The sequence below is a fragment of the Ovis canadensis genome, chromosome 11 (genome assembly GCF_042477335.2).
Source record: "Ovis canadensis isolate MfBH-ARS-UI-01 breed Bighorn chromosome 11, ARS-UI_OviCan_v2, whole genome shotgun sequence".
In the NCBI taxonomy this organism is placed as follows: Eukaryota; Metazoa; Chordata; class Mammalia; order Artiodactyla; family Bovidae; genus Ovis; species Ovis canadensis.
This window is the reverse complement of record NC_091255.1, coordinates 50,090,098-50,159,027: the sequence shown is the minus strand read 5'-3', so window position 1 is coordinate 50,159,027 and position 68,930 is coordinate 50,090,098. Positions and strand designations below refer to the sequence as shown.

The 68,930-nt window shown below is 52.5% G+C and overlaps 3 protein-coding genes across 3 annotated transcripts; all 3 read left to right on the top strand.

Annotated features, from left to right (window-relative positions):
• Positions 1-33,416: 33,416 nt before the first annotated feature.
• KRT19 (keratin 19) lies at positions 33,417-37,348 on the top strand. Its single transcript, XM_069543470.1, has 6 exons — positions 33,417-34,027; positions 35,668-35,750; positions 35,974-36,130; positions 36,434-36,595; positions 36,707-36,832; positions 36,964-37,348. The coding sequence occupies exons 1-6, from the start codon at positions 33,611-33,613 to the stop codon at positions 37,216-37,218; spliced, it is 1,200 nt and encodes a 399-aa protein (XP_069399571.1). The 5' UTR covers positions 33,417-33,610; the 3' UTR covers positions 37,219-37,348.
• A 5,587-nt stretch (positions 37,349-42,935) lies between these two features.
• KRT15 (keratin 15) lies at positions 42,936-47,508 on the top strand. The gene is made up of 8 exons (XM_069543469.1): positions 42,936-43,517; positions 44,309-44,391; positions 44,475-44,631; positions 45,117-45,278; positions 45,364-45,489; positions 45,688-45,908; positions 46,341-46,366; positions 47,127-47,508. Exons 1-8 carry the CDS (start codon positions 43,026-43,028, stop codon positions 47,219-47,221), a joined length of 1,362 nt encoding a protein of 453 aa, XP_069399570.1. The 5' UTR covers positions 42,936-43,025; the 3' UTR covers positions 47,222-47,508.
• An 8,385-nt stretch (positions 47,509-55,893) lies between these two features.
• On the top strand, positions 55,894-60,426 carry KRT13 (keratin 13). The gene is made up of 8 exons (XM_069543468.1): positions 55,894-56,447; positions 57,679-57,761; positions 58,081-58,237; positions 58,426-58,587; positions 58,677-58,802; positions 58,897-59,117; positions 59,733-59,755; positions 60,098-60,426. Exons 1-8 carry the CDS (start codon positions 55,953-55,955, stop codon positions 60,148-60,150), a joined length of 1,320 nt encoding a protein of 439 aa, XP_069399569.1. The 5' UTR covers positions 55,894-55,952; the 3' UTR covers positions 60,151-60,426.
• Positions 60,427-68,930: the final 8,504 nt, after the last annotated feature.

Here is a 68,930-nt window from a genome sequence, read left to right as displayed (position 1 = left end):
TCCAGTGTTCTTGCCTGGAGAATCCCAGGGACGGGGGAGCCTGGCGGGTTGCCATCTATGGGGTCGCACAGAGTCAGACATGACTGAAGCGACTTAGCGGCAGCAGCAATGAATATAGGGGCTTCCTTGGTGGCTCAGTGATAAAGAATCCACCTATCAATGCAAGAGACACGGGCTTGACCCCTGGGTTGGGAAGATCCCCTGGTGGAAGAAATGCAACTCACTCTGGTATTCTTGTCTGGAAACTCCCATGAACAGAGGAGCCTGTCCATGGGGTTACAAAGAGTCGGACACGACTGAGGGACTTAGCTTGCACTGAATACAGGGACAACTACCTAGGCAGAGGCTTGTCAGAAGTGCCCTGTATATCAACTTCCCTGGTGGTGCAGTGGATAAGAATCTGTATGCCAATGCAGGGGACACGAGTTTGATCCCTGGTCTGGGAAGATCCCACATGCCACATCACGAGCTGCAGCTACTGAAGCCCGTGAGTGTCGAGCCTGTGCCTCGAAATGAAGAATAGCTCCCGCTCACCTTGACTAGAGAAAGCCCATGCGCAGCAATAAAGATCCAGTTCAACCAATGAAAAAGAGCCGTCCTGTGTAGGAATCAGTGACTCTACAAAGAGCTGGGAACAAGACGGGTCACTTCACACATGTGGATTCTTTCCTGGGACCTCAGTTTTCCCCCCAACCCCTAGAAGGCCCTGGCTCTGTGCTGGCTAATGGGAGGTGTGGGTAACTGAGCTGATAGTGGAGGAATGAGAGTGACACCTGGATGGTCTCTGAGAATCCTTTTGGCTCCAACATCTATTACCCAACACTCATAAACACTGAGTGCTTTGATCTTCTTCCTGAGTTTCCCTCCCTTTCGGGTCTCTCCGACGTGTCAGGGCTGCTGCTGGCCCTCTTGGCCTCCGGGCCCTGAGGCTCTCTCTCTATCTCAGGCCCCAACAGGAGCAAAATCAGTTCCCTTCTCTGTAACTCTTACTAGTCCGAGAACCACTGGGACTATCTGAGGGGATTCTCTTGAAACCAAAAACAGAGTTCAGGAAATTCCCTGGTGGTCCAGTGGCCAGGACTCTGCACTGTCAAGGCTGAGGGTCCGGATTTGATCCCTGGTGGGGGAACTAAGATCTCACAAGCTGCATGGCATGGCCAAAAACAATTTCAAGGGAATGAGCCATGAGCAATAAATAAAACCCAGCAAAAACAGTACAGTGTGAGGTTAAAAGACAATGAGGAAAGGTATGTGAATGCGGAGGTTCCACCTCTGAAAATCTCTAGCTGGAGCCTCCATCTGTTTTAATCCCTTCTTCAGATCATTCATTCACCTGTTCATTCAACAGGTATTTATTGGTGCCTCTTCTGTGTCAGGGATTGGAAGTCAATAAAATTGTGAACAAAACAGATGAGGTCTGTTTCCCCCCCTGGGGCTCGCAGTCTGGTGCTGGGGCAGATAAACAGATTGGTCATTGCTGAACAATGTGGTGAGTGTAGTCTGTGATGGGGTGGGGACAGGGGTTGGGAAAGCAGGCAGGCCCCCTGATCCGACAATGGCAGACAGGGAGGCTTCCTTTGGCAGGCGTGGGACAGAGAAGGTCCGTCTCACCTCATCATTCCTCAGGACAGCTGTGAGAGGTAGATATTGTTGCTTCCAAGTGCAGATGAGGAAACTGAGGTTCATAGTATCTATTTTATTTGTTTATTTTGGATGCATTGTGTGGCACACAGGAGTTTAGTTCCCAGACCAGGGATTGAACCAGTGCATGCTACGTTGGGAGCATGGCAGCTTAACCACTGGACCAGCAGGGAAGTCTCAAAACGGAGGATCAGAGAGGGAAGTAAGTAGCCCGAGTCACACACACCAGTGTTGGCCTGGCTCCAAATGCTGCCCTCCTAGCCTATGTGGCCTCTAACACTTTCTAGTACTTAAAATTTTTATTTTATTGAAGTATAGTTGATTTACAAGGTTAATTTCTTCTGTACAGCAAAGTGATTCAGTTATACACACAAATTTTCTTTATGATATTCTTTTCCATTATGGTTTATTCTAGCACTTTCTAAGGTCAGAGATGAGCTTTTGAAGAGTGGAAAAGAGCTATGTTGAGATGATTGTGCAAATACTTAGTTAAGCAAGTTAAGTGATGTCTGGCCTCAATTTCACGCAGAAGGCACTTTGTCTGAGCTTGTTGAAGGAATGACTGCGTGAACAGCACTGAAGGAAGGTGAAGGCTTTGGACCAGATAGCTCCTAAGGACCCCTCTGTCCCAGTGCTGTCTGGTTCTGATACTCATACATCTTCAGGTGGCTTTGATCTTCCCGAGCTTTGGGGAATCTCTCATCCAGGAGTCTCTCGATCCATTCATCTTTGCTGTCACGCACACCCAGTCCCAGGGACCTGCCCTTCTCACCTTGACTCAGGCCAGACCTAGTCAACCATGACCCCTCTCATCTGTTCCTTTAGCATGAAAGACACACATGGGCTATTGCCAGAGGAACTTTCATCAAGAGAGGGAACCGCAGGAAGGTGAATCAAGAAAACACAAGCCCCGTAAGAAAGAGCCAATCACCTCTGAGATTCAAAGGTGGGGTAGAGGTGTAGAGGAAGCTGGCTCCTCCAAGCCTCCTGCTCATGCGGAGCCCCTGTCTACCTTTACCAAGTCATTGACCCCTTCATTCACAACATGCATGCGGCCAGGGCTGTGCCAGGCATGTGTCAGTTGCTGGGGCTGCAACAGGGACCGAGGCAGACACAGGCTCTGCCCCAGAGTCTTGGAGGGGAGATCCACACGTAACAGCAGCACAACCCGGGGTGCTGAACCCCACTCTGGAAAGCCTGGGGGCTTTGGGGCACACAGTGGGAGTCCTAACCCAGTCTCAGGAGTCAGAGAACATTCCATGGAGCAACTGCCGGGCCAAGACCTGCAGGACTGGTTGGACTTATCCAGGTGAAAGCTGATGGGGGCGGTGTGTGGGTGCGTGTGTGCGTGCATGTGTGTGTGTGTGTGTGTGTGTGTGTGTGTGTGTACTGAGGGGAGGCTGGTCTTCTGGGTAGGAGCAACTCTATCCGTCAAGGCCTGGAGGTGGCACTGAATGTGGTTTGATGGAGGAAATGGAATCTACTTTCTGGGGCTAGAGAGAGGGAAGGGTGGGTTGAGGCCCTACTGGCTAAGAACTGCTGCCATCTTTGACGCTGCCCACCATATTTGTTCTAAATGAAGTCCTCCTAGTAGAGAATCCCGTGGACAGAGGAGCCTGTTGGGCTGCTGTCCATAGGGTCTCACGGAGTCAGACACGACTGAAGCAACTTAGTAGCAGCAGCAGCAGTAGAGAATGAATCTAGCAAGAAGATAAGTGCTCTCCAATCTGCTCAAAAGCTGAGCTGGAGTTGGGGAGCATCACCCTTCAAACTCTTGACATCCGCTTTCTCTGAGTGAACACCGCAGCTGTGTTGTGTCACGGCTTCAACTGCTCCACATGTGCACCATTGCACCCATTGTTGGTGAGGACCCACCCCCAGCTTGCAGCTGTGCCTGAGTTGGGTCCCTTCCTCTCCCTCCAAGGTTGTGCGCCATTGGTAACAACTATAATTCTCCTGGTCACTGTCTTCTTCCTCCACCCCATCCTCATCTCATCATGATTGCAGCTGGCCCTCTTCTGTGGCAGGCCTTTCTGTAAGTCATCTACCTAATTTCCCACAACCGCTCAACTGCATGGATGGGAAACTGCGGTGCAGAGAGATGACGTAGGATCTGGGTTGGTCATGGGGTGGGAGTGCTTACAGCAATCAGCAAACGTTGTGTGCTAACCGTTGCCCACAGCTGTGCTCTATTACAGTCTCTTGCTGCCTGAAATGATCTCAAGGCACCTACTAAGTGCAGAGAGGGACACCTCTCATGAGCAGGAAATCTTTGGAAATTCTCCTCTTAGGAAGCAAGCAGCCACAAATGAACAATGAGTCCTTGTCTCAGCTATTTCTTGTCTCTGGGCCTCTGTTTCCCCACTATAGGCCTCAGTGTGTGGCACAAATGGAGTTGTGATAGAGCGCAGCTGGGTGCAGCCTTTAGCACACGGCCATTGCTGTGTTCCATTACCGCCTCCCCCTACCAGGCAATGGTTACCACCCCCAACTCCCCCAATGCCCCTTCCAGGCAACAGTTCCCATTGGACCATTAGCGGTCCTGCTCAGCTATTGGCTGGGCCTGCAGTAGGTCCTGCCCCCAAGTGAGAAACTATTAATGAAGGACCACCTTAGCTGGGGATTCAGCCAAAGGTCATCAGGGGGAGAGTGAGGTAAGAGGCAGATTCCGGCCTTCTCCCTGGGGCCATCCAGCTCATTCAGTCCTGGGCCAGCAGGTGAGCTGGAGGGAATAGGCTGAGGGCTCTGTCCTGCAGGCTCCAGAATCCTCACCAAGGCCACCCACTGGCCTTAGCTCAGGCTTTGGGCAGCAGTGAGCCTCTTCCCCTTCCGTGTCTCTGACCTAAGAGCAGTGGCTGTTGCTCCGGGTCCCAGTCGGTGGGACCTGCTCCACCCCTGTTTGGGTGGCCTGAGAAGCATGAGGGTTGGGTGGGTTGGGTGCCTGGCTCCCTCAGTGAGGACAGCTGGGCAGGGTCTGGGGGCCTGGCCCCGAGGGAGTTGCCTACTGAGATCTACTTCCTCTTAGCCAGAATCTTGACCTCAGAGGGAAAAAGTTGTGCCTTGGGACCTTGCCCTTTCTTGTGAGAACAGAGAAAAACATTTGCTTGGCAGAGATTTACAGGGACACTGTTACCTGTGACCTGACTCCAACAACAAAGGGTCTGACACCAAGAAGTCTGCAACAGCTAACCACACCCCTCCCTCGTCTTTCCTATAAAAGGGCTTTTCTGAAAACTTTCGGGGATTTTGGGGGTTTTAAGGCATTAGCCACCCATCTCCTTGCAAGGACCTATACTAAACCTTTCTCTGTTCCACACTCTGATGCATTTGGCGTTGTTTGGCCTCAGTGTGTGTTGGTCACGTGGACTTGCATTTCGGTAAGAGAGTGACGATGAAGGAATGAGGGCACTGGGGTGAGTGGTCTCCACGAACTTTCTGAACCAGGGAAACCCATGATTCATAATCTCTCTGCAGTTTCTATGCTCCTGGGGCCTTCTAGCCATCTGCGTTGCTGCTGCTCTATCAGCCTCAGGGCCATACCATCTTCTTTCTTTCAGGTCTAAACATGAACCAAACCAAATCCCTTCCTTTGGTTCCCTTGGACATGACATGCTGGGGTTTTCCAAGAGAACTTCTGTCAGCCCTGGCAGATCTTAGATAAATACAAAGGAAACAAAGACAATTCAAAATCCATTGCAGATAGCATTGTCTGAAGTGCCAAAAGTATGTATGTGTGTTGGGGTGAGCTTGCTCAAAGCATCTGCTTCATAGATTCCTAACAGGAGTCCCTTCCTAAATTCTTTGGGCCTCTCTATTGTCTAATGTATTTTTCCCCTGGGGTGTTAACAAATATAAAGTATGACCCCCCCCACCCACCCAAAACTCTTGAGATCAAATCCAGTGGGAAACATGGAAGTAAACACTCAAATGGTTTTCTGTATTTGCAGGACTTTTTAAAGTCTTTGCTTTCTTAGAGTGCTTTTTGAGTTTCCAAGAGGAGGTGACAGTACCTAGAACCCCCTGATCAATTTGCTGAGTCCAGGGTGGGAAGAGCAGGTGATCTCTAAAGAATGCTTATGAGGTGGTTGGGGTCCTCCAAGCCACCTTCCTCAGCTGGGCAGGGAGCTTCTAGGAGGGGCCCCCACTGAAGAGGGACACAAGTCATCTCAGAGTTTCTGAGAAACTCCAGCTCTATGGCAGATGGGATGAGGGAAAACAGTTGTATCTCCACTTTAGTCTGCAGATGAGGAGCATGGGGGACGGTTGGAAGATTCCCTGTCTCCACCACCACCTCCTGGAATCTCTCTCCTTCCAGCAACTATCAGGGCAGAGCCTTGTCATTGTTCCAACAGATGTCTGTGTCAGTCCATCACAAGATGTTTTCCTTGTTTTCACTGATGTATTCACCATCACACAGAGTAAGCCCCGGAGCTGGGGACCTTCCCTCTTGCAACATGTGCCACAAGAACCATATTACTACTAAAAACAGACAAAACTAAGTGACACTCATTGGTCGAGCTTCTGCTAGGGCCCAGCACTCTCCCAGGCAGGTTAAGTATGTTATTTCATGAATTTCCACCACGATTTGAGGAAGGATTTACTGTCTCAAGATCCTGAGTCTTTGAGGTTCACCAACTTGCCCACGGTCACTTAGCATATAAGTAACAAGGTCTGGCCTGGCTCCAAAGTGGCAGGGAAGACTTCCTACCAATTCTCCCATGAGAGTGGCTCATATAGGTGAGTCAGCTGTGCTGGCTTCTAAACCAGCCCCCTCTCTGTGGAGAGGCTGAGGTCTGTGCTTGCTGAACACACGTGGAAGTGTGACTGATGGAAAAATGGGGGCCAGGGCAGGGGACCCTCTGGCTCCACTGATTTATGATTCTGAAACTCATCAGTCTCAAAGAAAATCTGCATTCTTCAAGCTTTTGCCTCCCTGTGGGGGCCTCTCATCTCTCTCTCTCTCTCCAGTGTCAAGGCTCCTGGTCAGCTGCAGGGGAAACTTGTTTTAAGTTTTCTCCTAGGTCCAAACATGAACAAAAAACCACATCTTTTCTCTTCTCTTGGCTTTCTTCCTTTTCCTGTCTCCTCTTGGTTATGTCTGAGATGCTATGGAATTTTCAGAGGAAAGGTTGGGAGGCCCAGGGAAGACTTTATGGGAATGAACAAGGAGTATTCAGAGCCTCCAAAACCCAGTGAGGTGGAGTGAAGATTTTGGGACTAAGGGTAAAGGAAAACATGAGAGGCTGTGTCCAAAGCTGCTCCCACTGGTAAATCCACACTGGGCCCTCAATCCCCTCCCCAGGACGCCCATGCAGTTAGCAAATTTCCATGAGCACTGAGCCCCCAATCCCATGGACCTCACCATCCACCGGGGACACACAGGTAAACAGACACCTGTGACGGGGGAAGAATACAGGCTGGGGAACTCAGAGCAGGGCCTCCCAGTGCAGATGTAGGGAATGATCAGGGAGAGGCTGAGGGAGACACAGGTGAAGAGGGCAGAGCGCAAGTGCTGGTGGTGGTGGAATGCGTGGAGGCGAGGGCATATAAAGAGGCCTGGATGGAGGGGCCAGCCTGGCACATTCAAGGAGCCAGAGTAGGACTGAAATGGTGGGCGGGAGAGAGTGATAAGGGTTGAAGGTGGAGAAGTAGGCTGGGCTGGATCACGGAGGATTTTGAAAGCCATGCTAGGGAGGGGTGATCCATGGAGACTCCTGGGTTTAGGCTGTGGAAACGTTTCTTAAAAAATTCTTTTCTATTATGGTTTATTATGGGATATGGAATACAGTTTCCTGAGCTACACAATACATCCATATATACATTGTTGAGTATCCTTTCTGTATATAACCATTGGCATTGGCTAATCCAGACCTCCCATTTCGGCCCTCCCCTGCCCCTTCCTCCTTGGTAAGCACAAGCCTGCTCTCTATGTCTGTGAGTTTGTTTCTGTTTCATAGTTCGTTTGTGCCATATTTTAGATTCCATATATGTGATACCATATGACATTTGTCTTTGTCCGACTTCACTTAGTATAATAATGTCTAGGTCCACTCATGTTGCTGCAAATGGCACCAGTTCATTCATTTTTATGGCCGAGTAGTCTTCCAGTGTATACACGCGCCACGTCGTCTTTATCCATCCCTCTACTGATGGGCATTCAGCTGGTTCCCATGTCTTGGCTATTGTAAATAGTGCTGAAGAGAAAACCGGGCTTACAATTTTGTCCAGATATATGCCCAGGAGTAGGATTACTGGCTCATGTGGCAACTCTACTTTAAGATTTTTGAGTGGTTTCCATACTATGATCTCCATAGTGGCTGCATCAATTTGCATTCCCACCCACAGCGTAGGAGGTTAAGGCTGAGGAATGTTCTGATGTTAGATTTCTAGAATGATCTCAGTGGCGGCTCTGAGGCTGCTCTGAACCCCTTGCCTATGTCCATATTTTCTATTTGTGCAGGGCACCTGCTGGGGGTGAGGGGAGCTTGGTGGTGCCCCCCTTCAAATACTGACCCCCACACCTACAGTGTTTCCTCCTATCAGGTGGTTCTGGGAGGGGATCAAAGTTTAGAGAGGTTTAGTGGCTTGTCTAAGGACCAACAGCTACTTGGGGACTCTCTACCCTCCTGGATTTGTGCCCACATACATGGGATTCTATCGCTGATAGGATTTCCTTTTGGGAATTTGTCTCAGCCCTTTGCAAGGAATCCAATCCCACTGAATATACGCTTCAAGTCTGCCCAGCTTTCTGTAGTTTCATCTCCTAAGAGTCCTACTAAGTTCCACACCCAATAGAACTAGGAATCGAGGGGACGATCGTATTCTGGTAAGGCTGTAAATATTTGGGTTACACTGTGATTTCAGCTGGGTTTTCTAGGTGGCTCGGCTGTAAAAGAATCCGCCTGCAATGCAGGAGACGTAGCAGACGCAAGAGACCGCGGGTTCAATCCCTGGGTTGAGTAGGTTCCCTGCAGTAAGAAATCTTCTCCAGTATTCTTGCCTGGAAAATCTTATGGGATAGAGGAGCGTGGCCGGCTACAGCCCACGGAGCTGCAAAGAGTCAGACACGACTGAGTATACACACGTGATTCCATCAGGGATGGTACTGGGAGGAGGATGGCTGGGCTGACCGCCCATCGGGGCGTGGTGGGGGCGTGTAGTTCACTTGTGAAAGCGCAGGCAGCGTCCATCAGCGCCAACTTCCTTTACAGCCGAGGCTGTAGCGGCCCCTTGTGGCCATTTTGCTCTTGAGGCAACCGAAAGGAAAGGAAATCGAAGTCGTTCTGCTGCGGCTGCTGCTAAGTCGCTTCAGTCGTGTCCGACTCTGTGCGACCCCATAGACGGCAGCCCACCAGGCTCCCCCGTCCCTGGGATTCTCCAGGCAAGAACACTGGAGTGGGTTGCCATTTCCTTCTCCCAGCATGAAAGTGAAAAGTGAAAGTGAAGTCGCTTGGTCGTGTCTGACTCTTAGCGACCCCATGGACTGACTGCAGCCTACCAGGCTCCTCCGTCCATGGGATTTTCCAGACAAGAGTACTGGAGTGGGGTGCCATTAAGTTGTTCAGTCGTGTCCAACTCTTAGCGACTCCATGGACTGTAGCCTGCTAGGCTTCTCCATCCATGGGATTTTCCAGGCAAGAATACTGGAGTGGGTTGCCATTTCCTTCTCCAAGGGTTCTTCCCGACCCAGGGATCGAACCCGAGTCTACGGCATCGCAAGAAGACGCTTTACCATCTGAGCCACCAGGGAAGCCGAGGAAACGGAGTGTCAGACAAATTACAGTTTCAGAACTGGGAGGAGAAGTACCTTTTCTTAGATGGCCTCCCCGACTCTTTTGTTGTCCAGAGAGGGATAGACACACGCCCAGGGTCACACAGCTAAAACCGTGGTCTTTGTATTTCCAGCCCTTCTGCCGCTCTTCTTCCTGTACTATTCTCAGCTCAGTGCCCGTTTGCTCTCCATAGGGAGGCCAGGGAGTAGCCTGGAGAGTCTGGCCTGCCCTTGCTCAGACAGACCTTTCCTTCTCTCTCCGAACTAAGTGCAGGGATGCAGAAAGGGGAGGGCCCTCTCTGGTGACAGAGCTGCGAGTCCCCATGCGGCCTCCAGGAGGTGCTGTGACACCGAGTTGGCCTGGTCCTGGGCGTCGGCGCAGGCCGAGCCAGCTCAGCCTCCTGAGGACAAAGAGAGCTGCCCGCCCTAGGAGTTTGTTAAGTCAGCCCGGTGGCAGGCAGCCTATTTTGTAGGAAGCCAGTGGCTGGCTCCAGGCTGGCCACCTCCTCCTTTTGCTTCTCAGATGCCAGCTTCTGCTCTGCCTTGCAGTCCCCTCTTCTCTTTGACCCTCTGCATAGCCTGGGGTAGGTGGGGAGGGGTGGGGGCGTGGTAGGTAGGATCAATGGCTCTGGTAGACAGACTGGGAAACAGAGGGGCTGAGGGATTGCCCAGGACCAGCCGGCTGCGGAAAGACAGTGCTGGGACTCCATCCAGTGCTTTGGATGTTCCATCCAGCGCCCTTTCCTACATACTTGTGACTTCCCCTGAGTTTGGCTCATGGTAGATATGAAGGATCTTGTGGCACCAGGCATGGGGTTTTGGAGACAGCTCCACTGCCACCTGCCTCTGTGGCCCTCAGCAAGTCTCTTCCCTCTCTGTGCCTCAGTATCATCTGTGAAGTGCCTGTAATGACCTCCCTGGGATGCTGGAGATGTGGGTGCTGCCGGGTCCAAGCTGGCACATCAGAGCCCTACTGTGTTTCGAAGCAGGAGCAACCTTCCCTGGACTCTGGGGTGCAGAGTGTGGTCCAGCGTCACTCTGGCTGCTGGAGCCAGTGCAGAGATGGAGCTGAGAAAGGCCAGGGCTGGAGGGGTCAGGGGTAGGGCAGGCTGTGAGGGATGCAGGGTGAGTCACTTAGCCCAGATGCTGGGGAGTGAAGGGGCAGGAGTGCTGGGCCAGCTAGGCCTGGCAGCACCAGGCACAAGGCCACCCTGCGGAAGGAGGCTGGGCCATGGCACTGTGCCAGCCCCACCCCACCAGCTCCCCAGGAGCGGGGGTGGAGCCCAAGGAGAAATGTGGCCTGGGACCTCTTGAAGTGTGGGAGAATGGGGGGAGTGGGGTCTGGAAACCCGACGGGGGTGAAGGTCAGTCTGCTTTCCTTCCCCTGCTGCCCACCCCCTTGTGCTAGCCCCCCTTGCTAAAGCTTTACTTCCTGCCTGTATGGCTAGGAGTGGAGGAGAATGCTCTGTGGGCCTCTCCTCCCAGGTGGGGTCACCATCTAAGACAGACAGACAGAGTCAGCATCCACAAGAGCACCAGGCCCCTTGCAACTGACTTTCCTCTTGGGCTTCAGCCACTCCTGCACAGGTCAGGGTGCCCACAGGATACTATGGCTCTTGAGGTCAGCTGAATGGATTTTCCAGAAAGAACTATTTTCAGAGGTCTGGACAGGAACAGGGATGGAGTAGCAACCAGAGGGCAGCATGGGAGCTGGAGGGACAAGTGGAGGAGGGGCAGTGTGATGGGAGCTGGTGGGGGCTGCTCTTCAGAGACAGTGACCGCAGCTGCCCGGTGGGGGAGTACATGCCTGGCCACTCTCTTCCCTCCTGTCCACCTCCTGCAGATGTCTCCCATTGGCTGATTCAACCTGGCAGCCAGACATCAGCCTTTGGAGCACAAGCAGGGCCAAACAGAGTGGAGAATAGATCTGGAAGGATGCAGAATCATCACGCTGATGGGGACACAAATATTAATAGCCAGGCCCTGCCCTCAAGGAGCTCACCATCTAGTAGAGGGTATAAGAGCCCAACTACCTCTCAACAGAAGAACTGTACAAAAAGATCTTAATGACCCAGATAACCAAGATGGTGTGATGACTCACCTAGAGGCAGATGTCCTGGAATGTGAAGTCAAATGGGCCTTAGGAAACATCACTACAAACTAAGCTAGTGGAAGTGATGGAATTCCAGCTGAGCTCTTTCAAATCCTAAAAGATGATGCTATGAAAGTGCTGCACTCAATATGCCAGCAAATTTGGAAAACTCAGCAGTGGCCACAGGTCTGGAAAAGGTCAGTTTTCATTCCAATCCCAAAGAAAGGCAATGCCAAGGAATGTTCAAACTACCACACAATTGCACTCATTTCACATGCTAGCCAAGTAATGCTCAAAATCCTTCAAGCTAGGCTTCAACAGTATGTACAAGCTGGATTTTGAAAAGGCACAGGAACCAGAGATCAAATTGCCAACATCCATTGAATCATAGAAAAAGCTAGTGAATTTCAGAAAAACATCTACTTCTGCTTCATTGACTCTGCTAAAGCCCTTGACTGTGTAGATTACAACAAACTGTGGAAAATTCTCAAAGAGATGGGAATACCAGACCACCTGACCTGCCTCCTGGGAAACCTGTATGCAGGTCAAGAAGCAACAGTTTTTTATTGCTTCTTGGAATAATGGACTGGTTCCAAATTGGGAAAGGAGTACGTCAAGACTGTGTATTGTCACTCTGCTTATTTAACTTATATGCAGAATACATTATATGAAATGCCAGGCTGGATGACGCACAAGCTGGAATCAAAATTGCCAGGAGAAATATCAATAACCTCAGATATGCAGATGACACCACCATTATGGGAGAAAGTGAAGAAGAATTGAAGAGCCTCTTGATGAAGGTGAAAGAGGAGAACTGAAAAAGCTGGCTTAAAACTCAGCATTCGAAAAACGAAGATCATGGCTTCTGGTCCCATCACTTCATGGAAAATAGATGGGAAAACACTGGAAACAGTGACAGACTTTATTTTTTGGGCTCCAGAATCACTGTGGACAGTGCCTGCAGCCACGAAACTAAAAGACACTTGCTCCTTGAAAGAAAAGCTATGACCAACCTAGACAGCATATTAAAAAGCAGAGACATTACTTTGCCTACAAAGGTCCATCTAGTCAAAGATACGGTTTTTCCAGTAGTCATGTACAGATATGAGAGCTGGACAGTAAAAAAGGCTGAGCACCAAAGAATTTATGCCTTTGAGTTGTGGTGCTAGAGAAGACTCTTGAGAGTTCCTTGGACTGCAAGGAGATCAAACCAGTCAGTCCTAAAGGAAATCAACTCTGAAAAATCATTAGAAGGACTGATGCTGAAGCTGAAGCTCCAATACTTTGGCCAACTGATGTGAAGAGGTGACTCACTGGAAAAGACCCTGATGCTGAGGAAGACTGAAGGCAGGAGGAGAAGGGGATGACAGAGGATGAGATGGTTGGATGGCATCACCGACTTGACGGACATGAGTTTGAGCAGACTCTTGGAGATGGTGGACAGGGAAGCCTGGCATGGAGCAGTCCACGGGGTCAGAAAGAGTTGGATATGACTGAGTGATTGAACAACAACAACCGCTTGCCAGATGGGGAGAAGACAGCCCAGGGGAGGGTCAGATAAAGCACCAGACAGGCTCAGAGGAGGGAAGGAGTTGGGGTGGGGAGGATGCCAGGGGCCCCAGAGGCTTGAAAGAAGAAGTGGTATTTTGGTTTCCTATTGAAAAAGTTACCTCAAACTTAGTATCTTAATACAAACTCAATATCTTATAGTTCTAAAGGTGGGAAGTCTGAAATGGGTCCTATGGGCCAAAATCAAGGTGTTATCAGAACTGTGTTTATTCTGGAGGTTTTAGGGGAGGATCTGTTTCCTTGTCTTTTCTAGCTTAGAGGCTGTCTGTGTTCCTTGGCTCATGGCCCCTTTCTCCTTCAGGGTGCATCTCTCCAACCTCTGTTTCCATGGTTACCTCTCCTGTCTCCGATTTTGACCACCTTGCTTCCCTCTTATAAGAACTCTTGTGATTGCACTGAGCCCATTTAGATAATCCAGGATACCCTGTCCATCTCAAGATCTTTAACTTAATCATATCTGCATGCTCCCCTTTTGCAACGTGAGATGTATATTCATAGCTCCTGGGGATTAGCACTTGCACATCTTTGGGGGGGTCACAGTGGGCACTGGAGCAGGGGTAGGGTTAGATCTCTGATGGCAGAGGGTGAGGACACTGCAAGTGGAGAGACGGCCCGGCAGGGGCAGGGGCATGAGGACAAAAGCAGCTGCTGCCGGTGCCTTGTGGCTGATTGCAGAAACAGGGAGAACAGGCCTGGAAAAGCTGAAAGTGCCTGCTCCATTTCCAAACAAACATAGATGACCTCTGATTTGAAGGGGCAAAGATTGCCTCAGAGGGACGGAGGGGCTGGGGTGGGCCCTTGGGTGCTGGTTAGCATCGCTGTTAAGCGTTCATTCCACTGCTTCCCTAGTGGCTCAGACAGTAAAGAATCTGTCTGTAACGTAGGAGATGCAGGTTCAGTCCCTGGGTCAGGAAGATCCCCTGGAGGAGGGTATGGCAACCCACTCCAATATTCTTGCCTGGAGAATCCCATGGACAGAGGAGGCTGGCAGGTTATGGCCCATAGGCTCAAATGGTGTTGGACACGACTGAAGTGACATAGTACACACACATGCACCACCGCTTCACCGAGGGACTGCTGCTGCTGCTAAGTCTCTTTAGTCGTGTCCGTCTCTGAGCGACCCCATAGATGGCAGCCCACCAGGCTCCCCCGTCCCTGGGATTCTCCAGGCAAGAACACAGGAGTGGGTTGCCATTTCCTTCTCCAGTGCATGAAAGTGAAAAGTGAAAGTGAAGTCGCTCAGTCATATCTGACTCTTAGCAACCCCATGGACTGCAGCCTTCCAGGCTCCTCCACCCATGGGATTTTCCAGGCAAGAGTACTGGAGTGGGGTGCCATTGCCTTCTTCGATTGAGGGACTAGTCATGGCCAATTTGGCCTGTATAATTGTCCCTCAGTGGCTGTTCTCAGCCCCACGGCTGAGAGCTTTAGAATCAGCACTACTCTTTCCCCTGCAGAAGTGCAGGTCTGGGCTTGTCTTCCCTACGTGGCCTTCCCAGCCTCCACACCGCTGATTCCCTCCTTCTTTCCTCCAGCTGTACTCCCCGGCTGCACCTAACTGCCCCCAGCTTCAGAACGCCCTGCATTCATTGACAAAAATCTGCGTCAGCTGAGTGGCCTCCCATGCAGGGCTGGGGGTCATATCCCATTCCATCCTCTTACTGCTGTTACACCCATCAACTATAGAAGACTCTTCATGTGCCAGGCACTGTTCATTATATTATATGATTTTTACTTATCTCCCACAAACTCTGAGTTGGGTGCTATTAACCCCATTTCAGAGATGAGGAAACTGAGGTCCTGAAAGGTCAAGTAACTGGCCTTGGATGATGTGGCCTTAAATAGTGGATCTGTGAATCAAACCCAGGCCACATTTTATGGGAGAGGAAACTGAAGCTCGGGGAGGTGGAACAACTGGACCGGGCTAATAAGTAGTACTTAAATCAAGGTGTGGCTCGTTTCAAAGGCCAGCTTGTCACTGTCCTGCCAGACAGTCACTGATTAATCTTAACTGCTGCACGGCACTGCTTAGCCTCTGCCCTGGAGTATTTGTACAGAGCTTCCCTTCCCCCACCTCTACCTCGCCCACTATACAGGGAGCGGGCCAGGGAATGGGCCTGGATCTCTTTCATCTCTGTATTCTGCAGCTGGTGCAGGGCCTGGCTCAGAGCACACACGCAGCAGATGAATAAGGCAATGAATGATGCTTTCTGGGCATGGCTCTGGACACGGGTCAGGGTGGCCACCTGCAGCCACCGAGGTCCAGAGGCGCTGCAGTCTTGAGGCCCTACGGGGCCCAGGCTTGGGTCTCAGGTCATCCAAATTTCTTAGCAGATCTGAAAGCCTAATTTTTTTAAAAAAATGTACTTTATATGCAATTTTTGGAAGAGGTGTGTACATGTTCAGTCACTAAGTTGTGTTCAACTTTGCAACCCCATAGTACTACATGCAAAATATAGTACACAATTTATTTTTAATTTTTAAGATATTTATTTATTTGGCCCAGTATCAGGTCTTAGTTGCAGCATGTGGGATCTAGTTTCCTAACCAGGGATGGAATCTGGGCCTCCTGCGTTGGGAGCGGAGAGTCTTATCCAGGGAAATCCCTTACAGTACAAAACTTAAAAGTATGAGGACAGACAACAAAAATGTTAGTCTTCTGCATTCTTTGACTTCAGCCTCCCAGATCCCCTCCCAGGAAGCTTCCCTTGCTGTCCCTTTCATGGGTATTTTTCTGGAGTTGTCCTGTGCATACACAGATATACGTGTGTCCAAGTTCTTCCCTGGAGCACGTATATCAAGGGTAGCAAATAATTTTCTTTGCTCTGCTATCTTAATTCTTTATCTAACAAAGTATTTGGAAGATCTTTCTATCAGTACCATATAGAGCTACCTCATTCTTACTCATGGTTGCACAGGTTTCTATTGTATCAAGGTATCATATAATGGATATTTAGATGTTTCCACTTTTAGTATTATAAATAACACTGCAATGAATATGCTAGGATGTCATGTCATTTTGCATGTGTGCAAATATATACTCAAAAGGTAAGTACCTATAAGAGAAGTTGACAGGTCAAAGGATTATATTTAAAATTTTGATGGAAGTTGGAAATCACTGTTTATAGAGTTTATACTGATTTTCCTCCTACTAACAATGGGTGGATTTTTCAGTTCCCTATATGCCTAACAGGGCTTCCCTGGTGGCTCAGACAGTAAAGAATCTGCCTGCAATGTGGGAGACTTGGGTTCAGTTCCTGGGTTGGGAAGATCTCCTGAAGAAGGAACTGCTGACTCACTCCAGTATTCTTGCCTGAAGAATCCTGTAGACAGAGGAGCCTGGTGGGCTACAGTCCATGGCGTTGCAAAGAGTAGGACCTGAGCGACTAGCATGTGCGCATGAAAACACACACACACACGCACACACATGCCTAACAGACAGGAAGTTATCCATCCTTTTCATCTTTACCAATCTGACATGTAAAAACTGAGAAATCATGATAGTCTAAATTTGTATTTGTCTTATTGGAGTGAGGTTGAATATTTTCATATGTCTAAATGCAATTTGTGTATCCTTTTCTGGGAACTGTTTGCTCACTTACTTGGCTCCATTTTTCTCCCTGGATTGCTGATCTCTTAGCTGTTTATTTGTATGAACTCTTTCAATGTCTTCAGGCTGTTGGCATGGGTTCACGCTACAGCTCGCAAATACTTCCCCGTGGTTGTTCCCACAAGTTCTGTAGTGAAAGGCTTCCTGCTTATCAGTTTACACCTTTGACTCCAGTTATTGCCTGCTTATTTTATCTCCTCCATAATTATCCCTCATCTTCCAAGGAACTTTCACTCACATAACCAGATTTAAAGTTTATAATTTCCATGCAAAATGAAGTTTGATTTTCTCATTAGTATTGAGAGACTGTTCTCCACGGATTATTTGCGCTCATCTGCAACGGGGAGGCACTGACAGTTTTTGTTCTGGTCTGTTTTTTCAAGGGTATTTTAGTCATGAACTTTCGTCCACACACCTATGGTCAATTAATCTTTGACAAAGGAAGCAAGAATATACTGTACAGAAAAGACACTCTCTTCAGCCAGTGGTGCTTGGAAAGCTGGATCAGTTCAGTTCAGTCGCTCAGTCGTGTCCGACTCTTTGTGACCCCATGAATCATAGCACACCAGGCCTCCCTGTCCATCACTAACTCCTGGAGTTCACTCACACTCACGTCCATCGCGTCGGTGATGCCATCCAGCCGTCTCATCCTCTGTCGCCCCTTTCTCCTCCTGTCCCCAATCCCTCCCAGCATCAGAGTCTTTTCCAATGAGTCAACTCTTCACATGAGGTGGCCAAAGTATTGGAGTTTCAGCTTTAGCATCAGTCCTTCCAAAGAAACACCCAGGACTGATCTCCTTTAGAATGGACTGGTTGGATCTCCTTGCAGTCCAAGGGACTCTCAAAAGTCTTCTCCAACACCACAGTTCAAAAGCATCAATTCTTCAGTGCTCAGCTTTCTTCACAGTTCAACTCTCACATCCATACCTGACCACTGGAAAAACCATAGCTGGATAGCCACACTTAAATCAATGAAGTTAGAACACCCCCTCACACCACAAACAAAAATAAACTCAAGATGGTTTAAAGGCCTAAATATAAGACAAAATACATAAAACCCTTAGAAGAAGACATGGGCAAAATGTTCTCTGACATAAATTGCAGCAATGTTTTCTTAGGTCAGGCTCCCAAGGCAAAAGAGATGAAAACAAAAAGAAACAAATGGGACCTAATCAAACTTAAAGGCTTTTGCACAGCCAAGGAAGCCATAAACAGAACGGAGAGACAGCTTATGGACTGGGAGAAAATATTTGCAGTGTGGCCAACAAAGGCTTAATTTCAAAATTAAGCTCATACAACTCACTATCAAAGAAACCAACAGCCCAATCAAAAAATGGGCAGAAGACCTATATAGACATTTCTCCAAAGAAGACAGACAGGTGGCCAACAGGCACACAGCTGTGAAACCCCAAGCTTTGGGAAACCAAACTTCTTTTAATGAGAAGATGCTCAATATTGCTAGTTACTAGAAAAATGCAAATCAAAACTACATCTCACATCTGTTAGAATGGCCGTCCTCAAAAAGTCTATAAACAATAAATGCTGGAGAGGGTGTAGAGAAAAGGGAACCCTCCTACACCTTTGGTGGGAATGTAAATTGATGCAGTCACTGTGGAAAACAGTATGGAGGTTCCCTAGAAAACTAAAATTAGAATTGCCGTATGATCCTGCAATCCCACTCTTGGGTATATATCTGGAAAGACAAAAACTCTAATTTGAAAAGATACATGCACCCCAATGTTCATAGCAGCACTATTTATCATAGTCAAAACATGGAAGCAACCTAAGTATCTATCAATGGATGAATGGATAAAGAAGATGAATAGATAATATATATATATGAATATGTATAGGTAGAAAAACAGTGAAATATTGCCATTTGTGGCAACACGGATGGACCTAGAAAATACCATACTGAGTGAAATAAGTCATACAAAGATGAATATTATATGATATCACTTATATATCAAATGTGAAAAACATAAATGAATTCATTTACAAGGCAGAAACAGACACACAGAAAACAAAGATGTTTATCAAAGGGCAGGAGTAGGGAGAGAGAAATTAGGAGGATGGGATTAACAGACACATACCACTATATATAAAATAGATCAATAGTAAGGATTTGCTAAATAGCACAGGGAACTATTGGGTTTCCCAGGTGGCTCAGTGATCAAAGAATCTGCCTGCCAATGCAGGAGATGTGGCTTCAACCCGTGGGCCTGGAAGATCCTCTGGAGGAGGAAATTGCAACCCACTCCAGTATTCTTGCCGGGAAAATCCACAGAGGAGGCTACAGTCCATGGGGTTGCAAAGAATCAGAAATGATTGATAGACTGAACAACACCCCCCTCCCACACACACACACACACACACACATAGAGGGAACTGTATTCAATATCTTGTGATAACTTATAGTGGAAAAAAACTGACAAAATATGTATAACTGAATCACTTTTGCTGTGCCTCTGAAACTAACTCAATATTGTAAATCTACTTCAATTTTTTAAAAAAGCAGTAAACTTTCTTGGAAGATAGAGATAGCATTTCTGTCTTGAGCAGAGGCAAGTTTTTGTGTTTTGTTTTTTTAAAATTTAACTGCTCTGTATAAATTATTCTAGTTCCGCTGGAGGAAAGATCAAATAGGTCTGCTTGTAGTTCGTTGTGAGAAGCTTGGTTTCCCAAAGCTTGGGGTTTCTCAGCTGTGATGCAAACCCATTGCATACGTAGCAGCTGGTTGGATTAAGCTTTGTGTTGTTCCCATGGTACTTGAGATTGGGGGCAGGGCGAGAGGAATCAATGCAAACATGAAGCTTGAGTGGCTTGTTGTACTGTGAGTTATGAGGTCCTTTGTCTCTGACCTGGGAATCTCATGTCTTCTGCCAGAGTTCACAAAACTGTGGCAGGCTACCTTGTTAGATTGCAAAAAAGAGTAAATCTCAGACTCTTATGGTTCTTGACAGTTTGACAGCTGGGCAAAATGAGGCTTTGATCATCAGAGCCTCCCAAGGTCATCCAGTTAGCCAGCAGCAAAACTGGGCCTGGAACTGGGCCTCTTACTCCACACCCCAAGCTGCGGTCATGTTAGCAGAGCCTTCCCCTGCTGGCAGGTAAGTTGCCTATGGCTAGGCTTCTCCGGGCCGATTTATTTTTGTGTTTCCTGCATCTCCCAGGTCGTTTCAAAACAGGAGTTGGAGGGATCTCATTCTTGAGCTGCTGCTGCTGCTGCTGCTAAGTCGCTTCAGTCGTGTCTGACTCTGTGCGACCCCATAGATGGCAGCCCACCAGGCTCCCCCATCCCTGGGATTCTCCAGGCAAGAACACTGGAGTGGGTTGCCATTTCCTTCTCCCAGCATGAAAGTGAAAAGTGAAAGTGAAGTCGCTCAGTCCTGTCTGACTCTTGGCGACCCCATGGACTGCAGCCTTCCAGGCTCCTCCATCCATGGGATTTTCCAGGCAAGAGTACTGGAGTGGGGTGCCATTGCCTTTTCCGCATTCTTGGGCTAATGGTTCTCAAACTTTGGCAAGACTTAGAATTACCTGGAGGAGCATACTGAAAAAGGAGACTTATTAAAAAATGTATGGACTTTCCGGGTGGTCCAGTGGTTAAGAACCTGCCTTGTAATGCGGAGGACATGGGTTCAATCCCTGACTGGGGAACTAAGATCCCACATTCCTGAGCAACTGAATCTGCTGGCCACAACAACTGAGCTCTCACGCCACAACTAGACGGTCTATGCGCCGCAAAGAAAGATCCTGCAGCGAAGATCTTGTGTGCCACAACGAAGACCTGATGCAGCCAGATAGATGAATAAATAAATAAAATTTTAAAAAATGTAGGCTCACCTGTAGAGATTGGATTCAGCAACCCTGGGGCGAAAGCCAGGAATCAGTCCTTTAAACAAGCTTCCCAGGTGATGCTGTCCCAGGGGATCTAAGAACTACTCTGAGGGTCACAGCTTTTGTTTGTGAACAGGCTGAAGGTCTGTGAGCAGCGTGACTTGATCAAAGCTGGCCTGAGACCAGTGAGCCTGGTGCTGGGGAGAGGTGCTGGCGATCCGCTCTGAGGGCAGGGCCATCGTTGTTTGGACTTGAAGGATGAGGCTAGGGTGATGGGGGCAGCAGAGGGGAGGAGTAAAGGAGGTGCTGGGACACCCACCTGGGGTGACAGCCCTGTGTTCCCAGCTTCAGGGACCCTGCTCCCAGCGGTCTGACTCATCCCTCACTTCGCGTGTGTAACCTCCTGACTCAAAAACCATTGTTGGCTTCTGCAGGAAAGAAAAAAAAATCAAATTTAGTAGCCTGAGCGGCAAGGCTTTTCATTGTCTGAGTTTAGCCAGTTCTTCAGCCTCTAATTCTCTTTTGGCACAGAGGTTAGACTAGGAGGCACAAGGCCAGACCTCCTGGGTTCAAATCCCAGCTCTGCCGCTTACCAAACTTGAAGCTTAAGCAAGTTGCTCTCAGTTTCCTGGTGGGTAAAATGGGGATACTGCTGTTTGCAACAGTGTCTACAGCCCAGGGGAGCTCTGATGGCTTAAAAAAGTCAGTGTTTGCTACATACTTGAAGAGAACCAGGCATGCAGTAAGGACTCAGTACATTTGGGCTGTTTTTACAGGCTCCTTTCTGGAATTTTCCACCCATCTGCCACCTTGGTGTCCTCACTCTATTTACCCAGGGGTCTGCTCATCCCAGGTCTCACTCAGGCTGCTCTCCTTCCCCGAGCTCCATCGGCCCTTCACACACGCCCCTCCTCTGTCCCCAGCCTGCCACCTGCTCTTGTCAGGAACCTGCAGTGTTTACCCCTGTCTTTTCCGTGAGCTCAGCTCTTCCCTGGGGGCAGACAGCCTGGATCCAGGGTAACTGCCTGCTGGTCTCAGCTTGGCGGGAGACCATCTATGTGACCTCAGGCGGGCTGAGTCCATCTCCTGTCTTGTCTCCAGATCTGCAAACAGACAGAGTTGGGTGAAAGCGCCAGTCGTTGAGCTTTAGAAGAGGGTGAACCCTCAGCTCAAGCAAAACTTTATGGGAAGCTGAGTGTGCAAAACCAGTGAAAGCAGAGCTGCTTTGGGTGGAGGAGCGTGTGTGTAAGTGTGTCTGTATGTGTGAGCACGTGAGTATGTGACTGTATGAGCTGGAGAGTATATGTACATGTGTGCACGTGTGAAGGTGTGTGCATATGTGGGTGAGTGAGTGAATGAGTGTGATAGTGAGCATGTGTGTGTGAGTGTATGTGTGAACATGTGATTGAGTGTGGAGAGTGTGTGAGGGCATGTTTGAGTGTGTACGTGTGTGCCTATGTATGGGTGTGTGAGTGAGCCAGTGTGTACACACCTGTGTGACAGTAAGTGAATGGTGTATATATGTGTGTGATTGTGAGCGTGTGAGTGTGTATGGTCAGCAGCAGGTCTGCTCAGCTGGCACCTCTCATGTCAGCCTTGGAAACGAGAAGATTTCTGCCCTCCTGTACCACTGGTGTAGGGGTTTCATCTGACTGATCTCGCCAGGCCTGTAGCAGAGATTGGCTGTATTTCTTAGAGGTCAAGATTACGGGAAAGAGCAGGTAACGGCAGGCAGGCCTGGCAGGAATGGCAAGTTCCGGATTCCGGAGCCTCCTGACTCCTCCCCCTCCCTGACTCCCCAAACCCCAAGCACAGATCTGTGTGCCTGAAGATGTTGGTTTCTGTGTGCTGGGGGCCTCTCTGTGTGTTCACTGAGCTGGGACTCATATCTTCGCTGGGTGTTCTGGTCTCTATAGGCCCCTGCCCTAATCCTGGACCAAGCCTGCCAAGGAAGCCCCCACCCGCTTCCCAACCCCAGCACATTCCACTGGATGGGGCTGGGGATCAGGCAGGGGTGCTGGGAGTGCTTCCTGGCCCTGTGGCTCCAGGGCTGATCCCCAGCCTTTCCTGGTGGCAGTTGGGAGGCCTCAGGCTGGTGTTCTGGTGCCCTGGTGAGGTCTGAGGCTGGCACCCCATAGTGCTGCCTAGAATGGCAGTGAGGAGCCCAAGGGAGCCAGTGAGGTTTTGTCCTGTTACTGGCCTGTGTATGTGTGTGTGGGGGGTGTGGGTGTGGGTGTCTTTTCCATCCCAAATGACTGTCGGTTGATCAAAATTCCCCTTGGATACTAGGCTCCTGGCAGAGGATGGGGCCTCAGCTGTTTTCTCTCTGGGCAAAGGGCCTCTCCCCCAACTAACCCAGCACTCCTTCGTTCCCAGCTTCTGTCTGGCAGCCCACCTTGTTATGGGATTCTTTGTGGTTTCTGTTTAATGAATGTTTATCCTGTAGCCAGCTGGAGCCAGGAAGAGCCAGGAAGAGTCCAGAGGAGGCAGGAGGGGTCAAGGCTAAGCTTCTGTCTCCAGAGTGGCTCTCAATTCAGCTGCTCACAAGAATGTACCCCCAACACACACCCTTCCACCAGCCCTCCTCCAGGGAAGAAGCAGTTTTTCCAGGAACTTGGCTAACCTGGCCAACCTTCCCTCAATCTACTGGGTCCCACTTGCCAACTTGGGACTGGTGGAACCTGGAGCAAGTCAGAATTGAAAAAATAGAAACACCTCCACCCCCGATTATAGAGCTGATACACAATCTTTGTTGCTCTGTTGAAATTTTGGGAAATGCATATTCTGGTTTTCCCAGAACCTCCCTACTTCCAGCCCTGACCGTGGGCTTTGTGGGGCCAGGACCAGCATGGACACAGCCTGTCTTTCCCCTTCCGATAGTGGGCATCAGTGCTGGTAGATGTGAGCACAGTGGGTGGTTGGTGAGTAGAACCCAATCAGAAACTAATTCCACCAGGACTTCTTCCAAAGCAGTTCCAGGGATGACCCTGGGGGTGGTGAGTGACCACTGACCTTCTGGAGAGGGGATCAGATAAGTCAGGCTCCAGACCAGTCTGCTGACTGCAGTGAAATCCCAGGCTCAGGCCCCAAGCTAGGCGCCCTCCGGGTTTCCCTTCCCTGTCTCAAGCTCCGAGCTCCGTGTGACTCCATTAGCCCCACCTCTGGCCTCTGTCCTCAGGATACAACCCAGGTCAGACCACTTCTCACCAACCTTGCACATCTCCTTGGAACCAGCCCCCAGCTTCTCTGCTTGGCCTTTTAAGAATCTCTTATCAGATCTCCAGCTCCCTTCCTTGACTCCTGGTCTGGAGAGCCAGAGGGATCCCAGGTTTCCTCTCAACAGAGCCCCTTTACTGTCAGAATAAGAGAAAACATGCATGAGGCAGGATGCTCAGGGCTGGTGCACTGGGTTGACCCTGAGGGAAGGGATGGGGAGGGAGGTGGGAGGAAGGGTCAGGACGGGGAACACACGTACACCCACGGCTGATTCATGTGAATATATGGCAAAACCCACCACAATATTCTAATTAGCCTCCAATTAAACAAAAAAAGAAAACAGTGAAAGTGTTAGTCGTGTGCAAATCTTTGAGACCCCATGGACTGTAGCCCACCAGCCTCCTCTGTCCAAGGGATTCTCCAGGCAAGAATACTGGAGTGGGTTGCCATTTTTTTCTGCAGGTTCAGAATGAAGCCCTCTCCCTGATAAGACTGCAGGCCTGTCTGCTGGCCTCTTGCGGGCCTTGCCTCCTGCATGCCAGCCCCTCTCCACCCTGGGCATTCTTCCTCAGGGGGTCTGGCCTTGCTGTACACTCCGCCTGGTCCCCAGGGATCTGGAGGTTTCTCTGTCTCCCTCAGGTCTCTATCCACATGCCATCTCCTCAGGGACCTTCTCTCCCCACCTTCCACGGTCCCCCCATCACCCTTCACTCCTTCCCTTCTTTGCTTCTTCCCATGAGCCCCTCACTCCTAGAATCACACTGTCTGCCTCACCCAGAATGAAAGTTCAGGAGGGCAGGGAGCTTTTGACTGCTTTGTTCTAGAAGCATAGAGTCTACAGGGTAGTCCGTAATTGTTGGTTGAATGAAAAAAAGAGGTCTCCCTTTTCTTAATCTTTTCCAGCAAACAATCATTAAGCATTTACTTGTGCTGGCGTCAGCCTGGGGCTAGATGCAGCCAGCAGGCTCTGTCTAGCTGCGGAGACAGAGCTGGGACATGTAATGGGGGTGAGTCCAGGGGTGAGTCCAGGGGCCGAGTCTGGAGGCCAGGGGTAGGGGTGGCTGAGAAAAACTGGTCTGGCCTGAGTGCATCAGGTGGACGTCCCAGAGGAGATAATGCCCAGGCTGAGGGCTGAAAGAAGAACCAGAGTTACTGGCATCCAGGTAAAATGAGGAGGCCGGTGAGAAGGGAGGTTGCTCCAGGCCTGACGACGGGCCTGCTCCCGTCCTGGAGGGCAGGGATGTGGCCCCCACGTGTTGGCCTCTGGTGCACGGCAGTTGTTTGCTGAAAATGCCGAGATAGCTGGTGTCCAGAACCGCAGTTGATTTTGAGGAAGACAGCTTCAGTTCCTGCACAGGAGTCTCGCCATGCGGAGCTCAGCTAGGGCTCTGTAGGGTTCACCTAGGGATTCTGAAATGAAAGAAACTCACATCCCAGAGTCTCTGCCCCTAAGGAGGCAGCGCCGATTCCCTTGAGGATGTTGGTGCCAGGGAATTTAGCAGATGACCCACCCAGGAGACCACTGTGGGCTCTGGGAAATCAGAGGCGATGTGAGGCATTTTTCATTCTCTCTGCCCTGTGTCTGGCTCTCCCCGGGCCCCAGTCTACATGGTATGGGCTGAGGTTTGGCACAGGGCTCCAAATGGGGCCCAGGTAGCCCAGGGCCAGGGAAGAGGCAGAGAGAAGCACCGCTGGCTAAGTGGCCAGCCAGTGCCCTCGCTGTGTGGAGAGGAGCTGAACCTGGTCACGTACACTCAGCCCTGTGGGGGATGACAGGGCAGGGAGAGGCCACTCCTGTCTTCCTGAGTGTGGAATGTGGCACGTGGGGGGAGGCTGACCCTCTCCCTCCCCCACTGGCCTGGACCTCAGGCAGTTCCCTAACACTCAGCGCTCCTTGCCTTTCTCCATGCTTGGCCCTGGTTCCCGTCAGGCTGGTTTTTCCTCCCCTGGGGACTTCAAGAGGAACACCAGGGGTCATGCGGGCCCAGACACCCATGACCCACCTTCCCTGGGTTCCCACTTGGGGGAAGTGACAGCGATGAGCTGCTGCAGACCGAGCTGGACCTGGACTGGGGGGGAGCTCCCGCCCCCACTGTTGGCCTCAGTCCCCATGACATCAGCTACCTGGCCTGAGGAAGGCCTTGATTTGCCCATAGTATGGCCAGTCATTTCTTGTCTCTGCGTTACTCTCCATCATCATTCCAGGATTGACGGATCTTCTTTGTCTCTAATGGGGACTATTTCAACAGGCCCTAACCTGGTCTCCCTACACTTGGCCATGCCTTGCTCATCCCACCAACCCATTCAACATGTGGAACCCTTGGCAATTTCTAAAATATGAATTTGACCACATCACACCCCTGGTTAAAATGACTTTCCACTGTCTTCAGGATAAATCAACTCCCTGGCTGAGCTTACAGCACCTGGGACCTCTTCCCTGGTCTTCCCCTCCCCCACATGTCCCCAACCAAACCAAATGACCACTGGCCCGGTAGCAGTGATCCCACTCTCCCAGGACCTCGTGCCTGACAAACACTAACAGGTGTTTCAGCCTCTTGCTCAAGGGCGGTGCCCTCTGTGAAGCCTCTCACTCCCAGGCAGACATGATGGATCCCTCCCATTGCTCCCACCTGTCCCTTCTTCAGAACAATTCTAAGCACCCACATACTTGATTATACTGATTTGTTTGAGATCCACATGCCTACTGGCTTAAAAGTTCTAGAATGGTGGCCCACATAGTGGCTGCTCACTCCAGCACCCCTAGAAACCCTCCAGTTGTTTCAGAAAGTTGCCCCAAAATGCCCCCCATGTGCTCTCAAGGTGGCTGCTGGTTGCAGGCTCAGGTGAGGATGGTCACTCCAGGTCCAGCCCACCTGTCCACATCACATGCAATACTCAGTGAGGCTGCCTGCTCATCGTGAGAATCTCTAGATTCCTTTCAGAGGATGACACCAGGGTGTCCCTAAGGCTTCCCATCCTCGGGTACCCAGAACAGAAGGAGCTCCTTCCAGGTCCAAACCATACCAACTGAAGAAGCCTTCCTGCACCCACACTCTTTCCAAGTCCCTCTTAAAAAGTTCTGTCTTAGGACTTCCCTGATGGTCCAGTGGATAAGACACCCAGCTTTCACTGCAGGGGGCAGGGGTTCGATTCCTGCTCAGGGAACTAAGATCCCACATGCCTCCCATTGTAGCCAAAAAAAGAAAGAAGGAAAAGTTCTGATGCCTTCTCTTCCCTTTTCACCCCCTTGCCTCATAAAGAAGGAAAATCAAAGCAAAGGACCTGGGGTAAGGGCAGGAGCCTAGAAACCTTTTGTGGGGGGATCTCTTTTCCCCACATATGCTGTTTCCCTTTCCGAAACTTCACTCTCCTTTCCTAAGTCAAGATTAGAGTGTCACCATGCATGAGTGGGGACACAGAGGTCAGTGGTGTGTGTACCGGGAGGGGGAGAGGGATTTACTATAATACATATATGTTAAGTTGCTTCAGTCGTGTCCAACTCTTTGTGACCCCATGGACTGTAGCCTGCTGGGCTCCTCTGTCCATGGGATTTCCCAGGAAAGAATACTGGAGTGGGTCGCCACGCCCTCCTCTAGGGGATCTTCCCATGCCAGGGATGAACCCATGCATCCTGTGGCCCCTGCATTGCAGGTGGAGTCTTCACTGCTGAGCCACTGGGGAAACCCACCTTACAAACACCCAGTTGTAAAAGTCCATCAGGTAGTGTTTCCTAAGAAATTATTTTTAATTAGCCATTAATCATTTTAAATTAACAAATAATATGTAGATACATTCTTGTTGTAAAAATTAGAATAGCAGACACAAGCTTGTGTTCCCCTGAATACTACCCTTCAATCAGCTTCTCTCCAGGGAAATCCTTGATGTCAGTCTGGTTTGTTTCCTGAGAGTTGGACCATAAAGAAAGCTGAGCACCGAAGAATTGATGCTTTTGAACTGTGGTGTTGGAGAAGACTCTGGAGAGTATCTTGGACTGCAAGCAGATCCAACCAGTCCATCCTAAAGGAGATCAGTCCTGGGTGCTCATTGGAAGGACTGATGTTGAAGCTGAAACTCCAATAGTTTGGCCACCTGATGCAAAGAGCTGACTCATTGGAAAAGACCCTGATGCTGGGAAAGATTGAGGGCAGGAGGAGAAGGGGACGACAGAGGATGAGATGGTTGGATGGCATCACCGACTCAATGGACGTGGGTTTGGGTGGACTTCGGGAGTTGGTGATGGACAGAGAGGCCTGGTGTGCTGCGGTTCATGGGGTCACAAAGAGTCAGACACGACTGAGAGACTGAACTGAACTGTTTGAGTGCTTAGGTACATACGCATATGTACCTGTAGAGATGTCCTCTTTTAAGTGTATGTCAGTGTTAATTATGTTATATGCATTGCTCTCCCGCTGCTTTTATTTTACCCAACAGCTGGTTCTTTGAGATTCTCCATATCACTAAATATTGACATGACTCATTTGTTTAATTTCTTCTCACACAATGTGAATGGTACATAGTTTACTCAATGTCCCCCTATCTTTTTCTTTTTTTGGCTTTCCTTTATTATAAGCAATGCTTCAGAGTGGCTTTCCTTTATTATAACCAATGCTTCAGAACGTATCTTTCTATATACCTTCCTGAATATATGAACAAGGGGTTCTTTGGGAATATACATGGAAGAGTGGAACTGAGGCTTGCAGCGGATTTTTTTTTTTTTTAATGGAAAGTGTTAGTCACTCAGTCGTGTCCGACTCTTTGCAACCCCATGGATTTCCCAGGACAGAGTGGATTGCCATTTCCTTCTCCATCTCTTCTATTTTTTAAAATTATTTATTTATGGTTAGCTTAACAGGGTTTTAAGAAGGAGCAAAAATTAATGTGGGTATTCAGTCTACCATATTTCATCAGAATGAATATCTCTATAATCCCCTGACAGACTGCCTTTCCCAACTTCATGACCCTTTCTCCAGACCAGTGGAAGAAAGCATCTTGACCCCCAGCCCATGAGAGGGGGGACAGCGTTTGCGGTTGGGACTATAGCTTTAGAGAGTTAAAGACTTGGGCTTAAATTCTGGGTCCGATGTAAGAGACAGATGGGCTCTAGCTTAGACATTGACAACTGGCCTCCTGTTTGCATTTCACGAGGTATGAAGTGGGCTTCAGGCTGGATACTTAAAACTGTCAGCATTTCTTGAGACAATAGATAGGTGGGCTCCAGTTAAGGCATTGACAATCAGCTCCCTGTTTGCCCTCTGAAATGGAAGTAACAACAGGAACGGTAAACAGCCAGCAAACACTTTCAAGGCAATAGTCATGGCAATAGTCAAGGTGACAATCATGGCAAGGATAGAGGGGCAAAACCCTCTTTGAGTAAAGGATTAAGGGGTCTCACTCTTCCATCTTTGGGGACAAGGGAGAAACTACACATGCCGAGAAAGGCTCCTTGTGAGTCAAAAGTTAAGGGATAGCCCCAGGCTATAATGCGACTCCTCAGATCCACCTAGGCTGAGGTGCACCCAGGGGAAAGTCTGAGGGTAGGTCAGGCACGGAAAAGAAACCAGATAACTGGCCTGAAGGAAGATAAAGACCCGGAAGAACTGCCCTATATACATGACTTAGCTACCTTTTTACTGTGCTCCTCCTCACAGGGGGAAGGCTCACACCCTTTCTCTCTGGGTGTGCATCTCTGCCTTGCTTCTGTTTTAACTAAACAAACTGTTTCTCTATATGCTCTCCCATTTGTTGTTATGCTACATCTCTAATAATAAATTTTGATACCTGCATTTACAGTTTCTGCCTCCGTGATAAATATATTTTTCACTGGGGGGAAAGATCCGGGGAAAAATAACTTCTAGCCTCTAGCCCTTGCTGGTCTGGTGGCTAGGATTACTGATTGTTATCCAGGCTTACCCAGGTTCCATTCCTGGGCAGGGGAATTACGATCTCATTTCATGCCACTACTCACTGCTGCCTCACCAAGATTAGGGTCATTACTCATGTGACTGGTCAAGTTACTAACATTTTTTGAGCCTCAGTTTTCTTGGTCTGTAAAATGGGGATGATAACACTTTAATTCACAGGACTAGTTGAAATAATGTATACAAAGTGTTTAACCTAGTGGCTGGCACAGTAGACACTAGCTGTCATTGTTGTCACTTTCATCATCATTATTCCTGTTGGCATTACGGTCATCGTTGTCAAACCATTTTATTCTACCCAAGGACTAAGACTCTCACTTCTCTCCAGTGGTCCCAAACACTATTTGATTTCTTTGGGGATGATGAAAACTCCGCTACCTATAATTACTCCCGTCTGGGAGCTGAAATCTGCATTTGCTCCAGTGTTAGAAGCCTCTGTGTTAGTTGCTCAGTTGTATTCGACTCTGCGACCCCATGGACTGTAACCGACCAGGCTCCTCTGTCCATGCAATTCTCCAGGTAAGAATGCTGGAGTGGGTTGCCATTCCCTTCTCCAGGGGATCTTTCTGACCCAGGGGTTGAACCTTTGTCTCTTCTGTCTCCTGCATTGGCAGGTGGGTTCTTTACCACTAGTGCCACCTGGGAAGCTTCCCTGGTGGCTCAGATGGTAAAGAATCTGCCTGGAATGCAGAAGACCTGGGTTTGATTCCTGGGTCAGGAAGATCCCATGGAGTAGGGAATGGCAACCTACTCCAGTTTCCTTGCCTGGAGAATTACATGGACAGAGGAGCCTGGCAGACTACAGTCCATGGACTTACAGAGTTGGACATGACTAAAGCAACTTATATAAAGAAAGCTGAGTGCTGAAGAATTGATGCTTTTGAACTGTGGTGTTGGAGAAGACTCTTTGAGAGTCCCTTGGACTGCAAGGAGATCAGACCAGTCAATCCTAAAGGAAATCAGTCCCAAATATTCCTTGGAAGGACTGATGCTGAAGCTGAAACTCCAATACTTTGGCCACCTGATGCAAAGAGCTGACTCATTGGAAAAGACCCTGATGCTGGGCAAGATTGAAGGCAGGAGGGGAAGGGGTCGACAGAATTAAATGGTTGGATGGCATCACCGACTTTCTGGACATGAGTTTGAGCAAGCTCCGGGAGTTGGTGATGGACACGGAAGCCTGGAGTGCTGCAGTCCAGTGGGGGTCACAAAGAGTTGGACACAACTGAGTGATTGAACTGAACTGAAAGCAGCTTAGCATGCGAGAAGCGTCTAGGGTAGGTCCAGGTAGAGAACCGTTGGCCTCAGGACTTGGACACAAGTTAGCCATGTGACCTCAGGTGAATCACTTTACTTCTCTGAGCTTCCTGGGACTAGATCATCTTTTCCTAGACCAGGGCCCTAGACCAGGGCTTGGGAAGGGAGTTCGTCCAATCAGGCTCTGCAGGTTCTTGCCCTCCCACAGCCAGAGGCAGATCATGGACTCTGCTCGTGGGCAGTCTGTTTACCCAGTGGGAACTGCAGCTTGATTCCTCAGTTCCATCTCTTGGGAGGGCAGCCTTACAGATTGTTCTCTTGAGTTCTGGATGTGCCAGAGAAGTGTTTAAAAGTCACACAGCTCACAGTGGAAGGTGCTAGGCACTGTTCTGGCTAGAGAGTGGGAGCAGGGGATTCTCCCAGACTCCACTGTTCAGCTCAGACTGGGCCTGACTATCCTTGGAGTTAACCTAGGATTTTGGGGGAAAGAGATCCCAGGGAGTTGTTTTGGAGGTGGGACTTCCTTGGAAGGGAGAGCACAGCCTCAGTTGCACCCGGAAACTCAGGCCGTGGGGCAGAGGAGGGTTAAGAGGCCAGAAGCCAGAATCTGACACTCTTGGCCGCGGACCTCCTGCAAGTCACTGTCCCTCTCGAAGCTTCTGTTTCCTCATCTGTAAAATGGGGATCAGAATACCTTTTCCACTGGGTGGCTGTGGGGATCCAATGAGATCTGAAAAGGCTTTATAAAAGGTACTGCCCTGCAGTCAATTGTTCTTCTGGCTCTGGCGTAGGGGGCTGGGACTCTAAGCTCTTCTGAAGTATAGTGAACTTAATCTCTGGAGAACTCTTGGTCCCATTCTTTGTTTCCTAATGCAAAGTCCCGTCCTAAACCTTCCTATCAGGCTCAGAAGCAGAGACTTCAGCCAGGGCTTGGTATGCTAGCAACTATCTGGCCAATTTCCCCCTCCCCCGCCAGGAGCAGGCCTCCTCCTCAGGGCCAAATAGTGACTCACATCAGACCAGCTCTGGCGGCTACAACCTTTGTGAAGGCCCAGCCACACCCTGCTTTCAGGGCCGGCCTTGAGTCTTTTTTCCCCCTGGGAGCCCCAGGACCCACTTTGCAGGTCTGATTCACTGGTTTAAACAGCCTCAGACTGGCTTTCCTGGGGCTGCTCCTGGTGGGTGAGGGTGTGTACGTACGTGCGTGTGTGTGTGTGTGTGTGTGTTGTTGCTACCCCTGATCTTGAATAAATTGGTGGCCAGAAGATAGTTTATCGGGGGCAGGTTTCAGAGGCAGGGGACAAGTCTTCATTTACTCACAAGTGACCCAGGAGATCAAATGCAGGAGGAGGGCTAAGATTTCACTGGAAAACGAGAGTAACTGGCCCATGTCCCTACCACCCTGTCAAAAGGGCATGGGGCCTCTGTCCTGAGACTGGGTGGCTGCTCTGACATAAGGATGGGAAAGAACTGTGGGGACAACTGTGAGGAGGAGTGAGGTCCCTGGGGACAGGAACTGGGGTGAGGTTGCTTCAGGACCTTGCAGTGCCTGGCACGGGGGCCTCCAAGGCGATCGAAAAGGTGGGTGGAACAACTGAACTGGGTGAAGAGCGGGCTCGGGGCGGCGTGTGGAGTGGAGGGGCACCTTCCTCTATTACCCAAACTCTCCACGGTGAGCATGAGTGCCCTTCCTGGCAATCCATCTATTCATCCGGGTACTAGGACAGGACAAATAGACACAGGAGGATTCAGCCTTTGACACCCTGCCTGGAGATGCTCACAAGGACAGAGGGATGCTATCCTGTCTCCGGGCAGCAGGTGCTAAAAGACTCATGAGTGTTACTTGACTCGCTTAGGCTCAGAATGTATGCCTTTGGAGTTGGAGGTAGAGGGTTGTTCTGGTAGAGGGGTGGGTAGGAGGTGAGAGGCGCTGAATGGGGGATCAGCCCTCAGGTCGGGGGTCAGGATAATTGTGCTTTTTACAGTCCGGTTGCAGATACCCTCCCAGCTGTTCCCAGGAGCCTATTGTCACCCTGGGGCCCTGTGCAGCCATAACAGGGTAGGGTGGCTTTGTCTCAGGAGGCCTGGGAGGTTGCAGCTCAGAGTACCTCCATCTGGGGTATTTGAGGGGGGCCAGGGTGTGGGCGAGCCCCAAGGGACAGCTTCAGAGAGGTGGTAATTCCCAGGGGGATGTAGGAATCAGGAGAATGTACTTTTGGGGGGCTTAATTTTGCTCATAAGTAAGGGGCTCGGAGTATGATGGGGAGGGGTACTCTGAGTGAGTGATCTGTACTCTCAGAAGGACTGTAATTCCTGGGGGGTGTCAAACTCAGGGTGATCGTAATGGGGGGCAGCATGTGAACTGCGGGGATGTCCAAGGGTGAAAGTGCTAGCGGGGTGTGGAGCTGGGGCTCGGAGTGGGCTGGGGTGGGGCAGCTCTCGGGAGGGCAGGAACCTCTGGCCCCTGGGAGGGGAGAGGAGGAAGCTGAGCCGCCAGGAACTGACCAATGGGGAGAGCGCCCTTATTTGCAATCAGGAGCCTGCAAATTCCAGGGCGCTCAGATAGCCGCCTGACACAGTCCCCCCTCCCCCTCCCCCGCCCGCCCCGGGCATAAAAGGCGCCAGGTGAGGGCCTCTCGCCACTCCTCCTGCCGACCGCAGCCACTCCGACCAGTGCCGCCTCGTCCTCCTTCGCCATGACTTCCTACAGCTATCGCCAGTCGTCGTCCACCTCGTCCTTCGGGGGTATGGGCGGCGGCTCCGTGCGCTTCGGGGCTGGAGGCGCCTTCCGCGCGCCCAGCATCCATGGGGGTTCAGGGGGCCGCGGCGTGTCCGTGTCCTCCGCCCGCTTCGTGTCCTCGTCCTCCGGGGGCTACGGCGGCGGCTATGCGGGCGCCCTGGGCACGTCCGACGGGCTGCTGGCGGGCAACGAGAAGCTCACCATGCAGAACCTCAACGACCGCCTGGCCTCCTACCTGGAGAAGGTGCGCGCCCTGGAGGAGGCCAACGGCGACCTGGAGGTGAAGATCCGCGACTGGTACCAGAAGCAGGGGCCCGGGCCCGCCCGCGACTACAGCCACTACTTCAAGACCATCGAGGACCTGCGGGACCAGGTGGGCGGTGGCCCGGCTGGGGGAAGTGCACCTGCCGCGGAAACCCAGCCCCGCGGGCCGGGCGAGGCCCGAGGCGGGGGCGGCGGGCGCCCGAGCCACCTCCCGGCGGGGCGGGAGCGAGCCCGTTAGGATGTGGGAGGCCGACAGGGTGGGGCTGAGCGGAGCCGGCAGGTGAGGAGGGGCAGGACAATGGGCCAGGAAGTGAAGCGTGCAGGGCGGGGCGGGGTAGTGTGGCAGGGCTGGAGGAGGAAGGCGCTCCGCTCCGCTAGGCCTGGGAAAGGGGGTCGGAAGTAGCAGGAGTTGGGGCACAATGTGGGCTGCCCTGAGGTCTAGGCCCGAGTCGCCGTGACAACAGGAACATGCAAGAGTTTGGCCAGGGAGAAATTCGGTCCACACCAGGCCAGCCCCGTCTCCTGCAGTCCCCGGCTGGGGCCCTCTGCATTCCTTTATTCCGGGCGGGGGCGGGGGGTCTGGTTTCGCTCACGCTCAGGCTGAAGGCCTCGTCTGCCCAGGGGGCCACTTGGGACTCTGAGGAGCTCTGGGAAGAATGGGAGAGGCCGACTCTGGGCCCTGGTCAAGGAGGGACATTCACTGTGGCCCTTGGACCGAGTGAGAGTGAAGAATGCAACCGGTGTGCGGAGGCCCAATGCTCTGTGGGTGGAGACAGGTCCCAGCTCCAGCCTCTTCCTGGGCGGTGCTCAGGGTCCTTCAGGGTAGGGCTTGATCTCCGCCCACCCTACGGGAAGAGCAGGAGCTGGGAGCTCGTCCAGAAGAAATGTTTCAGGAGCCAGTGGGACATTTAACAGTCTCATATGCCATGCATGCTTGCGAGTGTGCTCAGGCTCGTTGCGACCTCATGGACTGTAGCCCCAGGCTCCTCTGTCAATAGAAATTTTCAGGCAAGATTACTGGAGCCGGTTGCCATTTCCTTCTCCAGGGGATCTTCCCCACCCAGGGTTGGAACCCAAGTCTCTTGTGTCTCCTGCATTGGCAGGCAGACATGTTGGATCTCCGAACACACAGCCCCCACAACATAGCCCAGGACTCACCTTGTGCCTGGCCTGGTGATGGGTGCCAGGTGCCTAGACCAGTCCCCCAGATGAGAGTTAGGGATGTAAACAACTAGGGTAGTGCTTTCACACTTGTAAAACAGTGACCTACACTAGGAAATACAGTTTACCCGAAAGAGGAGGTGCGAAGTGCTGACACTTAACAGATACTCAAGAAATTCCCTTCCCTGAAGGCAGAATGTGCTTTGAGTAGGGGTGGGACAATGGGGTAACCCCTATTTTTGCTGCATCTGGTCTGCAGATCCCTAGAGGCTGCCTCCCTAAGACCATTAAGAGTTTCCCTGGGTACAGGTCTTGGAGACTTTTCCCTCTGAGGCTTACCGCTCTCCCCTGCCCCTGCCCATCTCCTGCCCCCTGGGTCAGCCTCCTTGGTAGTAATTTTCTCCTGTTCCAGCTCTCAGGCTTGGACTGATTTCAAGGCCACCCAGAGAGCAGGCAGCCTGGGGTGGCTGGAGCTTTGGTCTCCAGGGACCCGGGGGCACAAGCGCTTCTTTGCTTCTCTGGGAAGAAAGTGGGTGGGCATTGCCCATATGCTGAACTGGTGCCAACCTCTTGCCTTCTGCCTCGCAGATTCTCGGTGCCACCATTGAGAACTCCAAGATAGTCCTGCAGATCGACAATGCCCGTCTGGCTGCAGATGACTTCCGTACCAAGTGAGTGTCTCTACTTTAGGGGCTGCCAAAGCCAGAGCAGGGGAGGGGAGGCAGTCCCTTTAGGGGCTCAGAGCCATGGCGGGAAATGGATGCTTCCCTCACCTACCCTAGCTGGTCTAAAGCACTTTCCATCCCCCATGGGGCCTTGAGCCCAGGGGAGGTGGGGAAATCTTCAGAGGTGCAGAGGAAATGCTGGCCTGATTACGACTATTTCCTCTGAAAGGTTTGAGACGGAGCAAGCTTTGCGCCTGAGCGTGGAGACTGACATCAATGGCCTGCGCCGGGTGCTGGATGAGCTGACCCTGGCCAGGACTGACCTGGAGATGCAGATTGAAGGCCTGAAGGAGGAGCTGGCCTACCTGAAGAAGAACCACGAGGAGGTGGGTTTCATGCTGGGCATCCCATCCACCCTAACCGAGCTCCCCAGATAAGATTTTTAGCCTGTATCCTCTGCCTGTGGCCACATTTGCGGGCCTCTTGACCTGACCCTGAGTGTGGATTGTGGCTCTCAAGGGTTCTAACAGCAGATGGTGGTGACTCCGTCTGTCCCCCAGTGCTGGGTCCTAGGTCTGCACCTGAAAACCGGCCTCTCCCCGCCATGGCCTGGGGTATCGGGGAGTGACCTGGCTCAGGCCCAGCAGGCTCTGGGCCCTGACATGCCCATCTCTGCTGTATCTTTCCAGGAAATCAGTATGCTGAAGGGCCAGGTGGGTGGCCAGGTCAGTGTGGAGGTGGATTCTGCTCCGGGCATCGACCTAGCCAAGATCCTGAGTGACATGAGAAGCCAATATGAGGTCATGGCTGAGAAGAACCGGAAGGATGCTGAGGCCTGGTTCACCAGCAAGGTATGGAGGGGGAGGCAGGTGCTCCCTGGAGAGGTGGCAAGGAGAGGAGGCTTCATGCTCCTGGGCGAGAGTCTGATTCAGTGCTATTCCCTTTGCCTCCTTTCATTGCAGACCGAGGAGCTGAACAAGGAGGTCGCTGGCCACACGGAGCAGCTGCAGATCAGCAAGACGGAGGTCACTGACCTGCGGCGCACCCTCCAGGGTCTGGAGATTGAGCTTCAGTCTCAGCTCAGCATGGTAGGTGCCCTCTGCCCTGTGGGATTCACACTTACGTCCTTGTAGCCTTGGGCAGCCTGGGCGGTGCCTCTGCCTGGACCCTTTCTGGGCACCAGGCTCTGCTGAGCCTTCTTCCCTCTCTCTGCGTTCAGAAAGCTGCCCTGGAAGGCACACTGGCGGAAACAGAGGCTCGCTTCGGAGCCCAGCTGGCGCAGATTCAGGCGCTGATCAGCAGTATCGAAGCCCAGCTGAGTGACGTGAGAGCTGACACTGAGCGGCAGAACCAGGAGTACCAACACCTCATGGACATCAAGACCCGGCTGGAGCAGGAGATTGCCACCTACCGAAACCTGCTGGAGGGCCAGGATGCCTACTACAACGACCTGTCCCTTGCGAAGGCCCTCTGAGTCCGGTGGCCTCCTGGCTTTCCTGCTCTGCTGCAGAAGGAATTCCCCTGGGTAGAGGCATGGGAGGGTAGGGACCCTTACCCTTGCCTCTCCTCCTGACCTGCCAATAAAACTTTATGGCCCAAAGGAAGATGGACGTTGGGTTTCTTATTTCAGTCCATGGAGGTGGGCCTGGCCTTGGCACTGTTTAGGTTTTATTGTTTAGGTTTCATCTGAACCAGAGTACACCATGTCCCAGGAAAGGAAAGGGAGGGCTCTTACAAACTGTAGCTATTACCATAATTTCACTTTCCAGAGGTCTTCACTTATCTCACCAGTCCCCTAAAACAAGCTTGTGAAATAAGCATTGCTACCATTTTATGGAAGGATAGGGCTTCCTTGGTGACTCAGATGGTAAAGATTCCGCCTGCAATGAAGGAGACCCAAGTATGATCCCTGGGTTGGGAAGATCCTCTGGAGAAGGGGATGGCTACCTACTGCAGTTTTCTTGCCTGGAGAATTCTATGCACAGAGGAACCTGGAGGGGTATAGTCCGTGGGGTCACAGAGTCAGACTTGTATGTTTGTTGTGTATCTATACTGTTCTAAAGCAAGGCAAGGGTGGGATTTGAAACTGTGGTTTTTGCTTCCAGATTTAGTGTTTTTTTTTTTTTTCCCACTGAACTCCCCCGAAGGGTTGGTGTGTGTTTATCTGTAATTAATGTTTACTGAGCACCTACTAAGTGCCATTTAATCAAAGTCCATAGGGTTGCAAAGAGTCAGACATGACTGAAATGACTTAACAAGTTATATCCTATATAGAGCAGGAAACAGGCTCAGAGAGGTTAAATAACTTGACCAAGGCCTCACAGCAACTAATGGCAGAGCTAGGACCAGAATCCACATTTCCTGATTCTTAACCCAGGTGCCACCCCTGTACCCCTGATTCGGAGGATGATAACCCCTGTGCCATTTCCTCAATACATTCCAGTCTTGCTCTGTGTGAAGGCCTAGGACTGGGATCCCCTGAGGCAGTTCCTCCTGACATTCAAGGAGAAACAAGCTGAGACTTTGGGTCAGAGGGCAGGCATCAGCTCAGAGCCAGGCTGGAGAGGCTGCCCCGTCAAGGCATGTACGTGCACGTGTACTGACAATATCCATCCCCTGGCAGCCCGAATAAACCTCTTACGGCCACCAGCCCATACCTGGGCCCAGAGCCTGGAATAGGACCCAGTTGTGACCTGGACCTCCCACACAGACCTCCAAAGTGGCTTGCCTGGGGTCAGTCCTGGGCTCACAAGGGAACGCATGTCCCAGCTTCCTGGTACAACTCTGCCCTTGGGTGGGTATGGTCCTGCCCCTGTGGTTTATAGCTCAGCTGCCAAGAACAGAGGCCTATTAAAGGTAAATAAGTCACACTTTCCCCAGCCGGGAGTTTCAAGCTTAGTGGGTCTATTCAGGCCCGTGGGTCTGTCTGTAACAGCAGGCCGACCCTGTGAGGGAGGGGCCAAGTGAGGCAGGAGCTCTCCTCTGGACACACTGACTCTTGCTGCTCCTTGTGCCCAGGACTGCCCTGAAGAGTTCTCGGACCCCGCCGCACTGGGTGTTCATCCGGAAGGAGGTGCTTTTCTCACCATTTCCCATAGGACTTGGTAGGCTCATTGCTGCTGGTAAGTCGCTTCGGTCGTGTCCAACTCTGTGCTACCCCATAGACGACAGCCCACCAGGCTCCGCTGTCCCTGGGATTCTCCAGGCAAGAACACTGGAGTGGGTTGCCATTTCCTTCTCCAATGCATGAAAGTGAAAAGTGAAAGTGAAGTCGCTCAGTCGTGTCTGACTCTTCACAATCCCATGGACTGCAGCCCACCAGGCTCCTCAGTCCATGGGATTTTCCTGGCAAGAGTACTGGAGTGGGGTGCCATCGCCTTCTCCAGGTAGTCTCATTAGCTTGCTTCAAATCACAGACTGGTGACCCTAGACCGGCACTTCCTGTCTCCTCTGCAGCAGCCAGGGGACAGGAGTCCCTTCTGCCACCTTCTCAGCTTTTCCCGCTCTGGACATCCTGGACATTGGCACCTACGGTCCCCTCCTCCCACCTCACTGTGGAGGCCTCGGAGCTAGAGACCAGAGGTCTGGCTGCACCCCGAGGCTGGGACTGCCCGGAGATATTTGTCCCCTGTTCATGAAAGCCTCTGTTGTCAGAGCTGAAACCCTCCCCTATGCCCCAGAGGCTCCAGGAATGTGGCTGTGGGGCGGGGTCTGGGCCCACGCAGGTGGGGCTGGTGACTGGGTCTCAGGTCTGGGTGACAGGAATAAAGCCTTCCTTTGTGTGTGGGGGGATGGGGTGGGGGGCACTTGCCCATCTCAGTCTGGGAGCTGAAACTAAGGGTACTGTGTTGACAGAAGAAGCTGGGGTAGAGCAGAGGGAGAGAGAGGAAGGAGGAGGGGATTTGGGGGAGGGGAGGGTCTTCCCAGCCTGCTGGTCATCACAATCACTTCCGTGTGCAGGCATTTCCAGTCCGTCATCTCACTCTATCGCGAGTCAGACTGGACAGGAGTTATTTCCATTTTTCCAACTGGTAGACTGAGGCTCAGAGTGAGGAGGCTTGATTACCCACAGCCACATAACTAATAAAAGAGAAGTGAGGAATTCTCCAGGCCCCAGGGCAGGCACTCTCTGTCCTGAGAATCTCCCTGGGGACTGGAGGAGGCGAGGGAGGATTCTAACGTCCATGGAGACCCCTCCACTCCCCCTGTGCCTCAAATGCTCACTGTGGATCGGTAGCTGGGGCTGGTGTTAATGAGGCGAGTGGGTTTTTTCCCTCCCCTTTCTTTTTTTTATTGTTGCAAAATACTCATAACGAACTTCACCATCTCACCCATTCGTCACTGTACAGTTCTGTGGCATTAAACACACTCACATTGTTGTACAATCATCACCACCCTCCATCCTCATTACTCTTTCCATCTTGTAAAAATGAGACTTTATACCTATTAAACAGTAACACTCCGTTCTCCCTCCCCACCCCTGGCAACACCATTACACTTTCTGTCTTTATGCTTTTGACTCTTCCCTGTACCTCATGTAAGTGGGAAAATGACCCAATTTTAAGTCGTGAACCTGGCTTGGAGCTGTTTAGTCACACCCAGATGGAGTCCAGCCCAGGCTCTTTCCACTGAACTGCCTTGTCCCATTCCGAGGAGGGAAAGCTGGTTCTGGGGACTGCCTGTCTGTCTGGAGTAGGCCAAGGACAGAAACTGGCATAGCCTCCCAGGGCCCCAGGCTGCAGTCTGCGCAGGAGCCAAACGGAGCTTGATCTCCACCCTTGCCTGGCCATCCCTTCCTGGTGCTAATGAGGAGGTCCCGGCTGCCCAGACCTTGAGCTCATAGGAACCGTTTGGATCGAAACCGGGGATTTGTGACTGGGGCAGCTCCACTCGGCCTGGGCCTGAGAGTGTGTAGAGAAAGCCCCCTTGAGGGGCTGCTGGAGGTGAGTCAGGGTGCAGAGAGAAGGTGGCTGGGGTCCAGCCCTCTCTTACCCCAGGGTGATGGCACGTAATTGTTCCCGTGGTAATTGCTGGGGCTGTCATGTCTGCAGAGGCTTTAATGAGCCATGGCTGATCTGAGATTGATTATTTTTCTTTCAGAGGAAAAGACAATATCCTCTCATCCACGAGACAATACCACACTGTTCAGGCCCAGCACTCAGCAGCAGGCTCAGTATGATGCTGAGGGAGGAGACCCCTCCCCATCCCCACCAGGACGTCCCCACCCCTCCATCAGCCCAGCCCAGGTGCAGGATTCTGAGGTCTGGCAGAGGAGGGGAGCACCTTCTTTTCCTGTCCCCTGTTTGACTGAAGTGTCAGAGGGTCCACTGAGTCCTGTTGATGCCCCCTTGCTAGCTGTGCCATCTTGTACAAACGGCTTCCCCTCTCTGAGCCCCATTTTCATTCCTTCTGAAATGGGGCAGGGAATATCTTCTGAGTCATAAGGATTAGAGGAGGTATGGGTGTAGAAGTGCTTTGTAAATTATCAAGTGTGCAGTGGAAGCATACGATTACTGTTATTAGAGCAATGATGGCAATGATCTGCATTGCCCCATAGGTGATGCTTATGGAAGAATATGGAAGGCTGAGATGCTCACTCACAGGCGGATCTAATGCTCAAGGGCAAAAAAAAAAAAATGTCCCCCCAAGTGAGGGGTACATGGGAGTCCTAAGTATTGGACATGCATGCCCCTATCTGGTCCCTCAGAAGATGAGGAGCAGGATGGAGGCTCTTGGGCTTCAGGGCTTCTCCGTTAGTGGGAGTTGAGAGGATCCATTGCCAGAAGGAAACTGAGACTTGAAAATTTCCAAGTCCAAGGTTCCCAAGCAGTGACGGATAGAGCTGGGCTTGAACCTGGCTTTGAGGGGTTCCAGAGCGCTGTCTGCTTCACAATGCCGCAGCTCTGGGCCAGGAAATCTCCTCCTGGTGCTCCAGCTTGATCTGGCCCACTTCCCCACCCCTGGCTATCTCTAAACCCCAGAGCCAAGGCCAGAGGGCCCGGCCACGCTTCCAGTGGCACTGCCCACAGGTCTCTGTGCACACAAGGCCCCCGAGCTGGTGGCAGACCAGAGGGCTCTCCTGAGCGCTGGACTCCCCTTTCCGGCTTCCGCAGCTTGCTCTTTGAGGTGGTGCTTTGACCTTCTAGATCTCAGAGGGGCCTTCCAGTCCGTGTGCCAGGCTTCCCCATCCCCGCCCTCCTGGCAGTGCTCAGGCACGTACGGCCCTCTGGGTTGAGCCCCTCCCCAGCCCCGCAGCGCTTCACAGGACAAACGGTTAATCTGGGCCCGCTGTGCAGCAACATGCCTCTCGCTGGTGAAAGCAGGGGCTTTCTGGAACTTGCTCCCATCTTATCTACAGAGGTTTGCCCCAACTCGTCCCAGGAGCAAGTAAAGGTTCAGTGACATGTAGTTGGCAGGTGGTGGGATTATCAATCAGCCCCTTGTCAGCCCTGAGCTGGCTGGCTTTTGTGGGAATGCCAGGGCAGTGGGACAGGGGGCCGGGGGGAGCTGGAGAAGTAGGAGGGGTCTGTAGATGGGGGAGGAGAGGAGGTGAAGGGTGGAGGAGAAGAGTCCATTTGTAGGGTCAGGGAAGTGACAGATGCTGGCCCCTCTGGTCACCTCAGCTGGTACCAGACTCAGGCTCCCTCTCCCGTCCTCAGTTTATGCCCATGGCCCCTACCTTCTTCCATGCACCTTGCCCACCAATCCCCAGAGCCTGGCAGGCTTAGACACAGGATCTGTGAAAGGGACCACATGCAGCAGCCCTGCGAAGTGAACTCCCAAACTGCGAGCCAGGAACCAGCTGCCTGGGGGTGAGGGTCCCGGGCTGGAAGCAGCAGGGAAGTCCAGGTGAGGGAGGAGTTGGCCTGAGCCACTAACAGGGCAGGCGGAGGCCTGGCAGACGTGATGCAAGGTTCCTACCTTCCGTGTTTTCTCTTGGAGTGTAGAGATGAACCTGTAATCCAAGTGTTAAAATCATGGCCTGGGGCAAAACACCATTCTGAATCATCTCCTTTGTTGCATTTAAAAGAAAAAAAAAAGGAAGAAAAGAAAAACCCCACACCAGCCACGCTGAGGTGTGTAGGCAGCTGTGTTTGTCAGGAACGCAGAAGGAGTTGGCTTCCCTTTGGGGGAGGAGACGCAATCCCACACCCCCTCGGGAGGGATATATAAGGAGCCCCGGGGCTGGGGGTGGCAGGCGCAGCCCTCAGGTTTCAGCCCAGCCCGCGCCTCCTGCCAGCTTCTCTTGTGCTGCTGAGAGCTCAGCACTGCTGCTTGCCCATGGCCACCACGCTTTTGCAGACTTCTTCCTCCACTTTTGGGGGTGGCTCTACACGAGGGGGTTCCCTTCTGGCTGGGGGAGGAGGCTTTGGTGGGGGGAGTCTCTATGGGGGTGGTGGGAGCCGCACTATCTCAGCGTCTTCTGCCAGGTTTGTCTCCTCGGGGTCAGCAGGGGGCTATGGGGGTGGCTTTGGTGGAGGGGCCGGTAGTGGTTATGGGGGTGGCTTCAGAGGTGGCTTTGGTGGGGGTTTTGGCAGTGGCTTTGGTGACTTCGGTGGTGGAGATGGCGGTCTCCTCTCCGGCAACGAGAAGATCACCATGCAGAATCTCAATGACCGCTTGGCCTCCTACCTGGAGAAGGTGCGCGCCCTGGAGGAGGCCAACGCCGACCTGGAGGTGAAGATCCGAGACTGGTACCAGAGACAGAGCCCGACCAGCCCGGAGCGTGACTACAGCCCCTACTTCAAGACCACTGATGAACTCCGCGACAAGGTAAGGCCTCTGGTTTTAGGGAGAGGGGAGCAGGTAGCTGGTACCAGCTGCCCCGGGGGAAATCCTTTTCTGCCCAGGCAATGATGTGTAACCTTGGCAAGCGGGGGAATGCATTCCAGATGTGGATGGGGGCACACTTTGCTCAGCCTGGCAGTGCTGGGGATCCTGTGAATCTGGTCTGGACCAGTAGGGGCCGAGATGAGAGCAGTGCTCACACCTGTGGGGCTCTGTCTAGAGCGTTCCTTTGCTTCTTTTGCAAGAATAAGGGTGCAGAGATGAAACTCTGGTCCTAGGAGTCCTGAACGCCAGGACCGCTTGCCTCACCCTCTGAATGTCTTGGGTGGCAAAAGCCTTAGGAGACCTGGGACTGCGCATGGACTCTGCCAGCTCTTCACTCACCCTTCACTCACTTGCACCAGTTTCCGCAGCTGCCCTCCAGGTTCCCACTGACTGGAATGTTCTATAGATGCAAGGCTGTGTTAAGGTGTGCAGGAGGCCAGCGACCATGAGTTGTCCACACGGGAGGCTGGTGGAGCACCCCAAGAGGTCACCCTGCTCCTGGCCAGGCAGTTCCCACGGGGCATTCCCTGCCACCCTCCTTGGTCTTTCCTGTCTCAGAGACCAGGAGGGTGGCATGGGATGGCTGGATTCTGTCTGGGGACCCTACAGCCTACTGTTGCTGGTATCCAAGGGAAGATGGTCAGTGAGGGGTCCCATGTGAGGTGCACGGCAGGGGGAGCAGCAGGGAAGAGGGAGGGGCCCTCTTGACACCAGCTCCCTTTATCCTGCAGATCCTGGCGGCTGCCATCGACAACTCTCGGGTCATTCTGGAGATTGACAATGCCAGGCTGGCTGCGGACGACTTCAGACTCAAGTACGCTCCTTCCGCATTGTCCCCCAGCTCAAGTGGTCCAGACCCCTTAACCCTCCTTACTTGGGTTTCCTCTTCCTTTCCAGGTATGAGAACGAGATGGCCCTGCGCCAGAGCGTGGAGGCCGACATCAACGGCCTGCGCAGGGTGCTGGACGAGCTGACCCTGACCAAGACCGACCTGGAGATGCAGATCGAGAGCCTGAACGAGGAGCTGGCCTACCTGAAGAAGAACCACGAGGAGGTGAGGATCAGGCAGCGGGTGGGGCTGGTGGGAGGCAAAGTGGGGCCACTGGGGACTCTTCTTAGTTGGCTGAAGGGCTGAGTGGTTTTGATATGCACCCGTCAACACAGAGGTCCCCATGGAGGGAAGGATCACTGGTGACCCAGACTCCTTATCTTCTCTGATACATCGCCAGGCCAGGTGGCTGGTGGGTGCTTCTGTCCTGATCTGTTTCATGAGCTCATAGAAGGGCCCTACTGTCTGAGGTCCTCCCTTGGCAGGACCAGAGACTAGAGAGGAGGAGAGACCCTCAGAGCTGAGAGGCCTGTGCGATCAAACCTCTTCATGTGGCATGAGAAACAGAGGCCAGGGTGGGTATGGGGCAGAATTGAGGTCATGTGGTGCATTAGTGATTAGTGATGGAGCCAGGATTGGCACGTGGGACCCCAGACTTAGCTCTGGCTCCCGCCCTCTGTCTCTGAATGCCTACCCTCCCTCCCCTGAAGGAGATGAAGGAGTTCAGCAACCAGCTGGCTGGCCAGGTCAACGTGGAGATGGACGCAGCACCAGGCGTGGACCTGACCCGCGTGCTGTCAGAAATGAGGGAGCAGTACGAGGCCATGGCGGAGAAGAACCGCCGGGATGCCGAGGCCTGGTTCTTTAGCAAGGTGGGTCTGACTGGTGGGCATCTCCTCAGCTTCCTGAGCCCCTGGGAGGCCCATGGAGCTCACTTCTCTTGTGTGTGACCTATAGACGGAGGAGCTGAATAAGGAGGTGGCCTCCAACACAGAGATGATCCAGACCAGCAAGTCGGAGATCACAGATCTGAGACGCACGATACAGGGGCTGGAGATCGAGCTGCAGTCCCAGCTCAGCATGGTCTGGCTCCCTGCTATGCCCCTCTTCCTCCTGCCAAGCCTCCCCCTCCCCACCTCTGCCATCCTTCATGGCTGCTTTAAGCATTGGTGTTCCCAAGCTCCCTCCGGGGGAGGTTCCATGCATTCCATTTGGCCTGTCTCCCCAAGCCCTCGATGGCTGGCTAGCCTGATGCAGTGTCTCTGGTCTGCTGCCCACTAGAAAGCCGGGCTGGAGAGCACGCTGGCAGAGACGGAGTGCTGCTATGCCGCACAGCTGCAGCAGATCCAGGGCCTCATCAGCAGCATCGAGGCCCAGCTGAGCGAGCTCCGCAGTGAGATGGAGGCGCAGAACCAGGAGTACAAGATGCTGCTGGACATCAAGACGCGACTGGAACAGGAGATCGCCACCTACCGCAGCCTGCTGGAGGGCCAGGATGCCAGGCAGGGGCTGGGGTGCAGAGGGGGAGTGAGGGGTTAGGGTGGAGAGTCATCTTAAGGGCACAGCAGTGTCTACAGTGAAAAGAGAGCAGAACATGGAGTCAGAGGTTCTGGTCTCTGTGCTCTGGTCATCGGCTATTATCTTGGGCAGGTCATGTCACCTCTCTGGTCCTGTGTGCCTTCTGTAAATGATACAGTTGGGCTAGTAGTCTTGGATTTGATGCTGGTTCCACTTCCTAAAGGAAATGGATGGGTGTTATTAAAGATTAGAATCTATCTGCTTAGGGGTGGCAGGTCTGGAGGGCTTGCAGGATGGCCCAGCCTTTAGAGAAGTCAGATATAGGGGTAGGGGTGGAGAAGCCTGCTTAGCTGTCTCCCTGTAGGCAGACCTGAGCTTCTGTCCTTTGCTTACATCTGCTCCCATCTCTCTTGCAGGATGGCTGGGATTGGTACCGGAGAAGGTAAGAGGCTTAACTCTTTCTGAGTTGAGCAGGGAGAGAAACTGCTGAAGTCACAAATACCCTTGGAATGGGGAGGAAGGAGAAAGAGACCAAGCAACCAAGTAGGGTGGGGAGATGCCCATTCCAATAGGTACTTCTTCCTCCAGTGGGACCTCTGTCAGTCCCTGGTAGGGCTGGGGTTGAATATTTATGGAGAATCTTCCAGGATGAGCAAACTTTACCCAGGGCATAGCCCCTGCCTAGGCTCCACCTTCATGTACTTTTGGATGCATGCACGCTAACTCGTGTCAGTCATGTACGGCTCTTTGCAACCCTACGGACTGTAGCCTGCCAGGCTCTTCTTGTCCATAGGCAAGAATACTGGAGTGGGTTTCCATGCCCTTCTCCAAGGGATCTTCACGACCCAGGAATCGAACCCATGTCTTTTATGTCTCTTGCACTGGCAGGCATGTTTTTTACCACTAGTGCCACCTGGGAAGCCCCGTACTTATGGATAGATGTCCATGATTACTTCCTGTTTATGTGCAGCTTAAAAGCTCTGACATTCTTGCTCACTGCAGGGCATACCTGCCGCTGCTCCCGCCCATCTCTTTGATGAGTAATTCAGCACCAGTCGTCCTGGCAGCTCTGGAAGGACTGGCCGATGGCCATTCTCAGGGGTGCTGTCCAGTCTTCTCAGAGCTCAGACGAGGCCCTGGCCCCCTTGGGAAGGAGTACAGGGAGCGTCTCCCACTCTTAAACTTGCCCCTTCTTTTTACAGCCTCCCTGGGAGGTGGCGGTGGCGGCAAGGTCCGCATCAACGTTGAGGAGTCTGTGGACGGGAAGGTGGTTTCTTCCAGAAAGAGAGAAATCTAACACCCCAGTGCAGGGGAGATGCCTCTGCCACCCCTGCCCTCCCCAGGCTGAGCAGAAAGCTGGCCAGAGGGACCGGAAAAGCAAATTCCAGGCTCTGCCTTCAGAGGGTCTGGTCCAAGGGGTCCTTCGTTTCTTAGTTGGGTGCTTCCTGTGCTCTCCCCTGCCCTCTCCAGCTTTCCTGCCTCCAATAGAGCAGGGAGGTGCAAGAAACAGCTCTGTTGTGTAACAAGCTCATGGTCTGTACCATGTCCATGCAATAAAGACTTGCTTTTCCTTTTGCAAATATCCCTCAGTAGCATGTCCAGCTTTTCTTGTTGGTGGCCTCTGAGAAAGGCCAAGGCCCACCTGCTGCCATCTCTCCCCAGCTTTGACCTCTTCCCTGCACAGTCACTCTTTGGGGTATCTGGGTCGCCTCGGACAAGCCAGGCTGATTGGATGACTTGTTGTCTGGCTGACCCCATTTAGTGATCGTGGAAGCAGGAAACAGGGTTCCTTAGAGTGGTGTGGTGTACTTAACACGAAGTAAACACATCGAGACATTGATTAATCAGTTCCCGGATGACTGACTGCGTAGACGGCTCTGGTTCTCCACTGTATGGTTGGCACTGGGCTAGGCACACCCACTCAAGGGGCTCATTTAATACAACTGCTGGTGGTCAGGCCTTATTATGCCATCTTAGAGATGAGGGAACTTAGAGTTGAGACGGGAAACTTACAAATGAGGTGGTCAGGCTGATGATTAGTCCAGTGGCCTCATGGCTGGACGGTAAGTAGTAGGGCTGGGGCTGGGCCCCACACCTGTATGACTCCAAGTTCACGGCTTATTCTCGGATCCCAGGCCCTGGTTCTTCACAGCCAATTGCCAGGACCTTCCCCCTTGCTTCCAGCTCTCACCATGTATGCTCCCTAATTTCCCCTCTTTCCCAGCTGGGCACACCTGACCTCTAGAATGGCTGAGCCACTTCCCATCTCTGTCCCCCTGCAAACCTGGCCCCCATCCCTCCATAGATGCCATCTCCCTACAAGGCACTGAAAGCGCCGAGAGGGAGAGACACCAGCTCCAGGAAGCCCTCCCTGATTTCTCTAATTCCAAGTCCAAAGCAACTCCAGCCCTTACTGCCCTTCTTCATCCAAATCCTGCTCCCCTGTCCCCAGTTTCTACCTAAGGGCTCATTAGAGCAGCGGCATCTGCACACACCTGATTTGCTGCCTCTGCTCTGGGGCTGTTCCTCTGGAATCCATAGCCTCTGCTGTGCTTGTGCTTAGTCACTCAGTTGTGTCTGACGCTTTGCAGCCCCATGGACTGCAACCCGCCAGGCTTCTCTGTCCATGGGGATTCTCCAGGCAAGAATTCTAGAGTGGGTTGCCATCTCCTCCTCCAGGGGATCTTCCCAACCCAGGGATCAAACTCAGATCTCCCACATTGCAGCAGATTCTTTACCATCTGAGCCACCAGGGAAGCCCAAGAATACCGGAGTGGGTAGCCTAACCCTTCTCCAGGGGATCTTCCCAACCCAGGAATCAGACCAGGGTCTCCTGCATTGCAGAAGAATTCTTTACCAGCTGAACTACCAGGGAAGCCCCTAGCCCCTGATAGAGGGCAGGGAATGAGGAAACAGAGAACTCTGGGCCCTGGTTGGACTGGGCTCAGGAGAGGATTGAGGGGAGAAGGGGAGGGGAGGGAGAACCGGTTTCTTTGTCCTGCTGGGAAGATCACATGGGAGGTGCTGCTGTTCTCCTGAGAATCAGATCATTTGTGGGGAGGGCCAGGCCTTCTGAGAGGCACCCCGTGGGTCTCACTGGGTGAAACTCCTCTTCCAGCAGCCCTGGCTGGAAAGAAGGTGGCATCCACTCTTTCTGAGGGGGATTTAATCTAGAATGTATCTCCTGAGTGCACAGATTTCCCTGGGGCTGGGGGGGAGGAAAGGGATTTTATTAGTGTCTGTACACTCCCATGGTAAGGAATCTGCTTGCAATGAAGGAAACCCGGGTCAGATCCCTGGGTCGGGAAGATCCCCTGGAGAAGGGAATGACTACCCACTCCAGTACTCTTGCCTGGCGAATTCCATGGACAGAGGAGCCTGACGGGCTACAGTCCAGGTGGTGGCAAAGAGTCGGACGCAGCTGAGCAACTGACACTGCACCCTGCCAGGCTCTGGACAGGGCATTCAGTGGATGGTGTCTCATTTCCTCTCCCAAAAGCTTTTGAAATTGAGGCCAGACTTGAGCAGCAGTTTTCAGAAGAGGAAACTGAGGTCCATGGAAGCTAAACCACAGGCATGAAGCCACAAGCTAGGGGACAGTGACGCTGGGTCTGGAGCTTTCTCTCTAATTCCAGACCCTTGCTTTTCCCTTGATGCCAGGGGGTGGGGATGGTGTGTGACAGAAGCTGGCGACACCTTCCTTAGAGGATGTGCTGGTCTGAAACTCATTTCTTGACCACTAGGGGCAAACTGTTCAAGTGTCACACAGCCAATACGGTCAGAAAGATTGTCCTTACAAGGCACCTTGGTCTCTCACGCTGCGGTTCAAGCCCAGAGCACTGGGTGCCGTGTCCCTGACATCCTGGGGCTCAGCCAGGCTCCTTTGGGACACTCTCCCCCCACCCCCCACTATTGAGGCTGGTAGCTGAGCTACTGCTCTTGCATCACTGATATCCAGGTCTCTTTTGAGAGGTCTCAGGCCTAAACAGCCACAGAAGAGTCTTCTTTGACTGCAAAAATAACCACGTCTGCAAAAGTGCAGGGCAGAATGGGGCTCAGCTGTCCCTCATCCAGTGAGCCTCCTCTAGAGACCAGACCCTGAGCTAGGGGGGAGAAGCCTGCTTCTCTCTTCTTGGAGCACCCCTGCCTGCTCTGCTGGCCTGCTCTGCTGGGATTCAGGGACAGGCTATCAGAGAGGCCCTTGCAACTTGCCAAGTTCTGTCCCCTGCCTGACACTGAAGTGAGATGCCCACTCCCAGGGAGAGTGCATGCCTGGCTGAGCCTTAAATTGTCTCCGGACATAGACAGCCACCTCCTGCCTGTCCCTGGATGGAGGTTGGGCTAAGTTTCCAGCCAATCCGGGAAGCAGGCAGCAGGCCTCCCTCTGCTGCTGAGAGGGCAGCTTTGGGACTAGGGATTAGGGCTCTGGGTGTGTCCCGGGTTCAGGCTGGCCTTCCCAGAGCAGGCATGGGGCATGCCCACCTTTCTCACTGAGGACTCTGAGTCCCTGTCCCCCTCTGGGTCTCAGTCTCCCCATCTTTACATGGAAGATTCTGATTGGACGAGATGATCTTGAGGTTCTCGATGCTGAGACCTCAGGGGGGAGCCTGACCTGGGAGACCCTGGCAGCAGGGGCAGTGTCTGCTCCACGCACAGCTGAGTCCTCAGCGGGGCCTCTCAGTAAATATTTATTGCCTGGGTCCATGACCTTTTTTCTCTTTTGCTCCTTCCTGCTATAGGCATGGCTCTGGACATTCCCTGGTGTCTTGGGCGTGTGCCCACCTAGGGGTCACCTGTCCCTCCATGGGCAGCTGGCTGCACGAAGGAAAATAAAATGATGCCAGCTTTTCCCATGAGATCTGGAGCTGGGGTGACCTCACTGGATACCATTTCTGCTAGACATTCCTTCTCATTTAGAGCCAGCAGACAACGTGTCTCTGAAACAACTTTTCAGGCAGTTAGCCAGCACCGGCCTCTGCCAGGAAAGGTATTCAGAGGTATATTTGACAAAGCCCCTGTCCTCAGGGAATGTAAGACTGAGTGGGGGAAATGAGACCAGAAAGCCACCAGCTGTCACTTGTCTGGATGCTGCCGGTGCCATGCTGGTGCAAGAACCAGAGAGGGAGGCGAAGCAATGAGTTGGCGCAGGACGGAGGACCGAAGAATATTCTGATGGGTCATCTAACAATGAGAAGCTTGCATTTCCTCGTTTGTAACAGGGAGGGGAGAGGAACCTTCCGCCTGCTGGGAGCTCCGGGGTGTCAGGTGCTTCTCAGATACTCACTCGTCTGACGCTTGTTTTTCTGTTATGGCCACCGAGACACTGAAAGGTTGAGTAACTTTCCCAAGGTCACACAGCCAGTCTATGGCAGACGTAGGGTTGGAACTCAGGTCCACTTAATTCAAAGCCTGTACTGGCCTCTATGTGTTTCTGGAGAACTCGGGTGGTAATAACAGGGGTTTTAGAAAGCTGAGTATGTAGAAATATAAAGCCCTGAGACTTTGAGGCTAATCCCGAAGAAGGCTCCTGAGGACTGCTGTGTCAAGCAGGTGTCTCTGAGGAGGCAGAGTGCCCAGAGAGCCTGGGTCCACCATCTGGGCAGGGGCTGCCTTTTACAAGGTGACTCTCTCCTGTGGGGGAAGCTTAAGACCCGTTGGGAGGTCGTCAACCAGACTGGGGGCTTCCCAGGCGGCTCAGTGAGTAAAGAATCTGCCTGCAGTGCAGGAGACACAGGAGACACGGGTTCGATCCCTGGGTCAGGAAGATCTCCTGGAGGAGGGCATGGCAACGCATTCCAGTATTCTTGCCTAGAGAATCCTAAGGACAGAGGAGGTTGGCAGACTACAGTCCATGGGCTCACAAAGAGTCAGACGTGACTGAAGTGACTGAGCGTGCACACGTGTGCACAGCCAGTCTGGACTCCAGACCCCTTGTGGTCCAGGGAGAGAGAGAAGGAGGCAGGAGCCTGATCCGAGATTCAAGCAAGGAACTCTGGTGAGGAGCTGGAAGCAGGGTTTAGGCCTCAGATCTACAGATGAACAGTCTGGTGACTCTGGCTAAACCTTTGAGAACCAGAGCCCCAGAGGGCATTGCTGAAGGAAACTTAGAAGTCATCTCAGTGGAAGGCCCCCAGTGAATCAGGGGTCAACCTAGAAATCCATGTATTTCTCTTCCTTTCCCATTGCCCTGGGTCTCTGCATTCCAAGTCTCAGTTTCTCCCACCTGTGAAATGAGGGGGTTGAATGGGAAATTTTCTACTACCATTTAGGTTTTGACATTCTGCACTGAGTGAGTACCCGGGAAATCCCCCGAAGTACCTGAGAAATCAGGTCAGACAGCAGACAGGCTGAGCACCCAGCCATCAGTGCACAGGCCTAACCTCTGTGGGCTGCAGGACCATCCACCAGGTGGGTCTTGGGTGAGAGGAGGCCTGAGAATGGCGAGGGCAACAGAGGCTGGTCTCTGGATGGGACGGTGCTAGCACTCGTCCAAAAAGGATTAACCAGGCAGTGATTAAAGGTGCAGACCCTAGAGCCAGAGGTTTGAATCTTGGCTCTGACATAGTCAGGTTTGGGCAATGCCATCAGCCTGTCTGGGTCTTCATTCCTCATCTGCAAAAAGGATATGATTAAAATAGTAGAGTTGTTAAAAGGACCAAATAAAGTCATGCATGTAATGTGTTTCACAGAGTGTTCAAGATGTTAGCTAGTGTTATTTTATTCTTTTTTAATATATACAGAATGGGATACTCAGAGATCAGACACTGAGTTTGCAGCAAGGCTTGGAGACCGGTAGGGTAGTGAGAGCCAGATACCAGCTTAAATCTTGACTTCACGGCAACCTTGGACTAGTGACTTAGTCTCCCTCAGCTGCTTCATCTATAAAATGGGGCCAAATAAAACCCCTCACCTGTTGTTGTGCAGACTCAGTGACAACTTGTCAAGACGAGCCTCTTCTGCAGGGTTACTCATACATGGGGCTTTCCCTCCCCCTCCCTGGAAACGTTATAGAGGAGGGGACTAAATCTGTAGTTTTGCCAGAAAGCAAAGAAGGGAGCTTTAGACCCGTGAGCAGGGCCTCAGCCCCATCACTGGGTCCTGTCCCATCTGACCCAGGGCTGAGAGAGGAGAAACAGGGTCCCCCATACGGCTCTCTGCCCAGGTCCCTCTAGGAGGGCTGGCAGGTGTCCCCGGCTCTGTGGGTCCTGGGGTTCACTTCGTGGTCAGAGGAAGGCATTCCTGTGTCAAGGCATCACATACCCTCCTCGGGAGGGGTGGGGAGGGGCTGTGCCCTGAGCCTGTGAGAGAGGCATGTTCTGGCCACCGTGAGCCTCCAGAGGACCTGTGATTATTGTTCCTCTGAGGGGCGTTGGCTGAACCTGCTCTTCAGCCCCGGGAGGATCGTCATTCCAGGCCTGGCAGGTTCCATTAATCACCTTCTTGTCTGTTTTGATCCCCACTGAGAGAGAGAGAGGGCTCCTGCTTTGGGCTGAATCACACCTTTTCAGCGAGAGAGCTGAGCCATCAGTTTGGAGCAGGAGGGCTGGGCAGGGTCAGGGGTAAGGCTAAATCCCTGGTCTCACCAGGTTTTGGAGCACCGTGGCCCACCCTGGCTCTCTCCCTGATGCTGACACCTGCGAAGGGAGATGCAGGCCCACTTCCCCACCTGAAGAAAACAAAGGCCAAGAAAGCCCTGACTCAGAACTTTCCTTTCTGGTATTGCAGAATCAGCAAAAGGGTTTCCAGGACAACCTCAACTCACCTCTCCCCAGCCCCTGGCCTATCCCACCAAGCCCTTCAGGCTGTTGTGGGCAGAGGGAAGCTCCCGGGAGGCCATTCACGGCCACCCATGGCCTCCTTGGTAAGTGGAAACTGGAAGCCTGAGTCCTGGGTCCACCATTCTCAGCCCTGGAAACTCTCTATTCTGGGCTTCTGAGAGGCCAGCTCAAGGCCCTTTACTTTTGGCTCGAGAAGGAAATGGCAACCCACTCCAGTATTCTTGCCCGGAGAATCTCGTGGACAGAGGAGCCTGTTGGGCTGCAGTCCATGGGGTGGCAAAGAGTTGGACATGACCGAGTGACTAGGCATGAAGGTGAGGCCTCCTCTGGTGGGCTTCCTAAGTGGACCCTGAGTCTCAGGCACATCCCAGGCTCCTTGGCAGGGACCCTGGCCTCAGGCCCTAGGTCATATCCTCTACGTGGCCTCTTGGTCAAACATGCACAAGCTGAGTCAGGCATCACGTGGTTGTGGGACTAGAAAGAGCTCAGTATTACAAGACTTCCTTTTTGGAACTGGCTATGCCTCTGAGGCTGCTGCTGTAATGAAATCATTAAATCCATGGGTCAGGCTGACCTAGGGCTTCTCAACCTGGACACAATTGACCTTCTGGGCTGGAGGATTCTTGGTGGCAGGGGCTGTCCTGTGCACTGTAGGGTATTCAGCAGTATCTCTGGTCTCTGTCCTCCAGATACCAGTAGTATCCCTTTGGTGTGATGAACAAAATATCTCCAGACACTATGAAGTGTCCCTTGGGAAGCAGAATAGCCCCTGGCTGAGAACCTCTAGATTCATCTATGGTGACAGAGTTGGAATTATTGTTATATTAGGGGAATGGGGGATATGGACGGCAATTGACCAGGAAAAGGTACAATGAGATTTATAGGAAGTTGGAAATGTTCTGAGTGGTGGCTTAAAGTTTCATAGCTGAGGATCCCACATTAAGATCCCCACAACTAGATCCCACATTAAGCCTGATGCTTATAATTTGTCTATTTTGCTGTAGGAAAAAATATGCCTAAAGAATGAGCCTAGTCTGATTCAGGTCAATGTATGGCAAAAACCACTACAGGATTGTAAAGTAATTAGCCTCCAATTAAAATAAATAAATTAATTAAAAAAAAAAAAAAAAAAGAATGAGCCTAGCGTCAGACAGATCCAGACTTGGGTTTCAGTCCTGACTCTGCCCTTAAGGCTTAGTTTCCTTCTCTGTAAAATGAGGATAAGAGTAGGGTCAACCTTCCTGGGCCACTGCAAAGATTAAACAAGGTGTGCGTGCTTAGTTGCTAAGCCATGTCTCATTCTTTGAGAACCCATGGACTGTAGCCGAGGAGGCTCCTCTGTCCATGGGATTTCCCAGGCAAGAATACTAGAGTGGGTTGCCATCTGCTTCTCTAGGGGATCTTCCCCACCCAGGGATCGAAAACAAGTCTCCTGCATTGGCAGGAGAATGGATCCTTTACCACTGAGCCACCAGGAAAGCCCCTTAAACAAGGCAGTCATTATACAATTCTTAGCCCAGTGCCTGCATATGGCGAGGGATCTGAGGGTGTTAGCTCTTACCAGGTGTGGGTCCCCTTGCCCTTTCTCCACCTCCTGTTCCCCAGCTGTGTCAGACGGTCCCTAAGGTCCCTTTCCACCGTGACTGTATCTGATGGTCTTGGAGCCACTTTTTTTCTCAGCCTAAACACCTTCAAGGTCATTGATTCTACAGGACCTTGCTGGAAGCAATGGAGTAGATGAAGTGCCAAGAAGCACACAGAACATCTCAGTCAGACTTTTTCGAAATAGGATGAAGGGAGGCGGAGGGTCACTTTGCCCCTTCCTTCCCTCTGCAGAGGCTCCCTGGCAGGCAGGTGCAGCTCAGTCCCCGTTCTAACATTGGGTGGGGCTGATGGGAGTGAGTTCCCTAAGCGGAGAGGTGAGACAGAATTCAGTTGTCAAAGGGTAGTCTCAAGGAGAACACAGTTCCCTCTGAATCATCCCTTTTGTTAAGGATTGAAAAAAAAAAAAAAGGCCCCTTCCCCCAGAGGCACAACCCACCCTGGAGAACGGAGGTAACTGAGCTTGTGGGAAACATACGTGCAGCTGGCACCAGTCAGAGGGTGGGGAAGGGAGGAGAGAAGAGAGTGCCACTGTCCAACCCCTTGGAAGGTGTATAAAAGGCATCCACTGCGGAGGAGAGCCACAGTCCTCTGCCAGACCCAGCCAAGCTCCTGCTGCACCTGCTCTCTGCCCATCTCACTCTCACCATGAGCTGTCGCCTGCAGAGTTCCTCCGCCAGCTACGGAGGTGGTTTCGGGGCTGGCTCTTGCCAGCTTGGAGGAGGTCGCAGTATCTCTACCTGCTCAACCCGGTTTGTCTCTGGGGGATCTGCTGGGGGCTTTGGGGGTGGTGTGAGCTGCGGCTTCGGTGGAGGGGCTGGTAGTGGCTATGGGGGTGGCTTTGGAGGCAGCTACGGAGGTGGCTTCGGAGGTGGCTTTGGAGGTGGCTTTGGTGGGGGTTTTGGTGGAGGCTTCAGTGACTTCGGTGGTGGAGATGGCGGCCTCCTCTCCGGAAACGAGAAGATCACCATGCAGAATCTCAACGACCGCCTGGCCTCCTACCTGGAGAAGGTGCGTGCGCTGGAGGAGGCCAACGCCGACCTGGAGGTGAAGATCCGAGACTGGCACCTGAAGCAGACCCCGACCAGCCCGGAGCGTGACTACAGTCCCTACTTCAAGACCATAGATGAACTCCGGGAAAAGGTGAGCCCTTGTAGGTTGAGCAGGGTTCTCTTGCGAGCAGGGCAGAGACTCGATGGCCACGAAATGCACGGTCTCCAGGGACCAGCAGATGCAGGGTGGATGGAGTTCTCACCCTTCCTTTGGGTGAAAATCTAGGCTTTTACTGCCTATCAAGCCTCTCTTTTGTGTTCCAACACCTCTCTGCATGGTCTTTCTCATGCTACGCATTTTCTCTCATAATTCATTTTTATTATTCTTACTCATGCCAACTTTTTTTTTTTTTTTTTTTTTTTTTACTGCTTTCCAAACAGTTATGTTGTTAGCGACTTGATCTCTATAATCCTAACCCACTGGGTTATTTGGAAACCGTGACAGCTTTAAAAGCCACTAAGAATGGATAAAATCAACAGAGAAAGGAATACATGTTCATTCATTGGTCTGGGAACACTGGTTTGTTTTGTAGGGGCCCCCTTTAAACTGGTGTTCTCAACTGGCCTCAAGCAGGTAGGGGAGATGCAGGCAGTGTTCTCTCACTCTGTGAGGCCAGCTTGTTGGAACAGAAATCCACCTGCCTGGGCTGGGTCCCAGCTATGTGGGGTGGATTTTAAGTGCTTTGGAACACAAAAGTTGAGACAGGAAATTCAAATGGATGGGGATATTTATTGAAATTCCACTCTGCTCAGTGGGGAGGCCAACTCCAGTGAAGTTATGAACTGTAGGGAGCGAGGCTGATTCTTTCCTGATTTTTAAAAATTAGGTAATTAATTAGGCAGGTCCCAGTTGCAGCACAGGGGAATTTTAAATTGTGACTTATGGGATCCAGTTCCCCGACCAGGGATTGAACCCAACTTCCCCTGGGAGCTCGGATTCCTAACCACTGGACCACCAGGGAAGTCCCCTCTCCTGATCTTAAGGAGAAGGAAGGGGCTCATGACAGTGACCTTATGAGATTGCTAGTGTGGCTGTGGAGAATGACTGACCACAGACATCCCTGATGGGGTGGCTTCCCTGCAATGCACGTACAGATCACCATGACCAGACACAGAACTCTGGAGTGACAGAATGAACTGGGGGGACCTATCTCATCCTTCACTTTACAGAGAGGAACTGAGGCCCAAAGAGAAGTGCCTTGTCCCAGCCCACAGGGGCAGGGAGCAGGCAGAGCTGCACGGCCACCCATTCAGCCCATGTTTTCTCAGTCCTCCTCCCCGAGCTCGTGGACCCTCCAGTGGTCACCTTCTCTATTTTGCAGATCTTGGCGGCCACCATTGACAACAACCGGATCATCCTGGAGATTGACAATGCCCGGCTGGCTGCCGATGACTTCAGGCTCAAGTGAGTTTTATTTCCCTCCTCCCGCTTTCTCAGCAGTTCTCGTTTTAGACGAATGTTCCTCTGATCAATGTAATCCTAGCATCCCAGGAGTAAAGGTCTTGGGGAAGGAGCAGAGTTCAGAGGAGGGTAGGGGTGTCTCCAGTTTCATTTCTTTCCCTTTCTCTCTCTCTCCCTCTGTTTCTTTCATTTTTTTTTTTTTTTAAATTTGAGCAGAGAAAGGTTTATTGCAGAGCCAAGCAAGGACTATGTGTGACTTCTGCTCAAAACCTTCAATTCCTAATACCATTTCTGTGTTGTTTTTCATTAAAAAAAATATTAGGTATGAGAACGAGCTGACCCTGCGCCAGAGTGTGGAGGCTGACATCAATGGCCTGCGCAGGGTGCTGGACGAGCTGACCCTGACCAAGACTGATCTGGAGATGCAGATTGAGAGCCTGAACGAGGAGCTGGCCTACCTGAAGAAGAACCACGAGGAGGTGAGAGGGGGAGCTGGGCCTGCTGTGGCTGAATCACCTCCAGCAAGAATGGGGAGCCCTCTGCTGAGGTCAGACTCAGCTCTCCACAGTGGAACCTCGAAGCACTTTCTGGAACATTCTGGTAGCATTCAGAGCCGAGGAAAGGCAGGCTGAGGAGTTTCACGCATCTTCCTTTCCCATCCTCACAGGAGATGAAGGAGTTCAGCAACCAGCTGGCTGGCCAGGTCAACGTGGAGATGGACGCAGCACCAGGCATTGACCTGACCCGCGTGCTGGCAGAGATGAGGGAGCAGTACGAGGCCATGGCAGAGAAGAACCGCCGGGATGCCGAGGAATGGTTCCACAGCAAGGTACCTGGCTGTCTCATCCAGCCAAGCCAGAGGGTCCCTGGGCCATCCAGCTGGGCTCCTCCGTCACCTCCGCCCTGCTTGAATTCCAGAGCGCCGAGCTGAGCAAGGAGGTGTCTTCCAGCACAGCCATGATCCAGACCAGCAAGACGGAGATCACCGAGCTCAGGCGCACGCTCCAGGGCCTGGAGATCGAGCTGCAGTCCCAGCTGAGCATGGTACACTGGCTGCCCTCTGCCCTGTGGCTGCCCCTTCGAGGCGCCTCCCCCAGGCCTGGCATCCCTCAGACCTTCTCCTCTGCTGTCCAACCAGAAAGCCGGGCTGGAGAGCACGCTGGCGGAGACGGAATGCCGCTACGCCCTGCAGCTGCAGCAGATCCAGGGTCTCATCAGCAGCATCGAGGCCCAGCTGAGCGAGCTCCGCAGTGAGATGGAGTGCCAGAACCAGGAGTACAAGATGCTGCTGGACATCAAGACGCGACTGGAACAGGAGATCGCCACCTACCGCAGCCTGCTGGAGGGCCAGGATGCCAAGTAGGTCCCGCAGGAAAGGGACTGGGGGACTCTGTGCTTTCAGAACAGGCAGGGTCTTAGGGATCCTGTCTGGCAGGGGAGGGCATCTGTCTGCACTCTAACAGCTTGGACCAAAATCCAGGACCAGAGCTTCTTCCTTGTCCCCTGGCATCAGACTGTGGGGGCGTTTCCCTTAACCTTCTCATCTGGGCTTCTGGATTAGACTTGGCAGGGCTAGGGACCATGGAGAAAATATCTCATGCTGGAAAAGTATGAGCTTGGATTCAGGACAGCCCAACAAATCTGTTAATCTAGAGACTGAACTGCCTTCAGACTATTTGCAGGGGCCAGGCCATCCTTGTAGGCTCAAGGGAAGGGTAGAGGGTCCAGTGAAACAAAAGGAGGACAAAATTCCCAGCAAATGCTCAGCAACATCTTCTGAGGCTTCACAGACAGACAGACAGACAGGACAGGTCTGGGTTCACCTGATGCTGCTGCCCTGTGGCCTGGGGGCACAGCTGGGAAAAGAGCCCAACTCAGGGGCTCCAAGGGCTCCTGAGAGGCTCCAGGTGAGGACAGGTAAGCGGCCGCTCTTGGTTGCCTCCCGTTCACCGCTGCCTCTCTCCTCTCTCCCAGGTTGATCGGTTTCACCACAGGAGGTAAGAAAATAACCCAGCGGGAGAGGCGATCAGGCTCCTATTCATCGGCCTGGGGTGGGGGTAGGGGGCAGGCAGGAGGCAGGGCTGGGCTCCCCCATGTAGGGAGGGGGATGGGGCTGGAGCAGCGGTGGTCACCTGCTCCTCCGTTTTCCTTGCTGCCCCACAGACGAATGGGGCTGTTATGGAGAGAGTCCCTCTGACAGTAACATAGAATCCCTATCACCTACCCTCGCCCCCGACCTCCTGACCTCTTTGGAGTTTGGGGCCCTCCTGTGGGGGGCCGGGCTGGCCTGAGGTGGGTCTCCTGCAGCCTGAAGGTCTTTTGCCTCCTTCTTTTTCCAGGAACCTCCGGCAGCAACTCTGGTCGCCGAGTTCCAGAAAACAGTAGGCCTTAATTCTGCCAGGCGGTCCCTCCCTCTGTCTTCAGCACCCAGAGGAGGAGAGAGCTGATGGCTCCCTGCAGGAGTGAGGGAGGCATTGCAAGGGGCCTCGGCCACTCTGCGCCCGGCCACTGCCCTTCCTGAGGGAGGCCGCTCCCTGCCCTGCCCTGCCCCCACCCCCAGGTCTGCTTCCTCTCCTCCCTGACCTGGCTCCTTTCTGATTCCTCTGCTTCTCCACTGAAAAAAAAAAAACAACCTAATTCAATAAAATTTCCCAGCTTCTTGCAAACATATTTTTGATTCTGGCCTGGTTTCTGGGGGTGGCGCCTGCCAAGGCCCTGGCTGGGGATGGTGGGGGTGGGGGGCAGGTGTGGTCTGGCTGAGTGGCCCACCCTGAGGAGGTTCGGCCCAGAGAGCTCTGAGCTGGGAAGGACACAAGGCACCCGGGCCGACCGTCAGCCACAGGAGGGATGCTGACAGACACAGGGACACAGGTGGTTCGTGGGTGATGGCATCCTGTAAACGTGGAGTTGCGGGGACGCTTGGGCCAGTTCAGTACCCTATAGGACATCTGGTAATAAGGAAGTGATGGGGTTCTGGTAAAGTCAGGTGATGGCGTGATGCGGGAAGAAGTATGCAGGGTTTGGGGCAGGGTGCAAGGGGCTAGGGCTGATGTAGGGAGAAGGAGACCGAGGACAAGCACTCCATCTCCAACTACTGCCTCATTGCTTCCCACAGAGAGAGCTTCCTTTGAGATTATGGGTGCCCAGGCCTGAAGTCCCCCCACCTCTTGGCTCGCCCCAAGTTCCTGCCATTCCAAGTCACAACTCAAGGAGGGACCTCAGTCCGTGCTGATACTGACCCTCCTCCCCCTGCTTCTCTGGTTGTCCCGGCTCAGACGAGCAGCCTCCACTGGCTGCACTTACCTCCTTCCTGGGACTGGTCGCCTGGATTCTGATGTAGGCGCTCTTCTCTTTCTCTTCTTCACCCCTCTGCCCCTTGGGGCATCTGGAACACATCTGCAGTCGCAGTGTGTCCTGCTGACTCTCCAGAGAGGCCCCTCCTCTCTGTTCCTGTCTCACATGCCCAAATGAGTTGGCCATCGCCTCGTTGGATGCACCTGATGAAGGCGCACCCCTCCTTCTCCCAATTCTGGGCCTTTCTGCTCCTCCATCCCAGAGGACCCGGAGACCCAAACCATGGGCCTGGGAGTCCTCTTGGTTCCCTCTTCCCTTCACCTCCTTCACAAGTCCATCCCTGCTTTACTTGTAATGTTCTCATCCCCTGTCTGGTCTTAACTTGCTGGGCAGGTTGCTTTGGCCTCCCTGCCTCTGGTTTGAGCTCCCCCTTCATCCATGCTCCACACACCAGCTGGGGCGATTGCTGGAAATGAAAAGCCCTCCTGGCTCAGAGACGCTGCAAGAGCTCCCCGTGGGTCACTGAGGAAAGCCTAGACTCTTCACCAGCCAAGAGGTCACCTGGCTCTGGCCTCTTCTGGCCTCTCTCTGACCTTGAAATCCACACTAGCCTCCCCCCTGTTCACCTGGAGGTCCTGCCACTCCAAACTGCTCTCAGTGACCCAGCCATGTGGCTGGACCTCTCGGGCCCTTGTTCAGTGAGGGATCTCGGTCTAATCTGATCTTCCACCTCTGTGCTCTATTATTAGAGACCAGGTGGCCCTAGTGGTAAAGAACCCCCTTGCCAGTGCAGGAGACATAAGAGACGTGGGTTCCATCCCTGGGTCAGGAAGATCCCCTGGAGAAGAGCGTGGCAACCCACTGGAGTGCGAAATTCCATGGACAGAGGAGCCTGGTGGGCTACAGTCCATAGGATCGCAAAGAGTCAGACACGACTGAAATGACTTAGCATGACATGACCAGGTTTTTTATTCAACATTCTGATGGGGATGGCCACCCCCTCCTCTGCGGTGCAGGGAGAGAGTGGGGTGTACTCAGGTGTTAGCGCATCTGCACCCCCCCTCCACCCCGCCCCGGAGTTGACTGTTGACTGCGTGTGCTGAGGGGGCAGGCTGTGTCCAGCCAACTGCTGGGGCTTGGCCAATGCTTCCTGAAGGGAGAGACCAGTGAATGAACTGGGGGAACGCCCCTTAGATGCTGTCTGAGTTTTGTCGTGAGGTTGTAGGCCAGAAGGTACAGGTGCTCGGCACTCTTGCCAACTGCCCGTTCTCTGCTCTCTCTTCATTTTCTCCCTCACCTCCCCTCCTCCTATAGTCACTGCTCTCATTCATCAGCGTCTTCCTCCTCCTTCACCCCGAGCCTGTCTGAGCTCCGGCCAGTTGGTTTAGTCCACAGTGGTCATTCAGAGGTGACCCGCCCAGCTGGTTAAGCCAGGGGAAATCTGTGGCTGTCCACTCATCCCAGATCCCACTCCCACCCCCCCGCCCCACACTGTGGAATGAGGTGTGGTTCCGTTCTCTTCCACACACCCAGAGCTGTCCTAGGAGCTCAGACATCAAAGAGGAAGAGGACATTACCTCCACTCCCAAAACTTGGCTACTTTTTTTTGTTAATTTATTCCATCAGCAGCTGCTTATGAAGTGCACCATGTACCAGATGCTATACTGGATCCAGCAGAGAGAAAGATACACACATATTTCCATCTTCAAAGCTTAGTTCCGGGTTCAGCTTCTGCCACAGATCTCCGCTCTTTCCCCACCACTGCCAGCCTCCCGGGTGTATCCCCAAGGCTCCCTGGACTGATGGACACCACAGTCCTTTCAGGAGAGCAGGCCGTGACGTCCACAGGCTCTGGAGCCACACTCTTCTGGCAGGCGTCCTGACTGTTGCCGGCTCCATGTGTAACCCTGGCCAAGTCACTTACCCCTGTGGGCTCACTTTCCTCCCTGCTCAGTACTCCCTCGGAAGCTATGAAAGTCAAATGCTTAGAACAGTCCCGGCAAGTAGTAAGTGCTCAATAAATTAAGCTTTGTCATCCTCTTCCCTTCAGGGCAGGGATGGTTTCCTCCTCCTCCTTCTCCTCCTAACTAGGATGTTATAGGAGCTCAGTAAATGTGCTGGATGGAGGAATGAGGGCTGAATGAAGATAGGCTTTGGGAGATAAAGAGGTAGGCAAGCATTCTGTCCTGCAGGCATGAGGAAGGGGCTTGGACCAGATGAGATACTCAGAGCTGAGCCCCATCGCTGGTGCAGGGGCCCCTGGGGTCCATATCCCAGGTTTGCTGGGCTTGGAGCAGCCCCTCTCCCCGAGACCCAGACCAAGGATGTATGGGGGCAGCCTCCTCCTTTCCTAAGCCAGTGCTGGGTGGTCTGGTGGGGTGTGGGGTTAGTTGTCCCTGTGAAACAGTGAAATGAGCTGGATGCTGGGCCTGGCAGGGGCTCTGGCCTGACCATTTCATCCAGACCCCAGGGAGGAGATTGAGAAGCTGGGCTCCATCCAAGGACCTCTGTGGCCAAATCAGAAATCCTGAGGAAGCTGAGAGGCAGGTCGGGGGAGGGGGCTTGAAGGGAGGGGGAGGGGTGTTAGTGTCAAAGCTGACTCGAGAGCCTTCCTGAGCTGGACAGGAATAGTCACCCCAGGGCTCTGGCCTGAGATGTGGGAGAGGCTTGGGGGTATAAGTGTGCTAAGCCCCTTCAGTTGTGTCTGAGTCTGTGTGACCCTATGGACTGTAACACGCCAGGCTCCTCTGTCCATGGGGATTCTCCAGGCAAGAATAGTGGAAAGATTTGCTGTGCCTTCCTCTAGGGGATTCCTGACCCAAGGATCGAACCTGCGTCTGTTACATCTACCTGCATTGGCAGACAGATTCTTTACCATTGAGATGTGGGAGAAGCTTGGGGGAGGGGAGGGCAATCTGCTCTTTGTATCCAGCACTCATTTCATCCCCTCAGTCATTTGCATGGGGTGACCACTCAAGGGAGGTCAGTTTTATCAGGCCTGCTTGGTCGATACTGCCCCTTCCAGGGATTAGTCAGGTGCCCACCTGTCCCATCGCTCCCCCAGGCTCACATCCTGCTTCCCAGAGCTGTGGCTGTGAGGAACAGCCCTATCCGTGGAGCCTGACTAACCTCTTTGTCAGTGATTGGCAGTGAACACAGTTAATACAAAAGATGCCAAAACAGAGAGGATGCTAAAAAAGGAGAAAGTAATAATGTGTCCAGCATTTGTCTAAGGCTCCTTTTTAACCTTTGTTTTGTTTCATCTTTACAAAAACCTGAGTTGGCCCAATTGTACCCATTTTATACCTCTGCAGACTGAGGCTCAGACTGGTTAAGGGACCTACTCAGCAGGGTAGCTGGGATCCATGTTCCAACATGCTTTCTGAGACTATGGCTGACCCTTTGTTAAAGTCAAGCACTCAGGTCTGGAATCTGGGGCAGAAGCCAAACTCTCACCTAAGCCCCAACACTTAGGGGTCAAAGATGTCTCGTGGAATGTGCCCGTGGCATGCCAGTGCCTCAGAGCTTGGAAAGGATGCACCTCCCCATGGTGGTGATGCACAAAGGTGGCTAATTGCTGCATGACTCTAGGCTGTACAGTCACATCCCCAGCAAGAGGTGCCTCCCTCTCCCAAAGGCTCTGCCCTGGGTGGAGGGACCAGTGCACTTTTGCCCTCCCTAATACCTCGCACTCCCTGATGGGGTTGTGCATCCTGCCTGGGCCCTGCAGGGGGCAGGCTCACTCCAGAAAGCTGGCCATGCCACTTTGGCCACTGGCTGGGACAGAGTGGAGGGGTCAGGGCACTTGACCTGATCCCAGCATGAGACCCTACCCATTCTCTACCCTTAGTGGAGCAGTTGGCCAGCAGGGCACGGCTGAGGGTAGCGCTGCAACCCCAAGACCCTTGGGTGCCTGTTGTCCTTCTGTTCGGGAGGGTAGCCTTGAGGCTCCACAGAAGACCCTGAATATGAGATGAGGGTGTCCAGGGCTTCCTAGCAAGGGGAATCTCACTTGAGGGAAGTGGGGGAAGAGATGTCATGGGAGGGCTGTGGTTCACGGAGTGTGATGATGCACTGTCCCAGCTTCCCCATGTCATTGACTGGTCCCTTCTTTCCTCCTGGCCTGGGTCAGTGCATCTTGGGATGGCTGGGACCTGCTGCCTGCTGGAAGGTGTTCCTGGGGCTGTTGAGGGCTGGAGTGGAGAAGGGTATGCAGGATGCCTCACTCTGAGCAGCTTGTTTCGGGGGAGGGCCTCTCACACTGCTGAGCACACACCAGACTTTTCATCCTCCTGCAGAGCTTGGGAAGGATCAGGTGGGTGGGCACCTGTTGGTGGGGGGAGGGTTCGGGGGAGTTGGCAAATAGCTGATATTCACACTTCTGGCCCATTTTTATGAACAACCATAATAACTCGGTGGCTTCTTTCATCTGAGGATCTCAGATGAGTTTGAAAGTAGAACCCCCAGTATAAAGCTTGGTTAATTACTGCCTGGAGCCCACAGTCTGTTTTGCAGACACGCTGTTAGCAGGAAGAGAGTGAGGCTGACTACACATCAGCCCCTGTAAATGCAGACGCTGGAATCCAATCAAACAGGGTGTTTGAAGAATTCGCTTTGTGGTCCAGTTAAGTGGTATCTGAATCAAGGGGACGCAGGAGACTGCAGTACCAGCATCTCTTCCATTGGGTTTGGCTCTGTGTCTCCCACAAACCACAGATTCTTTAAGGACTTCAGGGAGAGCAGTGACAGCTCTGGAATTCTCCATAAAAGCTGGGTGGGGGGAGTTAGGGACTGAGTGGATTTGAGCGAGAGGCTCTGGACTCTTCCAGACAGAAGCGGTCAGCCAGTGCAGCCGTGCAGGAAGAGCTGGCCCGTGGGCAAGATGGAAGTGGCCTGGGATGCGGAAGGCCGAGCTTGGTATGAGAGAACTGGAGAGGTATGGCTTAAGATCTGGGTCAGGGAGACTCTCTGAGCCTCCCAGAGGGCAAGAGCAGTTTGGAGCAGAGTCCTAGACAATTGTTAAAACCATATTCCAGGGCAAGAGAAAGTACTTTTGTATTTTGGGGGAGATGCAAGTTCCAACATGAGACCCTGTCCAGTGTCCAGCCCTCAGGGAGGCAGTAGGGCAGCAGGGAGTCTGAGGGCAGAGTTACAGCCCTGAGACCCCCTTGGGTGCCTTCTGTCCCTCTGTTTTGGGGGGCAGTCTTAAGGGTCCACAGAAGACCCTGAGTATGAGATGAGGGTGTCTGGGGCTGTTCCAGGGTGATTCTGGGCCTGGTAACAGGATTGGGTCCTGGCCCAGTGGGGATTCAGAATCATCCACAGAGCGGCATGTTGGGAAGTTGGGTGCCCAGGAGCCTGGCAGAGTCCTAAGTCTGGGGAGGAACCAAGAGTCACCTCGCCTACTCTCCTGAGGCCCCTAGCACGGGCTCTGGGCCCTGGAGAGGGGCGGCCAGGGGGTGGGGATGACCTCCATGGTCCCTGATCCTGTGCACTGAGTCTGGTGAGGCCTGGAGACAGCAGGGGGTATGTACAAGTTTGGGTCACAGGCCGGGGGAGCAGGAACTGATCTTAGAGAGGGACTGAGCAGAGAGGGACTTGCCAAATCTTGCCGAGGAAGGTCTGAGTCAGCTGGCTGAAGGCAGTTGCCATCAGGTGGAATGTCACTGAGGTGGCCATGAGGGTGAAAAGACACCTTAGCTCTCCTCTTCTGAGTCCTGCTCACCAGGCTGGTGAAGGCAAAAATGGCAGCCATTGAGATTGGGGTACAGAGGAGAGAGAGTCACGATTTTCCAGGGGAAGCTGGATATGCCTGTTCCTAAGACCAGCCAGTCATGGTGACACGTCACAGGGGGAGGAGGGAAGGAACAGCTGTGTTTTGTTGGGTCAAAGTTCTCCACCAGTGATGCTTCCTTATGGAGGATTACCAGAGAAAATGCAGGACACCTAGTTAAACTGGAATTGTAAATAGACATGAATAATACTTTAGTATAAGCATGTCTTAAATGTTGCATGTATTTTGATTTGCTGAATCTAGCAACCCTACCCTCAGCAGGCTTGCTAACTGCCCTGAGTCTTCCACCATCAAAACCAAAGAGGCAAGACCTTTCTCTGATTCTTTGGACAAATTAAATTGGTGGCTCAAAATGTTATAATTGAAGGTTTCCACCCCCTCTCTCATAATGCTTCCTCCAGCTTTGTGGACCTGTCCCTGCCTGTCTGTACTAGAATCTAACATCAGCTGGCAGCAGATTTGGCAGGAGCTTTTGATGTGGTTACTTGACAGAATATATAGTCACCCTGCTTTTCAGAGGAGCCGGGAATCCTGAGTACTTGGTCGCTGGAACAAATTCTTTGTTCCAAGGAAAAAGCACTTGTGTTGAGGGGGATGAGATCAGTGGGGGTGTCCCTGTTTCTGGGTGGGTTCTGGGCAGGAGTCTAAAGAGGTAAACACACGGACTGGGTCAGCCTTTTTTAGGTGCCTCTTATGGTGGGAAATTTGTAGGACTTGAGTGTGTGGATGCCAAAGATGGGATAGGGAGCAGGAGAAAACCAGGAAGATGAAGCCTACGCTACCAGGACACTCTAAGAAAGACACTGGGCTTTTCGAATGGTCTCATTGCCCCTTGCTGCCCAGTGAGCTGGCTGCCCACGTGGCCCACTGTTCTGCTCCTGCCGTTGCCGCTGGAGCATTGCTGGCCCTGGCGCTTCTGACACCAGCTCAGAGGAGCAGGGCTCCTTGGGCACACTGTGGCAGGTGGTGCCTTCTCTCTCAAAGGGACAGGTCAGAGCTGGGTAGAGGAGACTCAGGCTTGATTTCTTGCATCTCTGCCCACAGAGAACCTTAGCTTTCAAATGGAGGCTCATTTGAGGGTGGAGATCTCGTCTCACCAAAGAAGGAGCCACAACTCAACCATTGATTTTGAACTTGGTGCTCTCCAAGGTGGGCTTGGGGAAAGTGGAGGCATTTTCTGTTCCCACAGAGGCATCTTCCCTCTTCCCCTTGCCCCCCAGACTAGGGTCATGGTGGTCAGGGAGCATCCTGTTAGCTCTGTAGCCCCCAAGCTGGCATTTTTGCCTGCAGTAGTGGGTCAGGGGGCTTTTAGGAGTTTCTAGAGTAGAGGTTCCCTGGTAGCTCAGCTGGTAAACAATCTGCCTGCAATGCAGGAGACCCTAGTTCGAGTCCCTGGGTTGGGAAGATCCCCTGGAGAAGGGACAGGCTACCCACTCCAGTGTTCTTAGGCTTCCCTGGTGGCTCAGATGGTAAAGAATCCACCTGCAATGAGGGAGACCTGGGTTCAATCCCTGGGTTGGTAAGATCCCAGGAGGAGGGCATGGCAACCCACTCCAGTGTTCTTGCATGGAGAATCCCTATGGACAGAGAAGCCTGGTGGACTACATACAGTCCATGGGGTCACAAAGAGTCGGACACGACTGGGCAACGAAATACAGCACACAGAGTAGGGCTCAGAGGCCAGAGAGTCTGGCGAGAATAGGGCTCCGGCAGCTCTGGACACAGTCCCAGCCACAAGCTCTCTCTTTCTCTTTTGTTTTTTTTGGAGGCACTGTGGGGCATCCGCAGATCCCTCACCAGGGATTGAAATCCTGCCGCTGGCAGTGGAAACACGGAGTTCTAACCATTGGACTGCCAGGGAAATCCCCCAGCCCTAACCTCTTCAGGCGGCTGTCTTTCCTTGCAGAGCTGGGCTAGGCCTCTGAATCAGTATTCTATGAAACCAGAGTGAGTGGTTTGTGCCCTGGAAATAGCGTTCATCTGAGGCTCAGACCGCATGGGATATATGAAGAGTTTTGATCTCTTAAAATCCGTGAAGCGACTTCCTGTTTATCAAGCATGTTTCAATTTAGTCATCACAATCC

What these genes read in the sequence shown, in the direction of transcription:
- KRT15 (XM_069543469.1), top strand. Translation starts at nt 43,026, where the DNA reads ATGGCCACCACGCTTTTGCAGACTTCTTCCTCCACTTTTGGGGGTGGC. An exon ending in CTGATGAACTCCGCGACAAG is followed by an intron (nt 43,518 to 44,308) that starts GTAAGGCCTCTG and finishes TTTATCCTGCAG; the next exon opens with ATCCTGGCGGCTGCCATCGA. An exon ending in TGAAGAAGAACCACGAGGAG is followed by an intron (nt 44,632 to 45,116) that starts GTGAGGATCAGG and finishes CCTCCCCTGAAG; the next exon opens with GAGATGAAGGAGTTCAGCAA.
- KRT19 (XM_069543470.1), top strand. Translation starts at nt 33,611, where the DNA reads ATGACTTCCTACAGCTATCGCCAGTCGTCGTCCACCTCGTCCTTCGGG. An exon ending in TGAAGAAGAACCACGAGGAG is followed by an intron (nt 36,131 to 36,433) that starts GTGGGTTTCATG and finishes GTATCTTTCCAG; the next exon opens with GAAATCAGTATGCTGAAGGG. An exon ending in AGGCCTGGTTCACCAGCAAG is followed by an intron (nt 36,596 to 36,706) that starts GTATGGAGGGGG and finishes CTTTCATTGCAG; the next exon opens with ACCGAGGAGCTGAACAAGGA.
- KRT13 (XM_069543468.1), top strand. Translation starts at nt 55,953, where the DNA reads ATGAGCTGTCGCCTGCAGAGTTCCTCCGCCAGCTACGGAGGTGGTTTC. An exon ending in GCCGATGACTTCAGGCTCAA is followed by an intron (nt 57,762 to 58,080) that starts GTGAGTTTTATT and finishes AAAAAATATTAG; the next exon opens with GTATGAGAACGAGCTGACCC. An exon ending in TGCAGTCCCAGCTGAGCATG is followed by an intron (nt 58,803 to 58,896) that starts GTACACTGGCTG and finishes CTGTCCAACCAG; the next exon opens with AAAGCCGGGCTGGAGAGCAC.